Below are 72,089 nucleotides of genomic sequence, written 5' to 3' on the forward strand. Positions count from 1 at the left end.
GTCAAGGTTTGGGCGGTGGACGAGGGCCCCAACTCTAGAGCGCGTAAACTCGCATGCCCACCGCGTGACCGTGGCATTGCCATGTGTTTTGGGCGGCCTAGGCATGTCTAGTGGGTTGGGCACTCCCCAGGTAGGCGCTAGGAAGAAAATTACAACATAAGATTCTCACGAGGAGACCGATCGATGCTCAAACATGAATTAGCAGCCAAGTGTTTGATTAGCGGTACGAGAAATGTACATGGCTAATGGACGTGAGTTTTGGCTGAGGATGATCAATTACTAAGAAGACCGTCTTCACAAATTTTCAGCTCAAAAGGAGGAGCCTAGGTTGTACTTGCTTTGCAAAGTACCACACTGGACATAAATACGAATGTTGAAGCTGGGCTCAAAATAATGAATGGATTGAGCTGGCATTTGGTGTAGGATGGTTATTTGGGCATAGGAAAGCACTGTAGAAAATGGATACTATTTGGACATGCCAAAGTGGTACTTCCTTCACAAAGTGCTGCTCTGAACAGAATAGGAAAATGAATATTGTTGAATTATTTTTGAACTAGGCAAGGAAGGTTTTTGACATATTTGATGAAGATATGATCCAAACAATTTATGAGAATTTTTTGGGAATTTTTGGAATAACAGAAATATAGGCTGCTTCACAACCTAGGGCAAAAATTGACACATGGACATGACACATAGGCAAAACTGATGAGATGGCGCCTAGTCATCGCAACCCACCACAATTTACAAGGCTATGACCATCTATATTGGTCGTTAACAACTAGAAATAAGGCAGCGGACTAGCGCTGTTTGCTTTATGACCATTTCGTGTAAGGAAATTACGACCTTTCTGACCAAAATGGTCGCAATGGTTTAGGGTTTGGAGCCCCCCGAACAGCTTTTGACCAATTGGTCTCAAATGGTCATAGATCTATGACCAATTCTGGGTCACTGACAGAAGGTCACTAGTTGACATATTTCTTGTAGTGCACTCTGTGTGAGGAGCACTCGGAGATCCCGATTCGTCATAGACTTAAACCTCCAAAACCTCTTTGTGCATCTCGGTCTGACCGATTCATCCTTTTCGGTCCTACCGAGTCACCAAGTTGATCTAGGGTTTTCAATCTCAGTGCAACCGATTAGAACTTTTCGGTCACACCGAGTTGCAGTAACTGCTTGCAGTTTTGCATCTCGGTGCCACCGAGTCGTTCCACTCTGTCACACCGACAGGGCCAGGTTATATATACCGCTGGGTCAAATTTGGAAATTTCTCCAAACCCCTTCGCCCGCGCGTAACCTACTCTGCCTCCTCTGGTCTCCGGATCGTCCTCTCGTCGCCAGCGACCTCCCGCCGCTGGTCTCCGCCGCCGTCAACGGAATCTTCTCCGCCGTTGTCGCCGTAGCAAGTTCGTCGCCGCACTAGGGTACGAACTTGATCATTGTGCTAATCTTTAACTCTGATTCTTAGCACATTGCTTTGCCATGTTTCTTGCCATAATTGAAATCATCCTGTCCAGCGAAAACGTCTCATAGATTAGTTTTGATTTGAAAATTTAGGGTTAGGTCTCCGCCGAATTCATCTCGGACCGACCGAGTTGTAGAAATCGGTCTCACCGATTTTGGCTTAGGCCAGAGCACACGCATTTTCGGTCCGACCAAAAATTGCAAATCGGTGTGACCGAGTTCGATTCTCTGTGAAACCCTAGCAGTCTCGGTACCACCGAACTGTGACTCGGTCTGACCGAGTTCACTAGTTCAGGTTCCAAAAGCTGCTTCGGTATCACCAAGTTTACAAATCGGTAGATCCGAAATGCTTTCTGTGAAGAACTAAAACTAAATTTTTAAGTCATCTGTTTTGCAAAAACTCCTGTACTTTGTGATGCTCATCTACTCTACCTCATCTATAACCTATTCACAGGGTCTGCTGACACTGTACTTGCAAGATGTCTGACCAAAGTGATAGCCAGAACAAGTCAGAGGAACATGTTCAGTTAAGTGAGGGCACTAGTCCCTCTAGCAGCTATGATGAAGGCAGCAGGAGCACTCCAAGCAATCTGCCAAAGGCTGCTACCAGAACAAGGAAGAAGAGAACTTCTGACTCTGAAGATGAAGATTATGTGGTTGTTGAAGATGAAGCCACTTCAAAGAAGAAAGTGCTGAAGAAAGAGTATGGCACAGCTACTGCAACTAAGCCAGGTCTGAAAACTAAGATGCCAGCAAGAAGACAGCCCATGTCTAAGCCAAGGAAAGTTGCCACAGGAGAAACAATGGAGTTCACTCTTGAACCCAAGGAAACTGGAGATGGTAAGAAGAGGAAAGAAAGGGTCAAGAAGACCATTGCCAGAGTTATTGGTAAACCTTCAATGATGAGAGATTCTGAAGAAGAGGAAGAGGAAGAGGATGCAGCACCAGCACCCAACGCTCAAAAGCTTATGGGAGATGCAATTAAGGCAGGGGCTGCTCCATCTAAGCCCAAAACTGCTCCTAAGACTGCTGGTCCAGCTCCAAAGCCAAAACCCAAGAGGAGCACCAGGAACATCCCTGCTGAAGAGAAGAACAAGGCCCCAGTGCCTCAAGCTGTTGAAGAAGAAGAGGAAGATGATTCTGTTGTTTTGAGGAAGCTGAAGCCCAAGATCCCTGATCACAATGATGCACACCCAGTTGCAGAGAATATGAAAATCAGGAAGGATTCAGGATTGAGGCTATGGAGAGAGTCTGATCCATATGCCACCAGGAGAAGGACTGTGTTGGAAATATGCCCTAGAGGCAATAATAAAATGGTTATTATTATATTTCCTTGTTCATGATAATTGTCTATTGTTCATGCTATAATTGTGTTATCCGAAAATCGTAATACATGTGTGAATACATAGACCACAACATGTCCCTAGTGAGCCTCTAGTTGACTAGCTCGTTGATCAACAGATAGTCATGGTTTCCTGACTATGGACATTGGATGTCATTGATAACGGGATCACATCATTAGGAGAATGATGTGATGGACAAGACCCAATCCTAAGCATAGCACAAGATCGTGTAGTTCGTTTGCTAGAGCTTTTCCAAATGTCAAGTATCATTTCCTTAGACCATGAGATTGTGCAACTCCCGGATACCATAGGAGTGCTTTGGGTGTGCCAAACGTCACAACGTAACTGGGTGGCTATAAAGGTGCACTACGGGTATCTCCGAAAGTGTCTGTTGGGTTGGCACGAATCGAGACTGGGATTTGTCACTCCGTATGACGGAGAGGTATCTCTGGGCCCACTCGGTAATGCATCATCATAATGAGCTCAATGTGACCAAGTGTTTGGTCACGGTATCATGCATTACGGTACGACTAAGTGACTTGCCGGTAACGAGATTGAACAAGGTATTGGGATACCGACGATCGAATCTCGGGCAAGTAACGTACCGATTAACAAAGGGAATTGTATACGGGATTGATTGAATCCTCGACATCGTGGTTCATCCGATGAGATCATCATGGAACATGTGGGAGGCAACATGGGTATCCAGATCCCGCTGTTGGTTATTGACCGGAGAGTCGTCTCGGTCATGTCTGCATGTCTGCCGAACCCGTAGGGTCTACACACTTAAGGTTCGGTGACGCTAGGGTTGTAGAGATATTAGTATGCGGAAATCCGAAAGTTGTTCGGAGTCCCGGATGAGATCCCGGACGTCACGAGGAGTTCCGGAATGGTCCGGAGGTAAAGATTTATATATGGGAAGTCCTATTTTGGCCACCGGAAAATGTTCGGGATTTTTCGGTATTGTACCGGGAAGGTTCTAGAAGGTTCCGGAGTGGGGCCCACCTGCATGGGGGGACCCACATGAACGTGGGTAGTGGGGGCAAGGCCCCACACCCCTGGTCAAGGCGCACCAAGATCCCCCCTTAGAAGGAATAAGATCATATCCCGAAGGGATAAGATCAAGATCCCTAAAAAAGGGGGATAACAATCGGTGGGGAAGGGAAATGGTGGGATTTCTTTCCCCCACCTTTGCCAACGCCCCAATGGACTTGGAGGGCAAGAAACCAGCCCCCTCCACCCCTATATATAGTGGGGAGGCGCATGGGAGCCGTACCCCTGCCCCTGGCGCCTCCCTCTCCCTCCCGTGACACCTCTCCCTCTCGCTGAGCTTGGCGAAGCCCTGCCGAGATCCCCGCTGCTTCCACCACCACGCCGTCGTGCTGCTGGATCTCCATCAACCTCTCCCTCCCCCTTGCTGGATCAAGAAGGAGGAGACGTCTTCCCCAACCGTACGTGTGTTGAACGCGGAGGTGCCGTCCGTTCGGCGCTCGGTCATCGGTGATTTGGATCACGACGAGTACGACTCCATCAACCCCGTTCACTTGAACGCTTCCGCTCGCGATCTACAAGGGTATGTAGATGCACTCTTTTCCCTCTCGTTGCTAGAAGACTCCATAGATTGTTCTTTGTGATGCGTAGAAAAATTTTAATTTCTGCAACGATCTCCAACAGTGGCATCATGAGCCAGGTTTATGCGTAGTTTCTATGCACGAGTAGAACACAAACTTGTTGTGGGCGTAGATGTTGTCAATTTTCTTGCCACTACTAGTCTTATCTTGTTTCGGCGGCATCGTGGGATGAAGCGGCCCGGACCGACCTTACACGTACGCTTACGTGAGACAGGTTCCACCGACTGACATGCACTAGTTGCATAAGGTGGCTAGCGGGTGTCTGTCTCTCCCACTTTAGTCGGATCGGATTCGATGAAAAGGGTCCTTATGAAGGGTAAATAGAAGTTGGCATATCACGTTGTGGTTTTACGTAGGTAAGAAACGTTCTTTCTAGAAACCTATAGAAGCCACGTAAAAACATGCAACAACAATTAGAGGACGTCTAACTTGTTTTTGCACCATATGCCTTGTGATGTGATATGACCAAAAGGATGTGATGAATGAAATATATGTGATGTATGAGATTGATCATGTTCTTGTAATAGGAATCACGACTTGCATGTCGATGAGTATGACAACCGGCAGGAGCCATAGGAGTTGTCCTTATTTTTTGTATGACCTGCGTGTCATTGAATAACGCCATGTAAATTACTTTACTTTATTGCTAAACACGTTAGCCATAGAAGTAGATGTAATCGTTGGCGTGACAACTTCATGAAGACACGATGATGGAGATCATGGTGTCATGCCGGTGACGAAGATGATCATGGCGCCCCGAAGATGGAGATCAAAGGAGTAATATGATACTGGCCATATCATGACACTATTTGATTGCATGTGATGTTTATCATGTTTTACATCTTATTTGCTTAGAACGACGGTAGCTTAAATAAGATGATCCCTCGCAATAATTTCAATAAAGTGTTCCCCCTAACTGTGCACCATTGCGAAGGTTCGTTGTTTCGAAGCACCACGTGATGATCGGGTGTGATAGATTCTAACGTTCGAATACAACGGGTGTAAGCCAGATTTACACACGCAATACACTTAGGTTGACTTGACGAGCCTAGCATGTACAGACATGGCCTCGGAACACGGAAGACCGAAAGGTCGAGCATGAGTCGTATAGAAGATACGATCAACATGAAGATGTTCACCGATGTTGACTAGCCCGTCTCACGTGATGATCGGACACGGCCTAGTTGACTCGGATCATGTTTCACTTAGATGACTAGAGGGATGTCTATCTGAGTGGGAGTTCATTGAATAATTTGATTAGATGAACTTAATTATCATGAACTTAGTCTAAAATCTTTACAATATGTCTTGTAGATCAAATGGCCCACGCTAATGTTGCCCTCAACTTCAACGCGTTCCTAGAGAAAACCAAGCTGAAAGATGATGGCAGCAACTATACGGACTGGGTCCGGAACCTGAGGATCATCCTCATAGCTGCCAAGAAAGATTATGTCCTAGAAGCACCACTAGGTGACGCACCCATCCCAGAGAACCAAGACGTTATGAACGCTTGGCAGCAGCGTGCTGATGATTACTCCCTCGTTCAGTGCGGCATGCTTTACAGCTTAGAACCGGGGCTCCAAAAGCGTTTTGAGCAACACGGAGCATATGAGATGTTCGAAGAGCTGAAAATGGTTTTCCAAGCTCATGCCCGGGTCGAGAGATATGAAGTCTCCGACAAGTTCTTCAGTTGTAAGATGGAGGAAAATAGTTCTGTCAGTGAGCACATACTCAAAATGTCTGGGTTACACAACCGCTTGACTCAGTTGGGAGTTAATCTCCCGGATGATGCGGTCATTGACAGAATCCTTCAGTCGCTTCCACCGAGCTACAAGAGCTTTGTGATGAACTTCAATATGCAGGGGATGGAAAAGACCATTCCTGAGGTATATTCAATGCTGAAATCAGCGGAGGTGGAGATCAAAAAGGAACATCAAGTGTTGATGGTGAATAAAACCACTAAGTTCAAGAAAGGCAAGGGTAAGAAGAACTTCAAGAAGGACGGCAAGGGAGTTGCCGCGCCCGGTAAGCCAGTTGCCGGGAAGAAGCCAAAGAATGGACCCAAGCCTGAGACTGAGTGCTTTTATTGCAAGGGAAGTGGTCACTGGAAGCGGAACTGCCCCAAGTACTTAGCGGACAAGAAGGCCGGCAACACCAAAGGTATATGTGATATACATGTTATTGATGTGTGCCTTACCTGCACTCGTAGTAGCTCCTGGGTATTTGATACCGGTGCGGTTGCTCATATTTGTAACTCAAAGCAGGAGCTGCGGAATAAACGGAGACTGGCAAAGGCCGAGGTGACGATGCGCGTCGGGAATGGTTCCAAGGTCGATGTGATCGCCGTCGGCACGCTACCTCTACATTTACCTACGGGATTAGTTTTAAACCTCAATAATTTTTATTTAGTGCCAGCTTTGAGTATCAGGATCTCGTTTAATTCGAGATGGCTACTCATTTAAATCCGAGAATAATGGTTGTTCTATTTATATGAGGGATATGTTTTATGGTCATGCCCCGCTGGTTAATGGTTTATTCTTAATGAATCACGAACGTAGTGTTACACATATTCATAGTGTGAATACCAAAAGATGTAAGGTTGATAATGATAGTCCCACATACTTGTGGCACTGCCGTCTTGGTCACATTAGTGTCAAACGCATGAAGAAGCTCCATGCAGATGGACTTTTGGAGTCTCTTGATTACGAATCATTTGACACGTGCGAACCATGCCTCATGGGTAAGATGACCAAGACTCTGTTCTCCGGAACAATGGAGCGAGCAACCAACTTATTGGAAATCATACATACTGATGTGTGCGGTCCAATGAGTGTTGAGGCTCGCGGTGGCTATCGTTATGTTCTCACTCTCACTGATGACTTGAGTAGATATGGGTATGTCTACCTCATGAAACACAAGTCTGAGACCTTTGAAAAGTTCAAGGAATTTCAGAGTGAGGTTGAGAATCAACGTGACAGAAAAATAAAGTTCTTACGATCAGATCGTGGAGGGGAATATTTGAGTCACGAATTTGGCACACACTTAAGGAAATGTGGAATAGTTTCACAACTCACGCCGCCTGGAACACCTCAGCGAAATGGTGTGTCCGAACGTCGTAATCGCACTCTATTGGATATGGTGCGATCTATGATGTCTCTTACCAATCTACCGCTCTCATTTTGGGGCTATGCTTTAGAGACTGCCGCATTCACTTTAAATAGGGCTCCGTCGAAATCCGTTGAGACGACACCGTATGAATTATGGTTTGGGAAGAAACCTAAGCTGTCGTTTCTAAAAGTTTGGGGATGCGATGCTTATGTCAAGAAACTTCAACCTGAAAAGCTCGAACCCAAGTCGGAAAAATGCATCTTCATAGGATACCCTAAGGAAACCATTGGGTATACCTTCTACCTCAGATCCGAAGGCAAGATCTTTGTTGCCAAGAACGGGTCCTTTCTAGAGAAAGAGTTTCTCTCGAAAGAAGTAAGTGGGAGGAAAGTGGAACTTGATGAAGTACTGCCTCTTGAACCGGAAAGTAGCGCAGCTCAGGAAGATGTTCCTGTGGTGCCTGCACTGACTAGAGAGGAAGCTAATGATGATGATCAAGGTACTTCGGATCAAGTTACTACTGAACTTCGTAGGTCCACGAGGACACGTTCCACACCAGAGTGGTATGGCAAGCCTGTCCTGGAAATCATGTTGTTAGACAACGGTGAACCTTCGAACTATGAAGAAGCAATGGTAGGCCCAGATTCCAACAAATGGCTTGAAGCCATGCAATCCGAGATAGGATCCATGTATGAAAACAAAGTGTGGACTTTGACAGACTTGCCCGATGATCGGCGAGCGATAGAAAACAAATGGATCTTTAAGAAGAAGACGGACGCGGATGGTAATGTTACCATCTATAAAGCTCGACTTGTCGCTAAGGGTTATCGACAAGTTCAAGGGGTTGACTACGATGAGACTTTCTCACCCGTAGCGAAGCTGAAGTCCGTCCGAATCATGTTAGCAATTGCCGCATACTATGATTATGAGATATGGCAAATGGACGTCAAAACGACATTCCTTAATGGCTTTCTTAAGGAAGAATTGTATATGATGCAGCCGGAAGGTTTTGTCGATCCTAAGAATGCTAACAAGGTATGCAAGCTCCAGCGCTCCATCTATGGGCTGGTGCAAGCATCTCGGAGTGGGAACATTTGATTTGATGAGATGATCAAAGCGTTTGGGTTTACACAGACTTATGGGGAAGCCTGTGTTTACAAGAAAGTGAGTGGGAGCTCTGTAGCATTTCTCATATTATATGTGGATGACATACTGTTGATGGGAAATGATATAGAATTCTTGGGAAGCATAAAGGCCTACTTGAACAAGTGTTTTTCAATGAAGGACCTTGGAGAAGCTGCTTATATATTAGGCATCAAGATCTATAGAGATAGATCAAGACGCCTCATTGGTCTTTCACAAAGTACGTACCTTGACAAGATATTGAAGAAGTTCAATATGGATCAGTCCAAGAAGGGGTTCTTGCCTATATTGCAAGGTGTGCAATTGAGCACGGCTCAATGCCCGACCACGGCAGAAGATAGAGAAAAGATGAGTGTCGTCCCCTATGCCTCGGCCGTAGGGTCTATTATGTATGCCATGCTGTGTACCAGACCTGATGCAAACCTTGCCGTAAGTTTGGTAGGAAGGTACCAAAGTAATCCCGGCATGGAACACTGGACAGCGGTCAAGAATATCCTGAAGTACCTGAAGAGGACTAAGAATATGTTTCTCGTTTATGGAGGTGACAAAGAGCTCGTCGTAAAGGGTTACGTCGATGCTAGTTTCGACACAGATCTGGATGACTCTAAGTCACAAACCGGATACGTGTATATTTTGAATGGTGGGGCAGTAAGCTGGTGCAGTTGCAAGCAAAGCGTTGTGGCGGGATCTACATGTGAAGCGGAATACATGGCGGCCTCAGAGGCAGCACAAGAAGCAATCTGGGTGAAGGAGTTCATTACCGACCTAGGAGTTATTCCCAATGCGTCGGGCCCGATGACTCTCTTCTGTGACAACACTGGAGCTATTGCCCTTGCCAAGGAGCCCAGGTTTCACCGGAAGACCAGGCATATCAAGCGTCGCTTCAACTCCATTCGTGAAAATGTTCAAAATGGAGAAATAGATATTTGTAAAGTACATACGGACCTGAATGTAGCAGATCCGTTGACTAAACCTCTCCCTAGAGCAAAACATGATCAACACAAGAACTCTATGGGTGTTCGATTCATCACAATGTAACTAGATTATTGACTCTAGTGCAAGTGGGAGACTGTTGGAAATATGCCCTGGAGGCAATAATAAAATGGTTATTATTATATTTCCTTGTTCATGATAATTGCCTATTGTTCATGCTATAATTGTGTTATCCGGAAATCATAATACATGTGTGAATACATAGACCACAACATGTCCCTAGTGAGCCTCTAGTTGACTAGCTCGTTGATCAACAGATAGTCATGGTTTCCTGACTATGGACATTGGATGTCATTGATAACGGGATCACATCATTAGGAGAATGATGTGATGGACAAGACCCAATCCTAAGCATAGCACAAGATCGTGTAGTTCGTTTGCTAGAGCTTTTCCAAATGTCAAGTATCATTTCCTTAGACCATGAGATTGTGCAACTCCCGGATACCATAGGAGTGCTTTGGGTGTGCCAAACGTCACAACGTAACTGGGTGGCTATAAAGGTGCACTACGGGTATCTCCGAAAGTGTCTGTTGGGTTGGCACGAATCGAGACTGGGATTTGTCACTCCGTATGACGGAGAGGTATCTCTGGGCCCACTCGGTAATGCATCATCATAATGAGCTCAATGTGACCAAGTGTTTGGTCACGGGATCATGCATTACGGTACGAGTAAAGTGACTTGCCGGTAACGAGATTGAACAAGGTATTGGGATACCGACGATCGAATCTCGGGCAAGTAACGTACCGATTGACAAAGGGAATTGTATACGGGATTGATTGAATCCTCGACATCGTGGTTCATCCGATGAGATCATCGTGGAACATGTGGGAGGCAACATGGGTATCCAGATCCCGCTGTTGGTTATTGACCGGAGAGTCGTCTCGGTCATGTCTGCATGTCTGCCGAACCCGTAGGGTCTACACACTTAAGGTTCGGTGACGCTAGGGTTGTAGAGATATTAGTATGCGGAAATCCGAAAGTTGTTCGGAGTCCCGGATGAGATCCCGGACGTCACGAGGAGTTCCGGAATGGTCCGGAGGTAAAGATTTATATATGGGAAGTCCTATTTTGGCCACCGGAAAATGTTCGGGATTTTTCGGTATTGTACCGGGAAGGTTCTAGAAGGTTCCGGAGTGGGGCCCACCTGCATGGGGGGACCCACATGAACGTGGGTAGTGGGGGCAAGGCCCCACACCCCTGGTCAAGGCGCACCAAGATCCCCCCTTAGAAGGAATAAGATCATATCCCGAAGGGATAAGATCAAGATCCCTAAAAAAGGGGGATAACAATCGGTGGGGAAGGGAAATGGTGGGATTTCTTTCCCCCACCTTTGCCAACGCCCCAATGGACTTGGAGGGCAAGAAACCAGCCCCCTCCACCCCTATATATAGTGGGGAGGCGCATGGGAGCCGTACCCCTGCCCCTGGCGCCTCCCTCTCCCTCCCGTGACACCTCTCCCTCTCGCTGAGCTTGACGAAGCCCTGCCGAGATCCCCGCTGCTTCCACCACCACGCCGTCGTGCTGCTGGATCTCCATCAACCTCTCCCTCCCCCTTGCTGGATCAAGAAGGAGGAGACGTCTTCCCCAACCGTACGTGTGTTGAACGCGGAGGTGCCGTCCGTTCGGCGCTCGGTCATCGGTGATTTGGATCACGACGAGTACGACTCCATCAACCCCGTTCACTTGAACGCTTCCGCTCGCGATCTACAAGGGTATGTAGATGCACTCTTTTCCCTCTCGTTGCTAGAAGACTCCATAGATTGTTCTTGGTGATGCGTAGAAAATTTTTAATTTTTGCAACGATCTCCAACAAACTGCTGTGGACTACAGATTCCACACTAAGGAACAGCAGGACTTCTATGAGACTATTTTACTTGACAAGAAGCCCATAGTGTGTGACATGAGATGGGTTGATTGGAAATTCATCAAGGAAAATGAGGATCACTTCCCTGGTGTATATGACAGCTTCAAGGCATGTGGAGTTGATGAGTTTGTGGCTCAGAAGTTCACCAAGTGGAATGATGAGCTCATTATGCAATTTTACTCCACTGCACACTTCTATCCAGATGGAAAGATTGTGTGGGTGTCTGAGGGTACTAGGTACCAGTCTACAGTTGAAGAATGGGCAAAACTCATAAATGCTCCTGAGGAACATGAGGATGACTTGGATGTCTATGCCAAGAAGAAGAAAGACCACAACTCTATGGCCAATATGTACAAAGAGATCCCTGATGCTGCTTTGGACACACATAAGTTTGGATCTGTACACAATTTGTTGTCTGGTCTGCCAACAATCAATTGGATTCTGAGGCACACACTTCTACCCAAGTCAGGTGATCACAAGATGATCAGAGGACATGCTATCAACTTGCTGCACATATTTGATGTCCCACAAAAGTTCAAGGTTATGAGCCTGATTGTGGAAACAATCAAGAGGACTGCAGCTGATCAGAAGAGAAGTTGTGGATATGCCCCACACATCCAGGAGCTCATCAACTCAAAGATGGGCAAAGGCAAGTACATCTTGGACAAGGAGCATCTACCCATCTATCCTGAATTTGAGGATAACACAGTTGTCATGACTGAGAATGAACCATCATCTGTGCAAGCACAAGAGAAGAAAGCCAAAGCTAAAGCTGAGAAGGCTGCAAAGATGCCAACTGTGGAAGAGGCATCTCAGGTCTTCTTGAAGAGCAAGCAAGACCAGCTTGGATATCTGATCCAATCCACTCTGAGGATTGAGCAGGGCCTGGCCACCCTGACCAAGAACCAGGAGAGCTTGGAAAGGATTGTTGAGAAAATTCTATGACCTTGATGTCAAGATCACAGAGATCCAAACTGCAGTTGAGCAACTTCAGGAGGAAGCAGAGGAGAAGAAGGGCAAGTCTACCACAGATGCATTTGCTAGAGTGCCCAGAGGACAGAGATCTGCTGCAGTGCCAGTGACAGACACTAGAGCTACAGCATCAGCACCAGCAGCTACAGCTCCAGTTCCAACTCCAGCTGCTACTCCACCAGCTCCAGCCACTTCATCAGAAGCTTTCGTTCTTGGCGTTCTCTCAACACCACCTCCCGAAGATCAAGCTTGAGAGTCGTTCAACACTATGCATTTTCAAACTTTTTGGTAACTTGTTGCCAAAGGGGGAGAAAAATGTATAGGTCATAGGCTTCGAGAGAGAGAGTGTTGGTTTTTATCTCTCTTTGCACTCTTTTTGGTTGGTTTGAAACTTTACTGCGTGCTTGTGTGATACTACTTTGTGTCCTTGTGAGATACTTATTTGGTCAAGTGTTTGATCATATGCTACCCTTAATGCTTGTTGGATAATGCTATCTTTCGTATCCTATTATGATCATTCACTTTGCTTGGTGATGAGTGCATGCTTTTAATCTCTATCATTTTGAGCGCTCCACCAAGATGTATGTGACATGGAAGAGTAACCCATGATCCTAATCGATTGTGCATTTGCATTCAAAAGCAAATCTTAAATAATGCACAAATTTAGGGGGAGCTCTTGCTTATCACATACTTCTCAAAGCGACGATGTTTTTCAATCTTATTTATCATTTGTCGAAGCTTTGATCTATATGTTGTCATCAATTACCAAAAAGGGGGAGATTGAAAGTGCAACTATCCCTAGGTGGTTTTGGTAATTCCTAACAACATATAGCTCACTGAGCTAATGCTATTCCAAGATAAATATTTCAGGAAAGCTCAATGTTTGGCATGGCATGGATTAGAAAGTGGACCCTTCAAAATGCTAAGGACAAAGGATTGGCTCAAGCTCAAAGCACAAGACTCTACATTTTTTATTTTAGTGATCCAAGATCACATTGAGTCTATAGGAAAAGCCAATACTATTAAGAAGGGATGAGGTGTTGCTTAATGAGGATCTTGCTCAAAATGCTTAGTGATATGCTCCAAAATCCTCCACTACTTTCTCATATCCACATATGTCCTAAACCAAAAAGTCCAACTCGGCCCCACCAAAGTTTCTCATCCGGAGCCACCGAGTTCAGTTGACATAGCCACTGCCAGAAACCCTAATCAATTCGGTCTCACCGATAGGGATCTCGGTCTCACCGAGATGGGATTGCAAACTCTCTGTTTCCCTTCGTAACGTTTCGGTCAAACCGAGATGAGCGATCGGTCCCACCGAGATTGCAATGCAAACTCTCTGTTTCCTTTTCGTAACGTTTCGGTCCAACCGAGATGAGCGAATCGGTCCCACCGAGTTTGCCTGACCAACTCTCTGTTTGGCTATTACCAAAATCGGTCTCACCGAGTTTGTGTAATCGGTCTCACCGAGATTACGTTATGCCCTAACCCTAATGACATCGGTCCCACCGAGTTGACATGTCGGTCCCACCGAGAATCCTAACGTTCACATTTTGAACTAAATCGGTCCGACCGAGTTTAATGATTCGGTCCCACCGAATTTGGTGATTTGTGTGTAACGGTTAGATTTTGTGTGGAGTCTATATATACCCCTCCACCCACTCTTCATTTGTGGAGAGAGCCATCAGAACATGCCTACACTTCCAATACATATTTTCTGAGAGAGAACCACCTACACTTGTGTTGAGGTCAAGATATTCCATTCCAACCACATAAATCTTTATCTCTAGCCTTCCCCAAGTTGTTTTCCACTCAAATCTTCTTTCTACCAAATCCAATCCTATGAGAGAGAGTTGAGTGTTGGGGAGACTATCATTTGAAGCACAAGAGCAAGGAGTTCATCATCAACACACCATTTGTTACTTCTTGGAGAGTGGTGTCTCCTAGATTGGCTAGGTGTCACTTGGGAGCCTCTGACAAGATTGTGGAGTTGAACCAAGGAGTTTGTAAGGGCAAGGAGATCGCCTACTTCGTGAAGATCTACCCTAGTGAGGCAAGTCCTTCGTGGGCGACGGCCATGGTGGGATAGACAAGGTTGCTTCTTCGTGGACCCTTCGTGGGTGGAGCCCTACGTGGACTCGCGCAACCGTTACCCTTCGTGGGTTGAAGTCTCCATCAACGTGAATGTACGATAGCACCACCTATCGGAACCATGGATAAAAAATCTCTGTGTCAACATTGCGTTTGCTCCCTCAAACTCATCCCTTTACCTTCATATGCAATTGTCTTACATTCCGCTGCTATACTCTTAGAATTGCATGTGTATGTTGATTGCTTGATTTGTGCTAAGTTGCTAAAATCTGCCAAGAACTAAAATTGGGAAAAGGCTAGATTTTTATTTGATCAAGTAGTCTAATCACCCCCCCCCCTCTAGACATACTTCCGATCCTACACGCAACTTTGTCCGGTCGTGGATGCTGGGCATGGAGCAGCTCGGTGCCCGCTCTCTATTCACTAGTATGTCTCAACCGGGTGAGCAAGCATATGATGACACAGACAGGGAGATGATGGACATGATCTACGAGGGAGCTAGAGGCTGCTTTGAGGACGGGCATGTGATTGACTAGGAGCCGGAGGTGCACACCCAACAACCAGTCATGTACAAGCAGCCGATCATGTACACCTAGCAGGCGGGCACGTACAGCGGCCAACCGGAGTAGGACGACGACGATGACAACCTTGATCTAGAGGAATTTGCGACCGATCCAAAGAGGGGAGGGGATTAGAGGAGAAACCTTCAACATGCGGCACGAGAAGTTGGTGTGCGATGCGTGGGGCACGTACAACAGCCAACCGGAGTAGGACGACGACGATGACAACCTTGATCTAGAGGAATTTGCGACCGATCCAAAGAGGGGAGGGGATTAGAGGAGAAACCTTCAGCATGCGGCATGAGAAGTTGGTGTGCGATGCGTGGTTGGCCACTAGCATCTATCAGATCCATGGCACGAAGCAAAAGGTCGCAACTTTGGGCCAACATTCGTACTTGGTTCCATGAGCACAAGATTCTCGAGCCCCATCGCAACAAACTCATCCGCATTAGTGGGACAAAGTCGCTCAACCATCGATGATACACCATCTAAGAGGCCGTGAGCAACCATTGAAACAACTAATTAGTCGGTAGCCATGTGGTGCACTAATGACCGAGCACGTAAGTAGTTATATGTGTTGTATATTTCGCCGGATATGTAACTTGTTAGCCGGATATGCTCTATATGTTGTCCATTTGGCTGATATGCAACTTCTTGGGAATGTTTTTCTTTCTAGATTTCTCGTGCGTACAACTTGTTATTGAAGGTGGAGAAGAGCAGCTTCGTCCTTATTCATTGTTGGTTGAAGTTGCATGGGCAACTCAAGTGGAATTTATCCATTTTCAACTCCATTAAGACAGCCGGCTTCGGCACCGAGGAAGAAGCGGGTGATCCAACTGACCCAACGAAAGAGTCATCCAAGAAGGGTTAGACGAGAGTTCCGGGGAAAGAAGTTGGAGGAGAAGGAGAAACAAGAAGGGGCGGCGGCCAAGATGACGGAGAGGTTAGAGGACATCTTGGCAATGAAGGAGGAGACATGTGTTAAGCACTCCGACGTGAAGGACCCAGAATAAGCTCAAACTCGAATAGAGGAGGGTTGAGTTGGCAGTCGCTTTGGAGGATACAAAGATGTTGACCTTAAAGATGAACGAGTTGGATGACGATGCAACGATGATCGCATAAGTCATCTGTGTTAGGATATTGAAGCGCCTGGCGGCCGAGCGGGAGACGGCGGAGAAGGAGGCGGTCGAGAAGGAGACGGATGGTGAGGAGAAGTCGGCGGCAGAGTGAACGTGAAGGCTCGGATATCCGGTCTAGCAGGACAAAAGCGTCTTTTTCGTATGGACTACCGGACTGATACTTTTACGAAAACACTAACGCCCACACGTGTGGGCGTTACCCAACTCGCCCACACGCCTGGATCGTCGTTCACTGTCTTTTGCACGAATCTTGACCTGAAAAGGTGAATTTGGTGTGCCACGTAGGACGGGGCTGGTGTGTGGGCGTTGGAGAGTTTGCCCACACGCCCGCACCACGCTGTTTGCCAGCTGCGTTGTGTGGGCGAACTGCTTTTCGCCCACACAGCCACCACCTAGGTCATGCGTGTGTGGGCGAACTGTTTTTCTCCCACACGACACTCCTACCTTGTGGATGGCAACTGCAGTTACGCGAATGTGGCAACTCGGTACACACACATGGCAACTGTGATCATTTGCTACACGGCAACTGCAGTTACGCGAACGTGGCAACTCGGTACACACACATGGCAACTGTGATTCTTTGCTACACGGCAACTGCAGTTGTGCGTACGTGGCAACCAGATAAACACACATGGACACTGAGATTAACAATACATGGCAACTATGGTTGGACCACACGTGGCAACTAGGTAGACACACATGGCAACTACTGTTTTGACCATATGTGGCAAGTAGTTAATCACACACGGCAACTACGGTTTGATTACACGCGGCAACTACCATAAATTAGACATGGCAACTATAGTTAACCAAAACAGATAGAGTTGCCATGCTTTTACAACTACACTTGCCATCCCAGATAACTACATCTGCCAACCAGGATGGCAACTAAATCGTCATCCCGCGGGGTAACTAACGTAGCTGCGTCAGGACGTGTGGGCATTTTTGCTTCGTGCCACACGCACGGGGTGGAGATGAGTAATACTTGTTGGGCGTGTGGCACAAAGTAGCCGCGCCCACACGTGTGGGCAATTCTAATGTGCGCGCACACACAGACCGTGTGGGCTGCCTCTTGCTCACACCACACACGGTGTGTTATGATCCACGGAAAGGAGGGTCTTCCCGCGGACCATACTTTTTTAGAAAGAAACCAAGCTTGGACAATGTCCGGATCTCTGCTTATTTTCTACTGAACCGAGGCGGACTCTGCTCTGTATCGTGCAGATTTCGCCGCCCGAGCAGGACCCGGAGCCGGATTCCGAGTCCTGGACTAGGTAGCTCGACTGGTCCTACAAATTTAGCGAGAACCCGTCCGCTTCGCTCCACCCTGATCACAACCTTGCCTTTGCGTACCTACGCGTGTTTCGCTCGACGGATTCGATCGTCCTCCACGAACACGCAAGCCGGCGTCTACGATAGACGAGCAGTTCCTCCAAGATGGCAGGCGAGGGGCGGCCAGCCAGCCCGTTGGCGCCGGCGGAGCCACAGTCACAGCAGCACTACGACGACCACGTCGATGAGAAGCAGCTCGACGACCAGCAGTTCCACGAGCTGTGTCAGCGATATGGGCCCTCGCATCTTTCTGGCCGCCGCCAGCGGGTGGCCGCCGCGCCGGCTCAGAAGACGGTCCTCGAGATTCGTTACGACAAGGGCTACCCAGAGTTCTCCGACGGCACCAGCTACAATGGCATCGGGGTGGACGACGCGACAGACACCGCGAGTGGCGCAGAGACTAAGATGAGTCGTCGGATGATGAAGAAGCTGGCCCGTGCTGCTGTCTAAATTAGTTTCTACTACTACTGTATTTCTTCTGAAAGGCTGTGGCGTCTTATTTTACAGTTTAGCTAATTCAGATCGATGAACTAGTGCCTCTCGTTGAACGAAATTAGGATGTCGACGGAAGTTACAGTCCATAGGAATTATTAAAAGTTGCAATTGGAGTTTATGATTTGTGGAATTAAAGAACTCGGAAATTATTTCTAAAACGTTTTTGTGCTCAATTTCAAAAGTCATCCTGTTTTCATTAGTGGAAATTATTCCCCTTTTTTATCAAAAGGATAAGCTGTATTACGTGATGTTAATCTACATTCGAAAAATCCTTTTGAGGAGGTGTACCGAAGCTTGCCTCTTTTCAAAACATCATTCGGTCATTCTTTTTGTCAAATGTATTGTGAATTTTGCTACAAAACCATCTTACGCAACGCACTAATATTGTGGTATGGCCATTAAGCATTGATACTCCTGACATTAGTGGTGTTGTGGAACAACAACTAGCACATTTGTTGTCCGTACACAATGGTCAGTTCGAATTCCAGCTTTGTATGTATACTACCTTTACACTTGAAGATTTAACAAACATCACAATAGCATTATTTAGTGATACTGAACTTTCTTATGAATAATCCTATCTGGTCAACATCATAATCATTTGTTGCGTCCTTATGGTTTATCATGTCATGCGACTAATCCATTTGATCTCTTTAGTTGTGGTGTATGGCATGCCTTGTATGTAGCACATGGAGTTTCATGCTTTGGTTACATCGATCTGGATAACTCAATCACAACTCCAATAGAATGTTCTATCTCTATAAAGAAATATAAGAGCGTTTCTGAATGATTTGAATGCTCTTATATATATATTTCTTTACCGAGACAGTAGTACACAATAATAAAGACAATCAAGTTTAATGTCTACATGATATTAATATACTGCTCTTTATCAGGGAAATGAAAAAGTGAAAAGTATACTTTTCATCTCGCAATTCTTGGCGAAGTCTAGATTTGGTCCCTTAACTTCAAAACCGGACAACTTGCGCCCTTAACTATTGAAACCGGCCAAGATTCATCCCTGATCACGGTTTTGACCGGTTTTGGTGTTGTCCCAACCCGGTTTCGACTGTGCCGACTCAAATTCGCGTACCTTTTCCAGGTCCGCTTAATGTTTTCAAATCCGGGTACTTTTTTCAAATACGTGAACTTTTTAAGAATTTGTGTACTTTTTCCAAATCTGCGTACTTTTTCCAAGTTCACGTACTTTTTTTTAAATCCGCGTACTTCTTTAAAGTTCATGTGGTTTTTTTCAAATTCATGTAATTTTTAAAAATTGACATACTTACTCATATTCACGTATATTTTTTTGGATTTGAAAATTTTATGCGAACTTGAAAATGTACGCGGATTTGAATATCTTTTACGCGAATTAGAAAACAAATGTGTGGATTTGAAAATTTATGTCAACTTGAAACAAGTATGTGAATTTCAAACAAAGTTCATGGATAGGAAAAGGAACACGGATTTGAAAAAAATACACGAACTTTAAAAAGTATGCGGATTTGAAACAAGTACGTGAATTTCAAAAACAGTTCATGGATTTGAAAAAAAAACACTTGGATTCGATAAAATTACACGAACTTGAAAAAAATACACTGATTTGAGAAAAGTACACAAATTTAAAAAATCATGGATTTGAAAAAAGTACACAAATTTCAAAATAGTTCACGGATTTGAAAAATGTATGATTATTTTTGAAAAAATTGCATGACCTTGAAAAAACTATGTGGGTTTTAAAAGAGTATGTGAATTTCAAAAAGTTCACGGATATGAAAAAATTACGCGAATTTTAGTCAGCACCGGTCAAAACCGGGGTCAGTCAGCACCAAAACCGGTCAAAATCGAGACCAGGGACAAACCTTGTCCGGTTTCGTTAGTTGGGGGTGCAAGTTGTCTGGTTTCGAAGTTGAGGGATCAAATCTAGATTTCACCAAGAGTTGAGAGACAAAAAGTATACTTTTCTCATGAAAAAAATTGTGTGTGAGGGTTATGGGCTCACTTGTACAACGAGTCAACAACAATGTGCAATTGGATATCGTGCATGCCGACGCGCGAGTGACGCAAGCAACATCACTATGGGGCCTATGAAAACTTGAGGACCATAGAAACTGACGTGGTCACATAGCTGCACGGAACGAACCATGGCTGTCGCGCCATGAACTTCTCTGAAATATGGGCAATTTTTTGTGAAATTGTCAATGGTAACTTTAGATCATATTGCATGGCAATTCGATTGTTTGCTAGGAAAACACTCCCAGGGAATGTTCCCCAGATATCGCGGTCCATTAAAATTTTGGTTTTGCTAACCTGACGTCCTGTACATGCGATCCGTTTTCTCCTGAATATGGGAAGTTTGCGTACTCTCAAAAAAAAAAATCAATGTGGATGCAGTTCTAGCTAAACAGGGGGGCGTGCTGCTGAGGCGGCAGTATGCGGAAACCGTGAGGGACTCTACCTCGGCTCCTCCTCTATCACTTTGAATCATATGAGTGGTGTTCCATTCCAACCCTTGAAGCTTTGGCGTGTAGAGAAGCTCAAGCAGTAGCATCTGATTCGAATATTCAGAGTTTTCTCATCTCTTCGGATAGTGCTACTGTCATCAAGGATATTGTTGAGCTTGAGCGTGCCGGCTGCCGGGGGTCAAAATATGGTGGTAATCAGAAAACTCATAGCACGCAAAGATGATTTTTAGGCTTGTCATTTCATGCATGAATCAAGACGGAGAAATTTCGAGGATGATAGTTTAGCTAAATTTTCTGTTTCTTTAAACTTGTGGAGGCATGCTCATGATCTTGTAACAATTCCGATGAACATCGCTGATCAATAAAGCAATGCAGTTTCCCTAAAGAAATGCAATTATCCCGCCTGATTGAACGCGTCCAAAATTTCCAGGAAGCCTAACAGATTCATTTTTTCTTAAGCAAGAGAGGCAAAAGATTGCGCAAGTAGTGAGGGAGTCTCGGATATACTATTATATATACTCCCTCCGTTCCTAAATATAAGTCTTTGTAGAGATTTCACTATGAACCACATACGGATGTATATAGATGCATTTTAAGTGTAGATTCGTCTATTATGCTCCGTATGTAGACCACCTAGTGAAATCTCTACAAAAACTTATATTTAGGAACGGAGGGAGTAGATGGCATATACATTATGTGACTTCAACTGTTTTCTGTTGTCTGACCTGAAGCAAATGTACATCGATTGTATGAGAATACAGTGCTAGCTTGTGTTTTCTGAATCTAAGATCAACTCCAGTGAGCAAGTACCAACTTGTAACAGATTGATTTGCCCACAAACTATCCTTAGGGTGCCAAAAAAGAGGTCTAAATTTTGGAACCTTCTCACTGATGCTACCAACTAGTCCAACGTGCTTTCCTTAATTCAACGGCTTATGCCTCTGACAACTCCAGATCCAGCATCAGTCAGTCAGTGCGCACAGTAAGAAACGAATCCAGAGCTGCTGCACACTTCTATCATCATCTCAGCGGGTGGGCGCCGGTGCCACACAGGTTGATGAGGTCCATGAGGGTGGAGTAGAGCACCTCCAGGGACAGGTACCCCAGGAACCTGCACTTCTCCTCCGCCCAGGGGTCGTCCGCCGCCAGCGCCTTCCTGTCCTCCTCCGCCGGTTGGTCCACCGTCAGGTACCACGACACGCACCCATAAGCATCGTCTGGGTCGACGTGCGCCACCAGGCCCAGCGTCGTGTCGCCGTGGTCCAGGTCAAAGTAGAGACCTAAAAAGTCCCTCGTCACACTCGTCCCCAGGACCTGCGCCTCCTCGTGGAGCCAGCTTATCACCTGGCTCGCCACCTGCAGATACATACATATATGTGCAGATGATCATCATGAAGTAGATCTTGAAGCAACACTTCTATTGTAAAATGGAAGCATGGCAAAGATCCTAAAATGTATCATCATATGTATTCTCTGCAGTCTGCTCTGAAGCCATACTGGAACTCAACACTTTCTACTAGTCAGAGAAACTTGGATGGAGTGCAGGGACTTGAACAATGAACATTGTAGCCAATCACAGGGCACTTGCATTTAATAAATTTGATCATGATATGGTCAAGTGGTTCATGCGCTATCCAGGCACACCCTTCTGAATCATAAATACTCCCAACAGTAGTAACATTGGTAAACTAATCTAGCCATGATAGAAGGATAATAACTCAAGAAGTTTCATCACAAGTTTACCTGCTGCAGAACCATCGTTGGGAGGTCCTCCAAGTCACAGCTGTAACTGTTTATCAGATACCCATCCGAGAGCTTCCTGGTCAACGATCCAGCAATGCTCGGAGAACCTTCGCCCAACAAACTTATCTGGCCATCCTTCAAGACAATCTTCGTGTTGAACTGTGTCCTGGAAGATTTGTATTTAGGCTCACCATTGTCCGAAGGCTTCGTGAGTCGGTCAGCAGCCAAAATAGGCTGCGGGACTCTTAGGCAGATAGACCAGGAAGAAGTTCGAGAATGCCATGTAGGAAGGGACTGCAGATGGAGATACGGAACCCTGCTAACCTGCACTAGTAAAAAGGAAGTTAGATACCCCAGTCTATACCCATGGTATATTATACTGCTGCATTGATGAACAGAAAAAAAAAAGTAGGTATACCACACTCTCCAGCTCCAGCTGCACTTTATTTGAAAATATTTTATGAGCAACTGTCATGCAGAAATGGCCTAGCAAGCCACACTCATCACCTGCAGGCTCTGCAGTGTGAGCAGGACTCTGGTAGCGAACAATATTACGATATTTGTCTCTGACTTTCTTAAGAATGTTGTCATGGAACATATGTAGCAGGTAAATCTCCAGACTTTTCGGGCTAAGAAACCCTGAGGCGCCACTTTTTAAAGGCTCCTGCTTCCCATTGGTGGTGGCTAACACAAGATTCGCCTCTGAATTAGTGTGCTCTTCATGGCCCACCATTTCTGAGTCACTATCCTGTCCAGAAATCGCAAGTGAAAGGCACAACAAACTCTCCTGGCCAATGGCTAATTGGAGAAAATCCTCACGCATTCCAGTTACGTTGATGCCTTGAGTTTGGACAAATGTCTCACGGATCACCATATCAAATACCTACAGAGGCATACATTTAGCTAAGCAGAAGGTAGTATGGTAGATAAAGAATGACGAATCGAGAGGGAAAAATTTGTCACAGCAATAAATTTTCATGGAACTCTAGCTGGTCAAAAAGACAGGGTATGCAATAATCAAAAGCATTTAGACAACCTGCTCCTCAAATATTGACTTGTGGATATTGCGGAAAATGGAATGCGCTTGTTTGACAGACTTATTGACATCATCATTCTCCGAGGCATCATCTTCCGCTGCAGAAGAAGTGGTGCTTGAGATACCTTTCGCTTTGGAAGCGTAGCCTTCCGCGCCGCTGGCACTGTCCCCAAGAAACTGAACGCTCAAGAAACGGCACGACTTTTGTGGGACATGTACAGACAAAATACCCGACGAGTCCTGATCGATTGGAACCAAAGGCAATGATGACAATCGGGACATTGCTGTCGTGTCCAACTGAGAAGTGTCAACTACATCAAACATGAAGCTGTTGCTTCCTGGAGCATTCCCACGCTGCCTCTTAACTTTCCAGTTCTGCTGCAACCTGCCAATCCAACAACACTGGTTATGGTACAAACATCACTACTTAGGTGATAGCTGAAATTCACAATTCCTGAAAGAAGATGAACCTGATCAATGAGCCGTAGAACCTAGCCTCCTTCTGGAACTGCTGCTCCATCGTTTTGGCCGATTGCTTGAAGTACTGTCCCAGATGCTGAGATTGCAGAACAGAGCATAATAATTAGGGTCTATGGTGTAAGTTCAAACATGAACTACTCCAAACATCTTTTATTGCAGTTTACTTCTACTCCCATTTTGTCTGTCTTGTACTAACTGGATACAAATGTTCTATTAGTTCCTACTGCAGACTAACAGGGGCATACCCGAAGGCGCTGGAGTTTGGTGGCGGCGGAGACGGCCATGTCGACGAGGACTTCGTCCGGCAGCGGCTTGGGCTTGGAGATGGTCGCCGCCACGGCCACGGTATCGTTCGCCTCGACCTGCATTGTTATCCATCCATAATAACCAGGAACATCATCGCATCCAACATACGAGGGCGTCATCGGGCCGAGATGCGGACGAACGGAGATGTGGGCGGACCGCGGAGATCAGGTCGAGGACGACGGTGAGCTCCTGCTGCGCCAGCTGCAGGCTCTCGTGGAGGCCCTGCCATGGCCAGGCCTTGTGGGCGGCGTCCTCGGCCGCCGCCTTCTTGGCCTTCTTGGCGTCCCGCTCGACGACCCAGGAGAAGTCGACGCGGCGGATCGCCGCCAGCCGCTGTGCCTCGCTGCTGCCGTCCCTGCGGCCGCGTGCTCACCGGTGAGCAGGCGATTTGGATCGAGGGAAGGGAAGGGGGAGGAGGGCGGCTTACGGCGGGTAGTGCTCGTTGCCGGCCTCGTCGGTGGCCTCGAGGCGCTTGATGGGGAGCTTGTCGAAGTCCAGCCGCAGGTCGTCGCCCATGGCCGCCATCTCTGCCCCCTGCTCCTTGATTGATGGGGGGCGAGCGAGTGGGTGCTGAATCGGAGGAAGGGGGGTAGGGATTGGGGGACCGACGCAGCCTGACTTTGGGCTGGGCTCCCGTCTCGAGGCCAAGAGTGGTGGGTGGTGGCCGCCGGCGAGGGGCGCGGCGGCCGGCGGGATCGGGCGACGACCGGAGTTTGCCGGCGAGCGAGGGTTTGGGGGAGCGTCTTTGTCTCGCTTGTGGCTGTAGTGGGCCGGCCCAGTTTGCTCCGTTCGTTTTCGCACGTTTGCTTCTTGGTTCGTTCGATGGAGTCGTACGGCTGTCCTGACGTTCATTCGTTCGTTCTTATTTTTTTCTCTTCTGTTTCTATTTTGAAAATATTCTCAAGACATACTCCCTCCGTCCCAAAATAAGTGTCTCAACTTTGTAGTGTAAAAAAATTTGGGACGGAGGGAGTATATTTCAACAAATTAATTTAGTTAAAAAGTTAAAACGTTCATCACGCATTTAGAAAAAATTCATGTAGTGTAAAAAATTTGTTTGTGACATCTTCAAAACTATTTCTGCAATGTAATCTATTAAAATTTACAATATATTTTAATATATAAAAATGTATTGTACCATTCGATCAATGTTTGATTAAATTTAAAGAAAATGTTCACGGATTAAAAAATATATGCTCGTGACATATTTTAAAATGTTATAGTACAATGTAAAAAAATATTTGTGTAACTTTCAAAAAAATAGTACCATTAAAATATATGAATGAAATTTAAAAATAATGTTCTAACACTTAACAAAATGTTTGGTACGTTTTAAAAAAACGTTTAACATGTATGTGTACTCGAAAAATGTTCAACGGTGTATCTGGAAAATGTTTCACCTATATTAAAGAAAATCTTTAACGTATATCCAAAAATTAAACATGTATTTGAAAACTGTTTAACATTTATTTAAAAAATGAGCAAAATGTATTTGAGGAAATTTTCAACATGTATCAAAATATTCCCAATGTATTAAAAAATGTACAACGTGTATTAAAAAATTTACATGTATTTGAAAAAAAAATAACCCAAAGAAACCAAATAAAACCGATACAGAAAACACACTATAACAAAAGGAAATACTACGCAAAAGCCTGTAAAACAAGTTCATATAAGATTCCCAAAACCATTTCAGAAAAGGTACATTGGGCCGGCCCGTCTTGGAATAGGTGAGACATAGCCCTGGTGAGGGTTTGGACCTGGGAGTTGACAGTGATGGTGGTGAGAACTAAACCAGGCCGGGACGAACCGCCGAGGAAGGTTAGTTGTCAAACGGTCGATTTTGTTCATGTAGGAACAACACGTTTTATTTGTAATTCAGCCATGCCATGATTTTTGTGTATGCGTGTGGGGATTTAGCTAAGCTTTTTAAGAGCAATTCATCTATGATTTTGAAGAATAATTCAGCTATATGGGAATAATCTGATTTTTATTATGCAAAACGGTAGCCAAGGCCAAGATTTGGCTATGCTTTTTAATTCAACTGTACTGGGCCGGAATTATCCGGAATTGGTTAAAGCTTGGCCTTGGGTGCAAAAAAGAACGAAAACACCAACGCCCACACGTGTGGCATCTTGCACATCGCCCACGCCTCCTTTACCACTCATTTTGCCACGTCTGAACAAATGACATCAGCAAGAGTCTTTTTGGTTTTCGGCTTAAAAATGTTTAATCTCCTAATTAAAAAGTTGAATTAAAAATCCGTTTTCATCATTAAATACGTCTCGACAAAAAAAAATTGCCCTAAAGTGGCCATGATGTTTACACTGTAGTTGTCATAGTGCTTAAACTAAAGTTGCCATGTGGCAATTTCAATTTGTAGAGCATGGCAATTTTAGTATTTTGATGATGGCAACTGCAGTACGTTGACCATGAATTTTTTTTTATGAACCATGGCAATTTTAAGTGCATGTATCATGGCAATTTTAGTTTATGATTCATGGCAAGTCTAGTTTCTTAATTCCCTGTTTTATAAATGTCAAATTTTACTTTTAAATGTAGAAGAAAATAGCTGAGACATATCATGGCAACTTCAATGTAAACACCATGGCAATTCATGTGCAATAGACATGGCAACTTTTGACCCAAAAAATTCGTCGAAATATATTGATATGAGATCTAGTTTCGAAGATCTCGTCATGAGGGATTTAATGGTGAAAACGGATCTTCAATCGGATTTTTTATTTAAAAGATAAAACATTTTAAAATCTGGAAATCCAAAAAGATTCCCATATGCATGCATGCGGTGACGTGGCGCAGTCTGTGTATTATAGGGCGTGTGGGCGTTAGCATTGTCCGAAAAGAATCCTATGAAGAAACAGTCTGAGGTTGGATAAGTAGAACCTATGCAGCAGGAGGGGTTTTCAAAAGTCTCCCACGCATTGTAATTATAAAGATGATTCATGTAATTGTACCTTCAAATCTCCCACGGAGGGAGTACTCTAGTATGGAAACAACTAGTAGTACATTAACTTGTCACTTGTGGAGCCAGCCATTCAGTTGCTACCGATCAACACAAGCACATTCATGTTAAATTCCTCCTAGGATCAATGCATGCATTGCAATTCATTCAGGTCTAGCATGATGAATAATCCTGCTCATGTTGCCAATAGAAATTGCGGCACTACTCGCAATCAAAATCCCACCACAAAAACGAAGATACTAAGGCCCTGTTCGGAGTCCCGCCACTCCACCACTCCGCTCCCGGAGCTGGAGTTAAAAGGCATGGAACTAGGAAACGTATGCTCCGACTCCTCATATTTTTAGGAGCTGGAGTGACTCCGAACAGGGCCTAAGAGGCAGCACAAAACAGTGTTGTCTAGAGATGCCTAACCATGACGGTTGCCGCCTTCTCTCTGGTGAGATCTCCATCTCCCTCTTCCTCTGGTGAGCTCGCCCTTAACCTCACGGCCCCTTCTTCTACCCCCGATATTGATGGCTCCCTCCATATCTCCACCTCTCGTCCTCCTCGGATGGAGGCCTCATTGCCGCGTGTATACCTCAACCTAGACCTCACTAGTTGGGTGTGTTGATGGAGTCGATTTCGGCAGATCTCGAGTAAGGGATCCCGAACTAGTAGCCTAGATGTGATGGTAACATGGACACGAGGTTTACCCAGATTCGGGCTCTCCGAAGAGATAAAACCCTACATCCTGCTTTGTGTTGTATTGATTTGGATGGAGTACGAAGTACAAGTTGATCTACCATTAGATTGTTGTGTGTTGTCTACGAGCCCTACCCATTGATTTATATAGGTACCGTGTGTCTAGGGTTATAGTTAGGTTGGCCGTATAGAAGGTAAAACATGTTGTAGACGACCTCTAAATCTTGAAGAATGCACCAAGTCTTTGGGAATATTTCTTCTACGTGCCATGGGCCCTCTTTTGATGGCCTACTAGTGAACTGCCATGGGTGTCCTCGGCCTGGCCAACCTGAGCGTGAGACGATGTGGTGAGTGAGCCCTAATCCAGGACACCATCAAGCGTCTGGTGATCCACAACACTGATTTCGTTCGGGGAAGGCTCGTGTTCATGTGTCCTGACGGCATCGCGTACAAGGGGTTGTCGTTCGTCCTCCCGAGCACGAGTAAGGACGACATCATGTCAATCACCTCATCGCAGGCAAATGGATAAGTTCCGGAAGATGACCCTCGATGCGTAAACATATTACACTTTTACATTGTTTAAAAGAAGTTACAGGGCAAGAAGTTCAAGTTGTGTCCAAACATTTTTTTCCGGCACATGAAGTTTCAAATGAACACACAATACATTCTATACCGTGTACAAACCATAATCGTATGTGATATCAGTAATGAATTATGGCTTGTGCGTGTGATTGTATCCACAGCCCATTAAGGATCAAACCACGGATTGTATCCACAGCCTATATATTGTACTATTCATGTTTCCTAAAACCATGCTTCAAAGAGAAACCAAGCTTGTAGTCTGACCGGATCGGTGCGTCTCTTTACCTGAACCGAGGCGGACTCTGCTCTGCCGCCCGGAGCCGGATTCCGAGTCCTCTGCTACGTAGCTCGACTTCGTCGCACTACAAATTCAGCAGCAACCCGTCCGCTTCGTTCCACCGCCGATCACAGCCTTTTCCTTTCCCTACGTACACGAGTGCGCTCTGCTCGGCCGATTCGATCGTTCTCCACGAACAGGGAAGCCGGCGGCTACGAGAGACTCGTACCAGTGCCTCCAAGATGGCCGGCGGCCCGCTAGCGCGAGCAGAGTCACGGTCTCAGCAGTACGACGACGAGCAGCAGCTCGACGACCGGCAGTTCGACGAGCTGTGTCAGCGATATGCGCCCTCGCATCTTTCTGCCCACCTGGCCGCCGCGCCGGCCGTCGCTCAGAAGACGATCCTCGAGATCCGTTTCGACGAGGGTTACCCGGAGTTCTCGGACGCCACCAGCCACAACGGCGTCGGGGTGGACGAAGCGACGAAGACCGCAGGCGGTGCAGAGACGACGATGAGTCGTCGGATGAGGAAGAAGCTGGCCCCGCCCGTGCTGTCTAGATTAGTTTGAACTACTACTGTATTTCTTTTGAACAGTCGTGGTGTCTCAATTTCAGTTAGCTAGCTAGTTTTGGTCTTGCAGAACTGAGATCCGAGCGAGATAGATGAACTGGTGTCTCTCGTTGAACGAAATTAGGCCGAGGTGTAAGCAGACATCGGAAGTTATTTCAATTTACAGAGTTTCTCACTCGCAAATTTTTTTTACAGAGCTTATGGTTTATGGAATTAAAGAACTTGGAAATTATAATCTGTTTTGAACTCAATTTCAAATGTTGGTGTTTTTTATAGATTTGTCCATATTTACCATTTTGCTAAAAGAGGTCCGCATCGTGATTCACAAATCCTTTCAAGTTTATGTACCGAAGCACACTTTCTTCTTTTCCGAGCACTGACCTGGCCGTCCGCGGACGGCTTGATTTGAGGGGTGACAGCAAGTCCACGCATATAAGACCAATTTAAGGAGTCCAACTAAGCCATGTTTTTTGTTTCCGGACACTGACCAGGCCGTCCATCTGATCAATCAGTTGGGAGCCCGGCCGTAGATGCTCTCAGGGCATCTACAATGCTAGGAGCTTACATAGGCGCTTATAGACAAAATAATAAATAAGTAAAAATCTGAAACACACCTAAGCGCCTCATCCCTCAACGCTAGACACTAATTAACTAAACAACGTGGACGCTAAGTACTGGAAGGAAAATGACCAAGCGCCGGGTGCATGATTTGGCGTCGATGCCAGGGTTGACACCAGGATTACACCCGGCAACCGCTAATCTGCCGGGATTACGAACCTGGCGCCTGGCCTAAGCGTCCAGCAATGGAGATGCCCTCATGCAACAAAGTATTTCCCTCTTGTAGTTTTAACCCGTGTGGCTGATGGCCATGTCAGTTGGTGAGCCAATGTGTGTGGCTGGCAAGCAATACGATCGGGGGGTCGGGACCCGGGAGCGCGGGGGTGCCGGCAAGCGGCGTAGGTCGCAGTTGCGTGCCCACATGTGGCCGATGGCCCTCTGCGGCTGCCGGCTGATCGAACGCACTCGCGGGCGTCCCCAGCCGCTGCCTGCGCCGGCGACGTCAGACGACGCCTGCCTCCGTAGCTGGTCCCCCGTCGATTGTCCGGCTAGCCCCGGCGCAAACGGGTTCGGGCAATAGGCCGGCGTCGGCCGGAGTCTCCGAGAGCTAGCAGGCAGAGACGTGATTGATTCAGTACAACCCATCGTGCTTGCTGCGTAGAGATTCCCGCCGATGGGTCGACACGGATGGGCTGGGTCGAAGTGGCGAACGATTAGCCTGTAGCGGTTTGCTCGTCGAAACGCGTTTTGATTCTTGGGCGATCGTGCGAGCAAACGCATGTCGGTCCCTGCTGAGGGGGGGGGGGGGGGGGGGGGGGGGGGGGCCGTGGTGGGCGTCTCGAGGCACAAGCGACGGAACGTGGAGGATGATTAGTCCAGGCCTCTAGGGTTTAGTTAATTAATTTCTATGCAGATCACGTTCGGGCGTGCCGTCGTACGGTCGGCAGCAATCAAATCGTCCTTCGTCCTTTTCTCTCCGTCTCCGTCTGATCATTAGGCGCTTTCGCGCCAGGGGCGGATCCAATGCGGAGCCAAATAGTCTTTTTACAGGTTTGCTTTAGCACATCTAGATGTGTCCTATATATTGTACTTCTATATTTAAGTATTATGTCATTGATTTTACGTAGAGTATTTTGCTTTTGTTTTATGTTTGATTGAGTCACTTAGATGTCCAATACTTAGCGCTTCCTAGACAAACTCAGTTGGCTAATAAAAAAGATACTACCTCCGTCCTGATTTATTGGTCGGCGTAGTACATAGTTCAAACGACATCACAAATCTAAAGGTTTTCATGATTAATCCGAAATGCTCCATGATTTATCGCGACAACGACCGGGCAGACTATGACTTGCCGGGGTGGCGTCTCGGGTGGCAAAGATGCCAGAGGATGGTGCACCGGGCGTGTGAAGAGGATGTATGTGAACACGGACACAACAGAGGAGAGGAGAAGAGAGCACCCAGGGGTAGGGCTGCAAAAAAATCTCGAGGCTCGTGAGCCGCTCGAGATCGACTCATTTTTTTGCTCGACTTGAGATCGAATCGGAAAGAAACAAGCTGAGTACGAACACTTTCTATAGCTCGGTCGAGAAACAAGCCGATCTTGAGCCAATCCTAGCTCGCTCGATTTTAGCTCAATGGCTCGGCATAATATCATTATGTTGAATGATCATGACATATATTAAATGGAAATAGGATAATTTATTACCTTATAGGTCGTATAGGATTTTTCTCCATTTTATTTACCAGCAAACATGGAAGCTTAATTAGCTGTAGAAAAACTTTAGGGCTTATTATGGTATGTGGTCAGCCGTGTGTTAAATATCTTTCATTTCTGGCAAAAGTTCTCAAGCATATCGTTTTTCTTTTCTTTCATCCACCAAGATAAGCTGATGTACCTTCGGTTGGAATTAGCCTTTTTTTTCACTTTCACGTCATCTAGTTGGTACTATAGTTTATAAACAAATGAAGGATCTCTGGATAATGTTTTGATTGGAATACTATTTTGTAGTGCTTTTTTATGTCATGTTGTGCCTTATCTAGTTGAAATAATAGTTGTAGATTTTATATTTTTTATTGTCTCATTTAGCTCGAAACTAGCTCAAGACCACTCGAAAGCGTTACAAGCTGAGCATGAGTCATGTTCTACAGCTCGACCTTGAGCTTCACTCAATATGAGCTCGCTCGAATTTTAGTATGAGTTGAGCTGCGCCATGTCCAACACGCTCGAACTCGACTCGTTTGCAGCCCTACCCAGGGGCGAGGGGCTAACTTGGGAGGGTGTGAGATACAACTGGATTGTCGAGTCTGGCGTGATGAACGTATCTGAACCATAATTTAAAAACTGAACCGGCTGTCGAACCGGTGAGGCTATCGGATTAGGTTTACCGATGGGATTGTCAGTTGAATTGGTTCAATAGCGACAAAAAATCAGAATATTTAAGTTATTTTTCTAAAAGATTGAAACTCAGATCAAATGAATACAAGTAATATTCATTGTAATCAAATTATTAAATTATAATTTGTAGCTAGCCCAGTTGGTTGGTCTTTAGGCGTGCGGTGGCTCAAGGTCAAAGGTTCGACTGCACGCAACTCTGTCCTATGAGCACCTCCGGAAGACCGATCCAACAAATCTCAGGCACCTCAAAGTCGACGGACACACACACCACTGAAAAAACAGAGCGGGAAAACCTAAAATAAATTCAGAAAATATATGTGCACTCATGCCAAATCTATGACTTGAGTTCGAATAAGTTGGTTGCACCACAAGAAATGTAACCATTTAGGGCATGCTGAGTTCACGTGCATGCAGACAGCTATACAACGCGATCATGAAGCATGTAGAATTTGCTCGGAAACAAACAATTGTCATAAGGCTCGTAACACAACTGCATGATCGACATGATTGGTTTGTTGAAGCTTAAAGGACCGCAACATTTAGGGAACGTTCGTCACGAAAGGATGCCATTTGCGAACATTTCCTCTGACAGTTTCAGTTGTAGGAGATGGCATTTTCTTCAAAAAAGCAATACAGTTTTTGGCTTACCATTTGCATGATTTTGATGTGCAGGCGTTCCCTTGTTAAACAGGCATCGCCAAAAGTTGGCAACATTGCGCGAGATTAGCGGAAAGATCTGATAACCGCCCGATCAGTAGGCAGTATATTCAGCAAATGCTAAATATCAGCGTGGCGATTTTTGGGATCCCACAAATCATGCTCACAACAATTTGCCAACTTTATCCCTTGATTCATGGTGGTATCCAAATCATGCCTCAGCCGCGTACGCGCAGGATTTTGCGCCGTTCGCTACGCGTCCCGCCGTTTCCACCCACGCAGCCACGCCCACGTCCCGTGAAGCAGGCCATCGTGCCAACTCACGCCACCACCGCCCTGCCTCAAATCACGAGCAGCGAGCACCACCGTCTCTCTATCTCTCTCCTCCGGCGATGCATGGATCCCATCCCGGCCCCAAATCTAGCAGAGCGCGTACGTCCGCAGACGCACGCATCCTCCCCGTCGCGTCCAGCCAGCCAATCGCCATCACTGCCCCGCAGACCCCGCCTGCGCCTCATTTATATTCTCTCCATCCCTCCTCGCCCGCCCAGCCAGATCGACCGATCCCTTTCCTCCCTGCCACCCTTTGACCCCTGTGCGGCTGCGCCCCCCGCCACCCACCTCGCTCCACTGCACACTCATCACTCCCTTGCTCAGAGGCTGAGGAGGCGAGGGAGCACTGTACCGAAGGTGTCGGCGGCGGCGGTGGTGGGAGTTTGCGCGTGTTGACGAAGGAGACTGGAAGCGGAGATGCCGTCGCCCGCCGCCCTCTGCGTCTTCCTCCTCCTCGCGGCGGCCAGGGCCGAGGACCCCTACCGCTTCTACACCTGGAACGTCACCTTCGGCGACGTCTACCCGCTCGGCGTCAAGCAGCAGGTACGTACGCCGGCATTGCGCTTCTTCTTTTTCTTTCTTCTTCCTGCTCTGTTCTTGGGCTGATGCGCGGCGGGTGGATGCAGGGGATCCTGATCAACGGGCAGTTCCCGGGGCCGCAGATCGACGCCGTCACCAACGACAACATCGTCATCAACGTCTTCAACAACCTGCCCGCCCCCTTCCTCCTCTCCTGGTAATTATTCCATCAATTTTCATTTTCTTCCTGCCCGTACGTTTCCACTGTACGTGTTGGTGCCTCTCCCCAGTTTGGCCACTGTTCATTTCAAGCTCGGCACAGATGCTAGTTCTCTCTCGACGCTGCGTTCCTGCTGGAATGCTGCCGGTCGGCCCATTTCCGAGCTTATCTAACTTCTACAGATATATTCATGTCTTCGCATATATATATGGTCTAGATTAAGCTGTGAAATCGAAATGTATATACATATGGTCTACATATATGTTTTTTCCCCTTTCTGTTTTTCGGCATTTTTTTTACTGAAACTACTGGGTAAATGCCTTTCTTTATTCACACTACTGCCTATGCACATCGTTGCTGGGGCAGAGGAATTGGTTGTCCAAATGTGAACATATGTGCAAGAATATGCCAACTTCCAAGACATCACCTGCAGTGCAAGTGGGCAGTTAAATTTGGTTCAGTAGATCGAGCGGACACATGTGTAAATCTCCATTTAGTAAGCGCCTCGGCACTGGCAGAGCTCGTGACGGATGTCCCTGGGAATGAGCTGTCTCAGCCTCATGGCAGGCAAACAAATGTCAGGATTTGTTTATCTCTAGACCGGATCTGATGCCCTTCTCAGATCCAGTGCCATCTCTATCCTCTCCCAAATAATATCATTTTTTGAACTTCTTTTGGCCGTGCTTTCGCTTTCACCACAGATCAGATCAGTGGTGAACGAAAGAAACAAGTGCACAACTAGTATCAGTGGGCCTAGTGTGTTTTCAGCATTTGGCATGTGCAGCAGGCTGATGCGGTTCCTGGCTTCTTTTGCCTTCCAAGTGTGGCATCCATGTACCTCTTTTTTGTGCCTTATTATCGTGAAGGAAACCACATTATAGCCATAAATTAGATATGGTTCTGCCATAGTAAATTAATATGAAACAGGTACGTAGTTCGTTCTCGAAAAAACGTACGTAGTTCATATATGACGTAGTTAAAGAAACAACTAGTTTTCAGTGTTATCTGTCAGCTAACCATACTGAATTTTAACTGCATTGGTCTCATTGTTACTTGATCTTGAAGCCATTTTGCACGGTGTATGGCAGATGTCAAATTCAAATGCCAAGTTTTGGACTGCACAAAACAATATCGCTTCTTGTCTGACGGTTCATACATACATTGTAGGCAGGGGATTCAGCAGAGGAGGAGCTCATGGCAAGACGGCGTGTACGGCACAAACTGCCCGATTCCTCCGGGGGGCAATTTCACCTACAACATGCAGTTCAAGGACCAGATCGGGAGCTACTACTACTTCCCTTCTCTCGCGTTCCATAAGGCGGCGGGCGGGTACGGCGGCATCAGGGTCCTTAGCCGCCCGAGGATCCCGGTCCCGTTCGATCCCCCTGCCGGTGATTTCACCATATTGGCTGGTGACTGGTTCAAGCTCAACCACACTGTAAGCTTATGTTCTGCTTATGTTTTTGATGTATCAAAGCGCAACATTTCAGGAAAATAATTGAAAACATGAACTGAAACTTGAAACTCTGCAGGATTTGAAAGGCATTTTGGACAGTGGTAACGACCTTCCCTTCCCTGATGGGCTCCTTATCAATGGCCATGGCTCGAATGGCAACAGGTTCACAGTAGACCAAGGTAAAATTTTCAGTGTAGCAAAGCAGATGTCAAAAATAGCTGACAAGTACTTCATTTTTCGGTAGACAGAGACAGAGTTGTACTGAACTAGCCTGATGTAATCTTTCGCAGGGAAAACATATCGTTTTCGGGTGTCAAACGTCGGCATCTCAACCTCGGTTAACATAAGGATCCAGGGCCATTCCTTGCTCCTGGTGGAGGTGGAGGGATCGCACACCATGCAGAACACCTACTCCTCGCTCGATGTTCACCTCGGCCAGTCCTACTCATTCCTCGTGACGACCGACCAGCCACCCCAGGACTACACCATCGTCGTCTCGACGCGCTTCACCAATCCGGTGCTCACCAACACCGCCATGCTCCATTACAGCAACTCGAATGGCGTCCCTGCGGCGTTGCCGCCTCCCCCGGGGCCGACGATCGAGATCGACTGGTCTCTGAATCAGGCAAGATCAATCCGGTAAGAACGTGAATGACTGTAAAAACTGAAGTCACATATGCTGCTACTCTGAATGACTGAAAAAACTGAAGTCACGTATGCTGCTACTCTGAATGACTGAAACACTCTGAATGATGAACGCAGGTGGAACCTGACGGCGAGCGGACCGAGGCCGAACCCTCAGGGCTCGTACCACTACGGCCAAGTGAACACTACGAGGACGATGAGGCTCGCCAACTCGCGGGTCACCATCAACGGCAAGCTGAGGTACGCGGTGAACAGCGTGTCCTTTGTGCCGGCTGACACCCCGCTCAAGGTGGCCGACTTCTACAACATCCAGGGGGTGTTCACGCCGGGGAGCATGCCCGACGCCCTGTCCGGCGGCCCCGCGTACCTCCAGACGGCCGTCATGGCGTCCAACATGCGGGACTACGTCGAGGTCGTCTTCGAGAACGCTGAGGGCTCCGTGCAGTCCTGGCACATCGACGGCTACGCCTTCTGGGTCGTCGGGTACGTGCGTTTCGCCGCGGCATGCCGCTTCTTGCAGATCATGGGCTTGTCTCCTAGGACACCGATTTGTATGGCTCACCATTGATTTCTGGAACAACAGGATGGACGGAGGGCAGTGGACGCCGGCGAGCCGTCAGAACTACAACCTGAGAGACGCGATCGCTCGGTACACATTGCAGGTATGCTCACCTTCAATGACAAGTAAGCTCTGCAAAGGAACAACTGTGTCTGAACTTTGTGCTTCTTAGGTGTATCCTAGTGCGTGGACGGCGATCTACATGCCGCTGGACAACGTGGGGATGTGGAACGTGAGGTCGGAGAGCTGGGGCAGGCAGTACCTGGGCCAGCAGTTCTACCTGCGGGTCTACTCGCCGGCCAACTCGTGGCGGGACGAGAACCCCATCCCCAAGAACGCGCTCCTCTGCGGCCGCGCCTCCGGCCGCCGGACCAGGCCGCTCTGAAGTCGGTTTTCGTGTCACGAAGGGGTGACTGAATCTGAGAATCAGGTTGCTGAGCTCCAAATTCTTTTGACTGAAAACAGGCTTTGAGATGGTTTGTATTTGTAGCGGCGTGCCGGTGCTATTCGTGATTCTTTTCCTGGAAATTGTAGGCAAAATGTTATGTATGGCAAGCATCTTGCTTGCTCTTGTAGTTTGAACTGCAAAAATGCCTTATATTTAGTTGCAGAGGTAGTACTACATTATTACTTGATGGTATGGATATATGTAATGAACTTGAATTAAACAAGAAAATTAAAAAAAAACTTGAATTAAACAAGCAAATTGCCAGCGTTTTGTGTGAGTAAGAATTAAACTGGCAAATTACCAACCTTGTGTGAGAGTAAGAGATCAAATGGTATCAACGTGACTGAATTTCAACAACCTTTCTGTTATGGCTTCCTGGCTAAATTTCAACAACCTTTCTGGGATGTGATTAAGGGGAACATGCTATAGTTGTTTAACTAACTACACATAAAAATCTTAGCATATTTTAAACTTCAAGAAAATTATTCTGCTGATATGCAAGTTGGATCCAACAATATTTATCAGTTGACTTTGTCTTATGAATATCATCTTCAAGATTTCTATGAAGGTGACAACTAACCAGTCGAATGGGGTGGTTGTCCATGTGGTCTACTCCACTCGAACATCGTTCATACAAGGACGAAATACACTCGATGGGATTGTTGTCCTACATGAGACTGTATGTGAACTTAAAAAATGTCGAGCAGAGTCATCTTAAAAATTGATTTTGAGAAAGCCTACGATGAGAGTAACTGGCCCTCGGGTTCTCGGCAAAATGGTGTAGATGTGTTGATGATTAGTCCCTTTAGTAATTTGGTAAAGAAGCAGAAAGGACTCTCGCCTTTCCCCATAGGTGACCTTGAGTTGTCGAACCCACGAGAAAAAGGCATCCTTGAAGTCAAAGGTTTCTACCAAGTTTTTGCAATTGACCGGATCAAAATCAAGTTGAAATTGAAAACACTTATAATAAAAATAGGCATGGGTATGAGGACTTTTCTTGCAACCATATATTTGTCAAACGGATCATCATGATATTAATTTGTGCCTGGGAGTCATCCATCGAGATGTGCTTCCAACATATAGAAGTGAGGGAAGTGTCCAAATTACGTCTTGATCGTGACGCATCCTGCATCAAGAATCAGTTGTCCAGCCGAAAGGCCGTATCCGTCACACGGGGTTGCCCCTGTAATTAAGATAGAAATTAGACAAAAGCATTTGGTGTTTAATATCTACACCTCTTGTCCAAAGGATAGGATTTGTGTTATCATACTAAACATTTCTATCACTAGTGTTCATAATAACACTTCACGGTATCCCTATCCTTAGCCTCTCTGTGGCCCGCTCTACATGATCCTGGGTACTTGCAAGGACGAAGAATGCAGGTGAGACAAGAGACAGCTTACGAAACAATTTTATGTCACACATACGAGACGTTAATTCAAAATACTTCCATTGATCCCTCCAACAAATACATCATGTTGCAGGGCTATGCCTCAACCCATGACCTTACTGAACTACTCACACATTGTCGGAGTTGAATCCTGCGGATCTTGGGTAGGGGTCCCGAGCTGGTGATATTGGCTTAATGGTAACAAGACAAAGAGGGACACGATGTTTTACCCAGGTTCAGGCCCTCTCAAAGAGGTAAAACCCTTCCTGCTTATGTTGCACTGATTGTGGATTGGGTACAAAGTACAGGATAATCTACCAGTTGAGCATGAAAGGTAGTGACGGGTGATAACCCACAAGTATAGGGGATCATTTGTAGCCTTCTTCGATAAATAAGAGTGTCGAACCCAACGAGGAGCTAAAGGTAGAACAAATATTCCCTCAAGTTCTATCGACCACCGATACAACTCTACGCACACTTGACGTTTGCTTTACCTAAAACAAGTATGAAACTATTTTGGAAGAATAAAACTATGAGTACTTTGCGAGAATAAAACTACGAATAAATTGCAAGGTAATAAAAGTGGATAGCTTTTGTCAATAAGAAAGTCATTTGTCCCTAGGCAATCGATAACAAGTACCGGTAATCATTCTTGTAATTTTATATGAGGAAGAGGCATGAACTAACATACTTTCTCTACTTGGATCATATGCACTTATGATTGGACCCCTAGCAAGCATCCACAACTACTAAAGATCATTAAGGTCGTGAAACTCAACCATAGCATTAAGTATCAAGTCCTCGTTACTCTATATGCCATAACCCACTTATCCGCGTTTAGGCTGCTGTCATCCCCCGCAACACTAACAATAAGCAAACCATGAACATATTGCAACACCCTACAGCGAGGGCCCCTCACGTTTGCGCGAGACGAAGGGTGCCGTAGGACACCACTATAAATAAAATATACAATCATACCAACCAAGATCATGATTAACCCACATGACAAAACGGATCTCTACTCAAACATCATAGGATAACCATAAATCATTGGAAATAATATATGGAGTTGAGCACCATGTTTAAGTAGAGATTACAGTGGGGGGGGGGGGAGAGGTGTTACACCGTTGCATAGAGGGGGAGAAAGTTGGTGATGACGGTAGCAAGATTGTTGATGTAGATCGCTGTCATGATCCTAGCCCCGGCGGCGTTCCGGCGCCACCGGGAGAGAGGGGGAGAGAGCCCCCTCCTTCTTCTTCTTCCTTGGCCTCCCCCCTAGATGGGAGGAGAGTTCCCCCTCTGGTCCATGGCCTCTCCCCTAGATGGGCGGAGAGTTCCCCCTCTGGTCCATGGCCTCCATGGCGGCGGAGGGGCGGGAGCCCCTCCAAGATTGGATCTCCCTCTCTGTTCTCTTCTGTTTCGCGTTCCCAGATCTGGCCCTTCACGGTTTCTTAAATTCCCGGAGATCCGTAACTCCGATTGCACTGAAATGTTTACATGATTTTTTTCCATAACTTATCTTTCTTGCGCCAGAAGAAGGGCCCTAACGGCCTTACGAGGAGGGCATAAGACACCTGGGCGCGCCTGGCACCCCCAGGCGTGCCCTGGTGGGTTGTGGGCACTAATCATCTAGGATGTTTTATATGCATTTATATGTTATTTTATATGATTTTTGGGACTAACCTATTAACCTAGAGCCCAGTGCCAGTTTCTATTTTTTTCCTTGTTTTTGAGTTTTACAGAAAAGGAATACCAAACGGAGTCCAATTGACCCGCCAATTTTTGTGGATTTTTTATGGACCAAAAGAAGCCCCCGGAGTGAAAGAGTTAGGCCAGAAGAGTCCTGAGCTGTCCACGAGGGTGGGGGCGCGCCCTACCCCCTGGGCGTGGGCCCCTATCTCGTGGACGACTCGGAGACCCCCTGATGTGAGACCTACGCCAAAAATTCCTATAAATACAGAAACCTCCAGAAATAAACCTAGATCGGGAGTTCCGCCGCCGCAAGCCTCTGTAGCCACCAAAAACCAATCGGGACCCTGTTCCGGCACCCTGCCGAAGGGGGGATCCCTCACCGGTGGCCATCTTCATCATCCCGGCGCTCTCCATGACGAGGAGGGAGTAGTTCACCCTCGGGGCTGAGGGTATGTACCAGTAGCTATGTGTTTGATCTCTCTCTCTCTCTCGTGTTCTTGATTCGGCACGATCTTGATGTATCGCGAGCTTTGCTATTATAGTTGGATCTTATGATGTCTCTCCCCCTCTACTCTCTTGTAATGGATTGAGTTTTCCCTTTGAAGTTATCTTATCGGATTGAGTCTTTAAGGATTTGAGAACATTTGATGTATGTCTTGCATGTGCTTATCTGTGGTGACAATGGGATATTCACGTGATCTACTTGATGTATGTTTTGGTGATCAACTTGCAGGTTCAGTGACCTTGTGAACTTATGCATAGGGGTTGGCACACGTTTACGTCTTGACTCTCCGATAGAAACTTTGGGGCACTCTTTGAAGTACTTTGCGTTGGTTGAATAGATGAATCTGAGATTGTGTGATGCATATCGTATAATCATACCCACGGATACTTGAGGTGACATTGGAGTATCTAGGTGACATTAGGGTTTTGGTTGATTTGTGTCTTAAGGTGTTATTCTAGTACGAACTCTATGATAGATCGAACGGAAGGAATAGCTTCGTGTTATTTTACTACGGACTCTTGAATAGATCGATCAGAAAGGATAAATTTGAGATGGTTTCATACCCTACAATAATCTCTTCGTTTGTTCTCCACTATTAGTGACTTTGGAGTGACTCTTTGTTGCATGTTTAGGGATAGTTATATGATCCAATTATGCTATTATCGTTGAGAGAACTTGCACTAGTGAAAGTATGAACCCTAGGCCTTGTTTCCTAGCATTGCAATACCGTTTACGCTCACTTTTACCACTTGTTACCTTGCTGTTTTTATATTTTCAGATTACAAAAACCTATATCTACCATCCATATTGCACTTGTATCACCATCTCTTCGCCGAACTAGTGCACCTATACAATTTACCATTGTATTGGGTGTGTTGGGGACACAAGAGACTCTTGGTTATTTGGTTGCATGGTTGTTTGAGAGAGACCATCTTCAACCTACGCCTCCCACGGATTGATAAACCTTAGGTCATCCACTTGAGGGAAATTTGCTACTGTCCTACAAACCTCTGCACTTGGAGGCCCAACAACGTCTACAAGAAGAAGGTTCCGTAGTAGACATCAAGCAATTTCTCGCGCCGTTGCCGGGGAGGTGAGTGCTTGAAGGTATATCTTTTGATCTTGCAATTGAATCTTTTAGTTTCTTGTTTTATCACTAGTTTAGTCTATAAAAGAAAACTACAAGAAATGGAATTAAGGTTGCCTCATATGCTTCATCTTTTTAATGTCTTTCGTGAAAATGATGGGAAGGAAAATTGTGCTCAAGTACTAGAAGAAGAATTTGTTGGGTAACGTAGCAATAATTCAAAATTTTCCTACGTGTCACCAAGATCAATCTAGGAGATGGTAGCAACAAGAGAGAGGGAGTGCATCTTCATACCCTTGAAGATCGCTAAGCGGAAGCGTTACAAGAACGCGGTTGATGGAGTCGTACTCGCGGCGATTCAAATCGCGGAAGATCCGATCTAGCGCCGAACGGACGGCGCCTCCGCGTTCAACACACGTACAGCCCGGGGATGTCTCCTCCTTCTTGATCCAGCAAGGGGAGAGGAGAACTTGAGGAAGAACTCCAGCAGCACGACGGCATGGTGGCGATGGAGCTCGTGGTTCTCCGGCAGAGCTTCGCTAAGCACTACGGAGGAGGAGGAGGAGGTGTATGAGGAGGGAGGGCTGCACCAGGGAAGAGGTGTGGCTGCCCTCCCACCCCTCCACTATATATAGGGGCAAGCGGAGGGGGGAGGTGCCCTAGGGTTTCCCCTAGGGGGCGGCGGCCAAGCAGATTGGATCTCCCTAGGGAAAATCCTAGGGAGACTTGCCCCCCAAGCCAAGCAGGTGGAGGCTTGCCTCCCAAGCCAGGTGGAGGCGCCCCACCTCCCCAAGTAACGTGGGAAAGGGTGTGGGGGGCGCACCACCCCTTAGTGGGCTGGTTTGCCCCTTCCCCTTTGGCCCATGAGGCCCTCCAACACTTGCCGGGGCTCCCGAAACACCTTTCGGTCATGCTGGCCATAGCCTGGTACCCCCGGAACACTTCCGGACTCCAATACCCTTCGTCCAATATATCGATCTTCACCGCCAGACCATTCCGGAACTCCTCGTCATGTCTGGGATCTCATCCGGGACTCCGAACAACCTTCGGTAACCACATACTATTTCCCATAACAACTCTAGCGTCACCGAACCTTAAGTGTGTAGACCCTACGGGTTCGGGAACCATGCAGACATGACCGAGACACCTCTCCGGCCAATAACCAATAGCGGGATCTGGATACCCATATTGGCTCCCGCATGTTCCACGATGATCTCATCGGATGAACCACGATGTCGGGGATTCAATCAATCCCGTATGCAATTCCCTTTGTCAATCGATATGTTACTTGCCCGAGATTCGATCATCGGTATCCCAATACCTCGTTCAATCTCGTTACTGGCAAGTCACTTTACTCATTCCGTAATGCATGATCCCGTGACTAACTACTTAGTCACATTGAGCTCATTATGATGATGCATTACCGAGTGGGCCCAGAGATACCTCTCCGTCATACGGAGTGACAAATCCCAGTCTCGATTCGTGCCAACCCAACAGACACTTTCGGAGATACCTGTAGTGCACCTTTATAGCCACCCAGTTACGTTGTGACGTTTGGTACACCCAAAGCATTCCTACGGTATCCGGGAGTTGCACAATCTCATGGTCTAAGGAAACGATACTTGACATTAGAAAAGCTCTTAGCAAACGAACTACACGATCTTGTGCTATGCTTAGGATTGGGTCTTGTCCATCACATCATTCTCCTAATGATGTGATCCCGTTATCAATGACATCCAATGTCCATGGTCAGGAAACCATAACCATCTATTGATCAACGAGCTAGTCAACTAGAGGCTTACTAGGGACATGTTGTGGTCTATGTATTCACACATGTATTACGGTTTCCAGTTAATACAATTATAGCATGAACAATAGACAATTATCATGAACAAGGAAATACAATAATAACCATTTTATTATTGCCTCTAGGGCATATTTCCAACAGTCTCCCACTTGCACTAGAGTCAATAATCTAGTTCACATCACTATGTGATTGTAATGAATCCAACACCCATGGGGTTTGTTCATATCTCGCTTGTGAGAGAGGTTATTAGTCAATGGGTCTGAACCTTTCAGATCCGTGTGTGCTTTACAAATCTCTATGTCATCTTGTAGATGCAGCTACCACGTGCTACTTGGAGCTATTCCAAATAACTGCTCTACTATACGAATCCGGTTTACTACTCAGAGTCATCCGGATTAGTGTCAAAGTTTGCATCGACGTAACCCTTTACGATGAACTCTTTTACCACCTCCATAATCGAGAAAATTCCTTAGTCCACTAGTTACTAAGGATAAGTTCGACCGCTGTCATGTGATCCATTCCTGGATCACTACTGTACCCCTTGACTAACACTACTGGAATCAGCTAATTTGCCATCTGCCAGGCAAAGAAGCTCTTTGCCGTCCGCCAGCTCTTTGCCATCAGCTACCCAAAAGCAGACGGCAAAGAAGCTCTTTGCCGTCCGCCAGCTCTTTGCCGTCGGCCAGCTGACGGCAAAGAATCTTTGCCGTCCGCTGGCGGACGGCAAAGAGTGAGGTGGCCCCCACCCCCCGCCCGTTTTTGAAAAACTTAACGGGCCACCTCTTTGCCGTCCGCTAGCGGACGGCAAAGAGGCAAAAAAGCGGACGGCAAAGGGGGGCGGACGGCAAAGAGCCTACTACCTAACGGCCCGTACCCCCGCCCGTTACTCGCTTCTTCCCTCTCCCTCCCACGCCGCCGTTTCTCTCCTCCCACGCCGCCGCCCGCCGCGCGCCGCCGCCGCCCCGTCGCCCCCGCCGCCCCGGGGCCCCGTTGCCCTCACCGCCCCGGCCCCCCGCCGCCCCCGGCCCCCCGCCGCCCCGCGCCCCCCGCCCCCGCGCCCCCCGCCGCCCCGTCGCCCCCGCCGCCCCGGCTCGCCGCCGCCCCGGGGCCCCGTCGCCCTCACCGCCCCGGCCCCCCGCCACCCCCGGCCCCCCGCCGCCCCGCGCCCCCCGCGCCCCCCGCCCCCCGCCGCCCCGTCGCCCCCGCCGCCCCGGCTCGCCGCCGCCCCCAGGCCGCCTCCTCCACCGCCCCGCCCCCTCCTCCACCGGCCTCCTCCACCCCCTAGGTGAGGCCCCCATTTTTCAGTTTTTTTTCTGTTTTTTTCTTTTTTTTTCCTTTTTAGTTTTAGTTTTAGTTGTAGTTTTAGGTTTAGTTTTAGGTTTAGGTTTAGTTTTAGGTTTAGGTTGTAGAAGAAAAAAGAAGAAGAGGAAGAAGAAGAAGAAGAGAAAAAGAGGAGAGGAGGAGAAGAAGAAGAGGAAAAAGGAAAGGAAGAAGAAGAAGAGGAGGAGGAGAAGAAAAAAGAAGAAGAGGAAGAAGAAGAAGAAAAAAGAGGAGAGGAGGAGAAGAAGAAGAGGAAAAAGGAAAGGAAGAAGAAGAAGAGGAGGAGGAGAAGAAAAAAGAAGAAGAGGAAGAAGAAGAAGAAGAAAAAAGAGGAGAGGAGGAGAAGAAGAAGAGGAAAAAGGAAAGGAAGAAGAAGAAGAGGAGGAGGAGAAGAAAAAAGAAGAAGAGGAAGGAAAGGAAGAATAGGAAGAAGAAGAAAAGGAAAAAGAGGAAAAAACCCCGACCCGACACGGCACCCCGACCCCGACGCGGCACCCCGACACGACACCCCGACCCCTAGACCCCGACCCCGACACCCCGACCCCGAGCCTGACCCGACACCCCGACCCCGACACCGACACGGCACCCCGACCCCGACCCCGACATCCCGACCCCGACCCCGACACCCCGACCCCGAGCCTGACCCGACACCCCGACACCCCGACCCCGACCCGGCACCCCGACCCCGAGACGGCACCCCGACCCGACACCCCGACCCGGCACCCCGACCCGACACCCCGACCCCGAGACCCCGACCCCGAGCCTGACCCGACACCCCGACCCCGACACCGACACGGCACCCCGACCCCGACCCGGCACCCCGACAAGACACCCCGACCCCGAGCCTGACCCGACACCCCGACCCCGACACCGACACGGCACCCCGACCCCGACCCGGCACCCCGACCCCGAGACCCCGAGCACGATACCCCGACCCGGACCCCGACCCCGACACCCCGACCCCGAGCCTGACCCGACACCCCGACCCCGACACCGACACGGCACACCGACCCCGACCCGGCACCCCGACCCGACACCCCGACCCGACACCCCGACCCCGAGACCCCAACCCCGACCCCGACACGGCACCCCGACCCGACACCCCGACCCGACACCCCGACCCCGAGACCCCAACCCCGACCCCGACACGGCACCCCGAGACCGACACGACACCCCGACCCCCGACACGTCCCGAAAAGGTGTTCTTTGGCCTTCCAGAAGCCGACGGGGTCATATATTTGTGAATTATTAGTTAGGTCATATATCTTTCGATTTTGTTATGAAAAACATCATATATAATTGTGTTGATCGGGTAGTTTTAAATGTGCAGTTGTTTCATCGCTGCGAGGTTTGGTGTTCGACGACCTGGCCGTGCGTTTGACGAGCTCTGCCCCTTCGTTCGTGGGTGAGCACAAATGGCATGTCCTCCTCCCCCATTAATTATTTGATCTATTCCGATGAAACTTGATAGCTAGATATATATGTGTCTTGAATTATCAGTATGCGTAACCAATATGTGTCTCCCGTTCGAAAGCGTCATAGTTATAAATATGCATGCATTTGCATATTTATAACCTTGATTCTTTCGAATTGTCCAACGCTATCCATGGACAGCCCGAGTATGTTTAGATTGGGTTCGTTTTCCCATATGCTTTGCTCCGGATCCGACGCATAAATTTCGTCAGTGCCTCCCCTGTTGTTCTCCGGGTACACATCCTCTCTGTTTATTGCAGAGACGTGTATCAGGAGAACAGCGGGGAGGTGCTGCCGAAATTTTGCGTAGGATCCGGGGCATAGCATGGGAAAATGAACCCAATCTAAACATACTCGGGTGGGATTAGGACCTATCATTACCTATTAGAGTGTAGGTTGCATGGACGTAATAAAATTGACAAAGTAGATCAACTGATGAATACATACATGGTGAATTATATATATATATATATATATATATATATATATATATATATATATATATTTGTTGTGTGTCTAGTAGCTCTGAAAGTCAAGATGAGTGATCGTGCGTGGATGTACACCGGTCACACTGGTCAGAACAAATGGAGCACTGAATGGTTCACAAAAACCAAGGGGTTTGTGCGAGCCGCATTTGCAAATGGCCAGAGGAAAACCTGGTGCCCCTGTTTACGGTGCGGCAATTGGGAAAAGAGGACAGAGGCTGAAATGGGCAAACACCTGCAGAAGAGTGGTTTTACGCCCGATTATACGGTGTGGACATTTCATGGTGAGTCTGCCCAACGTGACCGAGCCGAGGTGGATCGTCGTCGCACCGACGAGCATGGTACCGGTATGGAAAACATGGTGCAAGACTTTGATGATGCTCGGGATTCGGACGAGGAGATGGAGGAATCTGCAAAGGCCTTCAATGAAATGTTGGAGTCTGCAAAACGTCCGCTCCATGAGCACACTGAGCTTTGTCAGTTGGATGCCATCTCACAAGTAATGGCTCTGAAGGCTCAGTTCAACTTGGGCAGAGAAGGCTATGATGCAATGATGACAGTATTTGGACGCTTTCTACCCAAAGGCCATGTAATGCCTGCAAACCTGTACCAGTCGGACAAAATCCTCCGTGCACTGAAGATGCCCTATGATAAGATACATGCCTGTGAGAAAGGATGTGTCTTGTTTAGGCTTGACTATGCGGACTTGAACTGTTGTCCCATTTGCAAGTCTTCCAGGTATGTTGTGGTAGACAACGGTATGGGTGAGAAGACACAGACCAAAATCCCCGTTAGTGTTCTTCGGTATATGCCAATCGTACCAAGACTTCAACGTCTTTTCATGGTCGAAGAGACGGCCAGACAGATGACATGGCACAAAACGGGCAAAAGAACCGAACTAGATGCAGATGGGAATCTGATGATTGTACACACATCGGATGGTGTTGCGTGGAAAAAGTTTGATGAATTACATGGTGACAAAGCGGCAGATCCGAGGCATCCTCGAGTCGGCATCAGCACGGATGGGTTCAGTGTGTTTGGTATGACGGCAACCCAATACAGTTGTTGGCCCGTATTTGTCTTTCCACTCAATCTCCCCCCCGGACAGATTATGAAAAGAAAGAACATTTTCCTGACGTTGATAATTCCAGGGCCCAACTATCCGGGGAAAAATATGAATGTGTACATGCAACCGCTTAAGGACGAATTGCAAGAAGCCTGGGATAATGGGTTCAAGACATACGATGCCTATAGCAAACGGAACTTCATAATGCGTGTCTGGTACATGTACTCGACGCATGACTTGCCGGCGTATGCGCTATTCGTTGGCTGGTGTGTGCATGGAAGGTTCCCGTGCCCCACATGCAAGGGAGCTCTTGAGTTTCGTTGGCTTCAGGCCGGTCGCAAGTTTTCTTGCTTCGACATGCATAGAGAGTTCCTGAATCCTCGCCATAAGTTCAGGAAAGACAAGAAGAACTTCATCAGAGGTAGAGTTGTCAAAAACTCTGCACCACATGCATTGACAGGCCAACAGACCCTGGATCAGTTAAACGCTCTCGAGCCAGATCCCGAGCGTCCAGGGTACTTCAAGGGGTATAATTCTCAGCACGCCTGGACTCACAAAACATGCTTATGGGATCTGCCTTACTTCAAAGACCTCCTTTGCCCACACAACATCGACGTGATGCACACTGAGAAGAATATCGCCGAGGCACTTTTTGGTACATTGTTCGGCATAGATGGGAAGTCAAAGGATAATACTAAGGCTAGAGTCGATCTGGAGGCGCTATGTGATAGGCCGTTACAAAACATGAAAGAACCGAAAGGAAAGCAGAACTGGACGAAGCCAAAGGCATGGTTCAATCTTGGAAGGCCGGCTATGAGGGAAATTATCTTGTGGGCGAAAATGCAGTTGATGTTCCCCGATGGGTATGCAGCGAATCTACAGAGGGGAGCCAGTCTTGATAAATTGAAGATATTTGGTCTCAAGAGTCATGATTGGCACATATGGATTGAGCGGGTAATGCCGGTGATGTTGCGTGGCTTCATCCCTGAGGATGAATGGCTAGTACTGGCAGAACTCAGCTATTTCTTCCGTGTTCTTTGTGCGAAAGAACTATCGCCTAGCGTGCTAGAAGAAATGGAAGAGTTGGCGCCGGAGTTGATCTGCAAGTTAGAGAAGATCTTTCCACCGGGCTTCTTTAATCCAATGCAACATTTGATTTTGCATCTCCCGACCGAGGCAAGATTGGGGGGGCCCGTGCAAAATCGTTGGTGCTACCCAACTGAGAGGATGCAGAAGACGCTTCGACAAAAATGTAAAAATAAACGTAGAATTGAAGCATCGATGGCTGAGGCATTCATCACTGAGGAGGCGGCAAACTTCGTGACAGCACACTACGAAGCCAAAAATCGTCATTTGCATAATCCGAAGCCTCGGTACAATGCTGACGACCCTAAAAAGGGTGGATCCAACCTCAGCCTATTCAAAGGGAATCTCGCACCAGCCAGTGTTTCAAATCCAGTATCTTTGGATAACGAACAATGGCGGACCATTTCGTTGTATATCTTCAACAACCTGATAGAAGTGCGGCCGTACATCGAGTAAGTTCTCGGTACATAGTTTCGCAACTTCTATTTCCTTTGAACTGCTCTTATTCCTGGATATTTCATACAGTCGATACGTCGCCTTATTCTCGTATGGAGCGGTGATCCAAAAGGATTCTGTCGAAGAGTATGAGCTTCTCGCAAAGCAAGGTGGCGGCTATCCCGGTTTCATCTCTTGGTTCAAACAAACGGTAATTTCTATTAGACTTGTAGGCTAATTTGTAGGCGGCTATCCCGGTTTCATTCGCTAATTTGTGTGTAATGCAACAATCCTTTCATATTAAACTTGTAGGCTAATTCAGAGTCTATGGACGCCGAATTGAGACAAGTCGCTAATGGTTTTGACTATAAGGTCCGTTCATTTGACAAATACGACATCAACGGGTATCGCTTTCGTACCTATGGCAAAGAGCTATCTATGGCCGACCGAAAGTCTACAAATTGTTGTGTATCTGCTATCGGCGAAGGAGGTACCGAGTATTATGGGAGAGTTGAAGCAATTTATGAACTTCTATTCTATGGTGAAAACCCACCGAATGTCGTAGTCTTCAAATGTTATTGGTTTCAGCCGAAGGAGACTAGAAGAACTCATGAACATATAGGGCTAGTTGAAATCAACCAAAGCACCCATTTAGATGTTCCTGATGTCTATATTACGGCTCAACAGGCGACCCAAGTATTCTATCTACCGTGGGCCTGCCAAACTAATCCAAATCTGAAAGGTTGGGAAGTCGTTTATGAAGTGCCGCCACGTGCTAGACTATCTCCCCCAAAGGAAGAGGATTATGAACCTCACATTAACCCAGACACATATGAAGGAGAATTCTTCCAAGAGACACGTCTTTCCAAAAAGCGTTTCAAGAACCGCTATACTTCACCCCAAAACATTGAAGTAGACAGTGACAGTGAATCCGACATCACCCCAGAGGAGGAACAAGAAGAGCCGGAACAAGAAGAGGTTACTGCTGCGGATGACCTGTCATTGCTTGACCGATTACGTCAAGGTGGCCTTGCATATGTTGATGCCACTGAACCCTATGAGCCCGTCATTGATTATAGTGATGATGATGATTATGCATTTATTGATGATACTGATCGAGATTATTAGTAGTGTCAGGTATTAAATTTTTTAATGTTGTACTTGATGATGATACACTTAAGTGATACACATATTATTATTCATGTCGGTCTTTTTTTTATGTTGTACTAATTTCGTTTACTGTTTGTCATGGCAGGTGTTGAAAGATGGTGGGCGCTGGTCGGGAGCGCGCCAAGGCCCCTTCTTCCTCGGCGCGTGGTCTGAGGTCTTCGATTCCAGACGTACCTCTTCGCCGAGCGTTGCTGGACAGTATGTCCACACCGCCGGGCCCTTCTTCGTCCACCGCGGTGCCCAGCAGGGGACGAGGTAGGAAGAGAGGAGGTGGGGCACGTGGTCGCGGGAGAGGAGGTAGGGTGACTGCTAGGGAGCCTTCCTCGCCGCCACCCCCAGCTGTTTCACCCGAGCACGTGACTGCTAGGGTGGACTCGTCCGAGGAGGAGGCTACACGGACTCCGGTCCACGAGCCTCCGGTCCACGGGTCTTGGGCCCACGAGCCTCGGGTCGACTGGCCTTCGGCCCACGAGAGTTCGGCCCACGAGACCCCGGAGGAGCACACGTCCGGATGGGGTACCTGGCCGGATCAGCCCGAGGAGCCGAGTGGCCATGCTGATGATGGCGGGGAGCCGACTGATCTTGAGGAGGAGGGTGGCACCGTCTACCAGCGTGGTGCTACACGGCTCCCGTCCGTGCCGGCGACTCGCGAGCAGAGGTGGTTGATCTTCCCTGATGGGGAGAGGTACGTAAGTGCATTTAATATTTTTGTACCTTCTGCATTCACGTTTCTTCAAATAACTAATGCGTTGGCCTTGTCATGCTGCAGGGGTTGGGACCACCATCATAGTGTCCGCCGGCCCAACTCCGTCCTTGGAGTTCTTTGCCGGCAAAACTTCCCGGGGTTTGTCACGTTGCCTGGTGAGGGTCGGCTTCCAGAGCTTGGGTTGAGCTGGGAGCACTACGTGGCTGCCCCGGCCCCGCCGGATGTCATTATCGACGGTGTCGTGTGCGACACGAGGGCAGACATGGTGATCAGGACGTTCTGGGTAATTTCTCCTTTACACATTTCAAAATCTTCAACTAGCTAGTTATTAATTGTACTAATCAATATTGTCTCATTTGATTGCAGACATTCTACAGGTGTGAGGAGGGATACGAGGAGGAGTGCGCAAATGTTATCGAGAACGTCTGCAAGCGCCTACTCCAGAACTTACGGCACGAGGCTCGGGTGCAGGCTGTTCGAGACTACTACGCCTTGCGTGGTATCAAGAAGACCAAGCCGGCGTGCCGCGATAAGTTCTTGAGTAAGGAGCAGTACATGAAGGTAATTCTTAAGGCCTTCTACTTAAGTTCCTTCATTTAGTAATTCTTAGCCGTAGCGGTCAAGTTTCTATTTGCTAACTTAGGCGCCTCCGAGATGGTGTGCGGATCGGATGGATTGTTGGTCGATGAGTGGTGCTCACAAGAATGGCTAGCCCTCCACAACCAGGCCAAGGACAAACGTGCCCAAATGGAAGGTGTGCCACACCATCAAGGCAGCTCCAACTTATATCAGTTCGGGCGCAACTGGGTATGTGGTTTGCTTCATGATTCATGCAATTCATTCATCATGCTAGCTTGAGCCCTTTAGTTACTAATTTTCATTGTTTCTCTCTTTCAGGCACGCCACAATAAGGCGGATAAGGTGCCAGAGGTGTACGACCTGTATGCCATGGCCCACACTGGCTCTTACAAGAAAGTCAAGGCTTTCTCTCAGTCTGACCTCGATGATGCAAACAACTTCACCAACATCTCCTCCCACAACAAGCTCGTGAGATATAGAGATGAGGGGAAGGCGAGGAAAGGGGAGGACTTTAACCCGAGCCAGGGTCCCATTGATCCAGAGCTGGTGATGATATCTGGTGGCGGGAGGTCCCATGGCTCCATAGCCATTGGAGATGGACTTATCCGTTGTCCTAGCACTCTCCCAGAGATCAAGGCGCGCCAGTCGAGCTCCGCTCCTGAGATAAGGCCTCGTGAACGGCCAGTGCAACTCGCCATCAAGGTTAGTGATACGTACTCAGCTATCTTTCTCCATTACATTGTGTGCGCTTCCATCAATGATTACAAATGGTCATGTGAGTGGTGTTGCAGGCTGCTATACAGAGTGAGAGAGATAGAACGGAGAAACTTCTGGCGGAGGCGGCGGAGAGGCAGCGGGAGTTGGAGGAGAGGACGACAAAGATGATGGAGGAGGAGAGGGCACGGAATGACATGCAGGCAAGGGCCATGTACGAGCTCCTTGTGGTAAGTTTCTTCTGCAGATTAGCCAAAACATTCATGTAGTGTTTGTCTCATTACTAACTAGTATGACTGAGTCGTCAAAACCAAATGTGCAGTCTGTGTGCGAGAAGACCGGTCAGACCGCTCCGCCGATGCCAGTGATTGCTCCTGGGACCACGGTGAGTTTAATTTGAATGGACATTACTTGCTAGTCTTAACATTTGAGTGTCATAATGCTAACGAGACATTGGAAATGATCTTTGGTGCAGCTTAACTCCAGAAACGCATCGCATGATCCTTCTCCAGCTACCGGCACTAGCCAGCCCGCTCCTACACCTCCCTGATCACGGTAAGTTTCTCTAGTGTTTTGCTTAACAAATGCATAAAGACCTAGACTTAGCTTTATTTCCTCCAATATGCTTACCATAATGACCTAGAGTTAGCTTCTTTTCCTCCAAAATGACTTAATAAGCTTACTGACCTCATAAACCATCCATTTTACCTAAGTTAGCTCTAAAACGATATGTACTTAGCTTACTTATGTCAAAAATTGCATAATTAGCTCATAAACGACCCATTTCACCTAGGTTAACTCATAAACGACCCATTTCACCTAGGTTAGCTCATAAACGACCCATTTCACCTAGGTTAGCTCATAAACGACCCATTTCACCTAGGTTAGCTCATAAATGACCCATTTCACCTAAGTTAGCTCAAAAAGATCCATTTCAACTAAATTAGCTCATAAATGATCCATTTCACCTAAGTTAGCTCAAAAACGATCCATTTCAACTAAATTAGCTCAAAAATGATCCATTTCAACAAAGTTAGCTCAAAAACGATCCATTTCAACTAAGTTAGCTCAAAAACGATCCATTTGACCTAAGTGAGCTAAAAAAGATCCATTTCACCTTAGTTACCTCAAAAACGATCCATTTCAACTAAGTTAGCTCAAAAACGATCCATTTCAACTAGGTTAGCTCCAAAATGACCCATTTCACCTTACTTAGCTCAAAAATGATGCCCTTCACCTTAGTTAGCTCATAAACGACCCATTTCAACTAAGTTAGCTCATAAATGATCCATTTCAACTAAGTTAGCTCATAAACAACCCATTTCAACTTAGTTAGCTCATATATGATCCATTTCACCTAAGTTAGCTCATAAATGACATATACTTCTTGTTCTAGTCTTCTTCTTGTTCTAGTCACCTATTTCTAACTTTCTTATTTACCATTTTGCAGATTTCATTCACTTGATGGAAGCTAGCTTGCTATGATGGAGTGCCTTTGATGAAACTTTGCATTGTATCTAGCTTGCTATCTTCATGACACTTTGCATTGTAATATATATATGGATGGAACAATGTGTATGGATGGAACTTCCTTATGTATGAACAATGTGTATGGATGAAACTGATGTGATATGTGATATGTGCTGGATATGTGATATGTGATATGTGCTGGATATGTGATATGTGATATGTGCTAGATATGTGTTGGATATGTGCTGGATATGAAACTTATATATGTGATATGTGCTGCAAATTGTGGGATTTAATAAAAAACAGAAAAAACAGACAATATGCAGGCTCTTTGCCGTCTGCCACCGACGGCAAAGAGCCTTTGCCATCTGCCGCGGACGGCAAAGAAGCCACGTGGCAGCCAACTGTGCTTCCTGGGAGCTGACCCATTTGGTCAGTTTGCCTACAGTGGCAGACGGCAAAGAACCTGCACTTTGCCATCAGTGGCAGACGGCAAAGAACCTGCCATCTAGTGACGTGTACATGACATCATAAGGCGGACGGCAAAGACCAAAGGCTCTTTGCCGTCTGCGGCGGACGGCAAAGGTCTGCCGTTAGCCACTTAACGGACTGACAGCGCAATTATTGCCGTCCGCCCTCTTTGCCGTCCGCCGCGGACGGCAAAGAGCCTTTGCCGTCCGCCGCCAGGAAGCAGACGGCAAAGCAGCTGTTTACCGTAGCCTTCTTTGCCGGAGCCTTTTGCCGTCCGCGGCTGATGGCAAAGGTCTTTGCCGTCCGCCTTTCGAGCCTTTGTCGTCCGCCATGGCAGACGGCAAAGTAGCTGTTTCCTGTAGTGTAACTCATGGCAAGGCACACTTCAGGTGCGGTACACAGCATAGCATACTGTAGACCCTACGTCTAAAGCATAGGGGACGACCTTCGTCCTTTCTCTCTCTTCTGCCGTGGTCAGGTCTTGAGTCTTACTCAATATGCACACCTTCTAACACAGCCAAGAACTCCTTCTTTGCTGATCTATTTTGAACTCCTTCAAAATCTTGTCACGGTATGTATTCATTTGAAAGTATTATTAAGCGTTTTTTATCTATCCTTATAGATCTTGATGCTCAACGTTCAAGTAGCTTAATCCAGGTTTTCCATTGAAAAACACTTTTCAAATAACCCTGTATGCTTTCCAGAAATTCTACATCATTTCTGATCAACAATATGTTAACAACATATACTCATCAAAAATTCTATAGTGCTCCCACTCACTTCTTTGGAAATACAAGTTTCTCATAACTTTGTATAAACCCAAAATCTTTGATCATCTCATCAAAGCGTACATTCCATCTCCGAGATGCTTACTCCAGTCCTTAGAAGGATTGGTGGAGCTTTGCATACTTGTTAGCATATTTCAGGATTAACAAAACCTTCTGGTTGGATCACATACAACCTTTCCTCAAGAAAATCGTCGAGGAAACAATGTTTTGACATCCTATCTGCAAGATTTCATAAATAATGCAGTAACTGCTAATATAATTCCAACAGACTCTTAGCATCGCTACGAGTGAGAAAGTCTCATCGCTGTCAACTCCTTGAACTTGTCGGAAAATATCTTAACGACAAGTCGAGCTTTCTTAATGGTGACACTTACCATCATTGTCCGTCTTCCTTTTAAAATCCATCTGCACCCAACAGCCTTACGACCATCAAGTAGTTCTTCCAAAGTCTATACTTTGTTTTTATATATGGATCCTCTCTCGGATTTTATGGCCTCGAGCCATTCGTCGAAATCCGGGCCCACCATCACTTCTCCATAGCTCGTAGGTTCATTGTTATCTAGCAACATGACTTCCAAGACAGGATTATGTACCACTCTGAAGTAGTACGCATCCTTGTCGACCTACGAGGTTTGGTAGTGACTTGATCCGAAGTTTCATGATCACTATCATAACCTTCCACTTCAATTGGTGTAGGTGCCACAGGAACAACTTCCTGTGCCCTGCTACACACTAGTTGAAGTCATGGTTCAATAACCTCATCAAGTCTCCACCATCCTCCCACTCAATTCTTTCGAGAGAAACTTTTCCTCGAGAAAGGACCCGTTTCTAGAAACAATCACTTTTGCTTCCGGATCTGAAATAGGAGGTATACCCAACTGTTTTGGGTATTCTATGAAGATGCATTTATCCGCTTTGGGTTCGAGCTTATCAACCTGAAACTTTTTCACATAAGCATCGCAGCCCCAAACTTTTAAGAAACGACAGCTTAGGTTTCTCTAAACCATAGTTCATACGGTGTCATCTCAACGGAATTGCTTGGTGCCCTATTTAAAGTGAATGCGGTTGTCTCTAATGCCTAACCCATAAACAATAGTGTAATTTGATAAGAGACATCATGGTATGCACCATATCCAATAGGGTGCAGTTATGATGTTCGAACACACCATCACACTATGGTGTTCCAGGCGGTATTAGTTGTGAAACAATTTCCACAATGTCTTAATTGTGTGCCAAACTCGTAACTCAGATATTCATCTCTATGATCATATCACAGACATTTTGTCCTCTTGTCACGACGATCTTCAACTTCACTCTGAAATTACTTGAACCTTTCAATAATTCAGACTTGTGTTTCATCAGGTAAATATTCTCAGCATCTACTCAAATCATCTGTGAAGTAAGAACATAACAATATCCACTGCGTGCCTCAGCACTCATTGGACTGCACACATCAAAATGTATTACTTCCAACAAGTTGCTTTCTTGTACCATCTTACTGAAAACGAGGCCTTTCAGTCATCTTGCCCATGTGGTATGATTTGCATGTCTCAAGTGATTCAAAATCAAGTGAGTCCAAACGATCCATCTGTATGGACTTTCTTCATGCATATATACTAATAGACATGGTTCGCATGTCTCAATCTTTTCAAAAACGAGTGAGTCCAAAGATCCATCAACATGGAACTTCTTCATGCGTTTTATACCAATATGACTCAAGTGGCAGTGCCACAAGTATGTGGTACTATCATTACTATCTTATATCTTTTGGCATGAACATGTGTATCACTACGATCGATATTCAATAAACCATTCATTTTAGGTGCAAGACCATTGAAGGTATTATTCAAATAAAAAGAGTAACCATTATTCTCCTTAAATGAATAACCGTATTGCGATAAACATAATCCAATCATGTCTATGCTCAACGCAAACACCAAATAACAATTATTCAGGTTCAACCCCAATCTCGATGGTAGAGGGAGCATGCGATGCTTGATCACATCAACCTTGGAGACACTTCCAACACATATCGTCATCTCACCTTTAGCTAGTCTCTGTTTATTCCGCAGCTTTTATTTTGAGTTACTAACACTTAACAACCGAACCGGTATCTAATACCCTGGTGCTACTAGGAGTACTAGTAAAGTACACATTAATATAATGTATATCCAATATACTTCTGTCGACCTTGCCAGCCTTCTCATCTACGAAGTATCTAGGGTAGTTCTGCTTCAGTGACCGTTCCCCTCATCTCAGAAGCACTTAGTCTCGGGTTTGGGTTCAACCTTGGGTTTCTTCACTAGAGCTGCAACTGATTTGCCGTTTCATGAAGTATCCCTTCTTGCCTTGCCCTTCTTGAAACTAGTGGTTTTACTAACCATCAACAATTGATGCTCCTACTTGATTTCTACTTTCGCGGTGTCAAACATCGCGAATAGCTCAAGGATCATCATATCTATCCCTGATATGTTATAGTTCATCACGAAGCTCCAGTAGCTTGGTGGCAGTGACTTTCGAGAACCATCACTATCTCATCTGGAAGACAACTCCCACTCGATTCAAGCGATTGTAGTACTCAGACAATCTGAGCACATGCTCAACGATTGAGCTTTTTCTCCCTTAGTTTGTAGGCTTAAGAAACTTGTCGGAGGTCTCACACCTCTTGACGTGGGCACAAGCCTGAAATCCCAATTTCAGCCCTTGAAACATCTCATATGTTCCGCGACGTTTCAAAATGTCTTCGGTGCCTTAATTCTATACCATTTAACATTACGCACTGAACTATCATGTAGTCATCAAAACGTGTATGTCAGATGTTCGCAACATCCACAGACGACACTCGAGGTTCACACACCGAGCGGTGCATTAAGGACATAAGCCTTCTGCGCAGCAATGAGGACAATCCTCAGTATACAGACCCAGTCCGCATAATTGCTACTATCAACTTTCAACTAAATTTTCTCTAGGAACATATCTTAAACAGTAGAACTAAAGCATAAGCTACGACATAATTTGCAAAGACCTTTTGACTATGTTCATGATAATTAAGTTCATCTAATTATTTAATGAACTCCCACTCAGATAGACATCCCTCTAGTCATCTAAGTGATACATGATCCGAGTCAACTAGGCCGTGTCCGATCATCACGTGAGACGGACTAGTCATCATCGGTGAACATCTTCATGTTGATCGTATCTACTATACGACTCATGTTCGACCTTTCGGTCTCTTGTGTTCCGAGGCCATGTCTGTACATGCTAGGCTCGTCAAGTCAACCTAAGTGTTTCGCATGTGTAAATCTGGCTTACACCCGTTGTATGCGAATGTTAGAATCTATCACACCCGATCATCACGTGGTGCTTCGAAACAACGAACCTTCGCAACGGTGCACAGTTAGGGGGAACACATCTCTTGAAATTTTAGTGAGGGGTCATCTTATTTATGCTACCGTCGTTCTAAGCAAATAAGATGTAAACATGACAAACATCACATGCAAATCATAAAGTGACATGATATGGCCAATATCATCTTGCGCCTTCCATCTTTGAGGCGCGGCATGATCACCTTCGTCACCGGCATGACACCATGATCTCCATCATCATGATCTCCATCATCGTGTCTTCATGAAGTTGTCTCGCCAACTATTACTTCTACTACTATGGCTAACGGTTAGCAATAAAGTAAAGTAATTACAGGGCATTTTTCATTGACACGCAGGTCATACAATAAATTAAGACAACTCCTATGGCTCCTGCCGGTTGTCATACTCATCGACATGCAAGTCGTGATTCCTATTACAAGAACATGATCAATCTCATACATCACATATATATAATTCATCACATCCTTTTGGCCATATCACATCACATAGCATACCCTGCAAAAACAAGTTAGACGTCCTCTAATTGTTGTTGCATGTTTTACGTGGCTGCTATGGGTTTCTAGCAAGAACGTTTCTTACCTACGCAAAAGCCACAACGGTGATATGCCAATTGCTATTTACCCTTCATAAGGACCCTCTTCATCGAATCCGATCCGACTAAAGTGGGAGAGACAGACACCCGCTAGCCACCTTATGCATCAAGTGCATGTCAGTCGGTGGAACCTGTCTCACGTAAGTGTACGTGTAAGGTCGGTCCGGGCCGCTTCATCCCACAATGCCGCCGAATCAAGATAAGACTAGTAACGGCAAGCAAATTGAACAAATCATCGCCCACAACTACTTTGTGTTCTACTCGTGCATAGAATCTACACATAGACCTAGCTCATGATGCCACTGTTGGGTAACGTAGAAATAATTCAAAATTTTCCTACGTGTCACCAAGATCAATCTAGGAGATGCTAGCAACGAGAGAGAGGGAGTGCATCTTCATACCCTTGAAGATCGCTAAGCGGAAGCGTTACAAGAACGCGGTTGATGGAGTCGTACTCGCGGCGATTCAAATCGCGGAAGATCCGATCTAGCGCCGAACGGACGACGCCTCCGCGTTCAACACACGTACAGCCCGGGGATGTCTCCTCCTTCTTGATCCAGCAAGGGGAGAGGAGAAGTTGAGGGAGAACTTCAGCAGCACGACGGCATGGTGGCGATGGAGCTCGTGGTTCTCCGGCAGAGCTTCGCTAAGCACTACGGAGGAGGAGGAGGAGGTGTATGAGGAGGGAGGGCTGCGCCAGGGAAGAGGTGTGGCTGCCCTCCCACCCCTCCACTATATATAGGGGCAAGGGGAGAGGGGGAGGCGCCCTAGGGTTTCCCCTAGGGGGCGGCGGCCAAGCAGATTGGATCTCCCTAGGGAAAATCCTAGGGAGACTTGCCCCCCAAGCCAAGCAGGTGGAGGCTTGCCTCCCAAGCCAGGTGGAGGCGCCCCACCTCCCCAAGTAACGTGGGAAAGGGTGTGGGGGGCGCACCACCCCTTAGTGGGCTGGTTTGCCCCTTCCCCTTTGGCCCATGAGGCCCTCCAACACTTGCCGGGGCTCCCGAAACACCTTTCGGTCATGCTGGCCATAGCCTGGTACCCCCGAAACACTTCCGGACTCCAATACCCTTCGTCCAATATATCGATCTTCACCGCCGGACCATTCCGGAACTCCTTGTCATGTCCGGGATCTCATCCGGGACTCCGAACAACCTTCGGTAACCACATACTATTTCCCATAACAACTCTAGGGTCACCGAACCTTAAGTGTGTAGACCCTACGGGTTCGGGAACCATGCAGACATGACCGAGACACCTCTCCGGCCAATAACCAATAGCGGGATCTGGATACCCATATTGGCTCCCACATGTTCCACGATGATCTCATCGGATGAACCACGATGTCGGGGATTCAATCAATCCCATATACAATTCCCTTTGTCAATCGATATGTTACTTGCCCAAGATTCGATCATCGGTATCCCAATACCTCGTTCAATCTCGTTCCTGGCAAGTCACTTTACTCATTTCGTAATGCATGATCCCGTGACTAACTACTTAGTCACATTGAGCTCATTATGATGATGCATTACCGAGTGGGCCCAGAGATACCTCTCCGTCATACGGAGTGACAAATCCCAGTCTCGATTCGTGCCAACCCAACAGACACTTTCGGAGATACCTGTAGTGCACCTTTATAGCCACCCAGTTACGTTGTGACGTTTGGTACACCCAAAGAATTCCTACGGTATCCGGGAGTTGCACAATCTCATGGTCTAAGGAAACGATACTTGACATTAGAAAAGCTCTTAGCAAACGAACTACACGATCTTGTGCTATGCTTAGGATTGGGTCTTGTCCATCACATCATTCTCCTAATGATGTGATCCTGTTATCAATGACATCCAATGTCCATGGTCAGGAAACCATAACCATCTATTGATCAACGAGCTAGTCAACTAGAGGCTTACTAGGGACATGTTGTGGTCTATGTATTCACACATGTATTACGGTTTCCAGTTAATACAATTATAGCATGAACAATAGACAATTATCATGAACAAGGAAATACAATAATAACCATTTTATTATTGCCTCTAGGGCATATTTCCAACAGAATTACATAGAATGCTTGGCATAAAATATGTGAATGATGAGTATGATTGCAATGTTTTAGTATGAATTCTTTGAATATCCATGATGCTAATGATATGCAAAGCCACAAGCTTGGGGATGCTATGTTTGATGAAGATGATATTTTTAGTCCGCCAAGTTTTGATGTGCAAATTTATTATGATGAAAGCATGCCTCCTATCTATGATGATTATTGTGATGACACGTATGCTATAAAGAATAATGATAACCATGAAACTTGTCATCTTGATTTCAATTTTCAATCCCATGATAGTTATTTTCTTGAATTTGCTCCCACTATTCCGAATGAGAAGAATTTTGCTTATGTGGAGAGTAATAAAAATTCTATGCTTGTGGCTCATGAAAAGAATGCTTTATGTGATAGTTATATTGTTGAATTCATTCATCATGCTACTGAAAATTATTATGAGGGACGAATATATGCTTGTAGGAATTGCAATAATATCAAGTTTCCTCTCTATGTGCTTAAAGTTCTAAAGTTATGCTTGTTTTGCCTTCCTATGCTAGTTGATTGGTATTCCCATAAGTTGTTTGCTCACAAAATCCCTATGCATAGGAAATGGGTTAGACTTAAATGTGTTATTAATATGCTTCATGATGCTCTCTTTATGTTTCAATTCTTATCTTTTATGTGAGCATCATTGAAATCATCATGCCTAGCTAAAAGGCATTAAAGAAAAGCGCTTGTTGGGAGACAACCAAATATTTACCCCTACTGTTTTTGTGTGTCCACATGATTAAGCTACTGTAGTAATCATGTTTTATAGCTTTTGTTTCAATAAAGTGCCAAGTAGAACCTTTTGGAAGACTTGGGTGAAAGTTAATATGATCTTGCTGTAAAAAACAGAAACTTTGCGCTTACGAGATTGGCTGTCATTTTTTACAGAAGAGTGCTTTTAAGTTGATTCTTTTTTCATGAGATTAATAGACAAATCCCTCAGGTCTACCAATTTATTTCAGAATTTTTGGAGTTTCATAAGTATTCGAACAAATCAGATTGCTACAGACTGTTCTGTTTTTGACAGATTCTGTTTTCATTGTGTTGTTTGCTTATTTTTGATGAATCTATGAGTAGTATCGGAGGGTATGAACCATAGAGAAGTTGGAATACAGTATATATTGCACCAATATGAATTTAGAATGAGTTCACAACAGTACCTAAGTGGTGATTTATTTTCTTATACTAACGGAGCTTACGAGTTTTCTGTTAAGTTTTGTGTTGTGAAGTTTTCAAGTTTTGGGTAAAGATTCGATGGACTATGGAATAAGGAGTGGCAAGAGCCTAAGCTTGGGGATGCCCAAGGCACCCCAAGATAAAATTCAAGGACAACCAAAAGCCTAAGCTTGGGGATGCCCCGGAAGGCATCCCCTCTTTCGTCTTCGTCTATCGGTAGCTTTACTTGAGGCTATATTTTTATTCACCACATGATATGTGTTTTGCTTGGAGCGTCATTTTATTTTATTTTGTTTTGCTTGCTGTTTGAATAAAATACCAAGATCTGAAATTCTTAAATGTTAGAGAGTCTTCACATAGTTGCATAATTATTCGACTACTCATTGATCTTCACTTATATCTTTCGGAGTAGTTTGTCGTTTGCTCTAGTGCTTCACTTATATCTTTTTAGAGCACGGCGGTGGTTTTATTTTGAAGAAATAGATGAAATCTCATGCTTCACTTATATTATTTGAGAGTCTTAAACAGCATGGTAATTTGCTTTGGTTATGAATTTAGTCCTAATATGATGGGCATCCAAGAGGGATATAATAAAAACTTTCATATAAAACCCATTGAATACTATGAGAAGTTTGATACTTGATGATCATTTTGAGATATGAAGATGGTGATATTAGAGTTGTGCTAGTTGAGTAATTGTGAATTTGAGAAATACTTGTGTTGAAGTTTGCAAGTCCTGTAGCATGCACGTATGGTAAACGTTGTGTGACAAATTTGAAGCATGAGGTGTTTCTTTGATTGTCCTCCTTATGAGTGGCGGTCGGGGACGAGCTATGGTCTTTTCCTACCAATCTATCCCCCTAGGAGCATGCGCGTAGTGCTTGGTTTTTGATGACTTGTAGATTTTTGCAATAAGTATGTGAGTTCTTTATGACTAATGTTGAGTCCATGGACTATACGCACTTTCACCTTCCATCATTGCTAGCCTCTTCGGTACCGAGCATTGCACTTTCTCACCTTGAGAGTTGGTGCAAACTTCGCCGGTACATCCAAACCCCGTGATATGATACGCTCTATCACACATAAACCCCTTATATCTTCCTCAAAACAGCCACCATACCTACCTATTATGGCATTTCTATAGCCATTCCGAGATATATTGCCATGCAACTTTCCACCGTTCCGTTTATTATGACACGCTTCATCACTGTCATATTGCCTTGCATGATCATGTAGTTGACATCGTATTTGTGGCAAGGCCACCATGCATAATTTTTCATACATGTCACTCTTGATTCATTGCCTATCCCTGTACACCGCCGAAGGCACTCATATAGAGTCATATTTTGTTCTAGTATCGAGTTGTAATCTTTGAGTTGTAAATAAATAGAAGTGTGATGATCATCATTATTAGAGCATTGTCCCGAAAAAAAGAAAAAAAAAGAGAAAGGCCAAATAAAAAAAAGGAGAAAGCCAAAAAAGGAAAGGCCAAATAAAAAAAGAAAAAAGGGACAATGCTACTATCCTTTTTCCACACTTGTGCTTCAAAGCAGCACCATGATCTTCATGATAGAGAGTCTCTTATATTGTCACTTTCATATACTAGTGGGAATTTTTCATTATAGAACTTGGCTTGTATATTCCAACAATGGGCTTCCTCAAATGCCCTAGGTCTTCGTGAGCAAGCAAGTTGGATGCACACCCACTTAGTTTCTTTTGTTGAGCTTTCATACATTTATAGCTCTAGTGCATCCGTTGCATGGCAATCCCTACTCCTTGCATTGACATCAATTGATGGGCACCTCCCTAGCCCATTGATTAGCCGCGTCAATGTGAGACTTTCTCCTTTTTTGTCTTCTCCACACAACCCCCATCATCATATTCTATTCCACCCATAGTGCTATGTCCATGGCTCGCGCTCATGTATTGCGTGAAAGTTGAAAAAGTTTGAGAATACTAAAGTATGAAACAATTGCTTGGCTTGTCATCGGGGTTGTGCACGATGAGAGCATTTTGTGTGACGAAGATGGAGCATGGCCAAACCATATGATTTTGTATGGATGAGCTTTCTTTGGCTATGTTATTTTGAGAAGAAATAATTGCTTGGTTAGTATGCTTGAAGTATTATTGTTTTTATGTCAATATTAAACTTTTGTCTTGAATCTTTCAGATCTGAACATTCATGCCACAATAGAGAAAATTACATTAAAAATATGTTAGGTAGCATTCCACATCAAAAATTCTGTTTTGATCATTTACCTACTCGAGGACGAGCAGGAATTAAGCTTGGGGATGCTTGATACGTCTCCAACGTATCTATAATTTTTGATTGTTCCATGCTATTATATTATCCATCTAGGATGTTTTCTATGCATTTATATGATTTTTGGGACTAACCTATTAACCTAGAGACCAGTGACAGTTTCTGTTTTTTCCTTGTTTTTGAGTTTTACAGAAAAGGAATACCAAACGGAGTGCAATTGACCTGCCAATTTTTGTGGATTTTTTATGGACCAAAAGAAGCCCCCGGAGTGAAATAGTTGGGCCAGAAGAGTCCCGAGCCGTCCACGAGGGTGGGGGGCGCGCCCTACCCCCTGGGCGTGGGCCCCTATCTCGTGGACGACTCGGAGACCCCCTGATGTGAGACCTACGCCAAAAATTCCTATAAATACAGAAACCTCCAGAAATAAACCTAGATCGGGTTCCGCCGCCGCAAGCCTCTGTAGCCACCAAAAACCAATCGGGACCCTGTTCCGGCACCCTGCCGAAGGGGGGATCCCTCACCGGTGGCCATCTTCATCATCCCGGCGCTCTCCATGACGAGGAGGGAGTAGTTCACCCTCGGGGCTGAGGGTATGTACCAGTAGCTATGTGTTTGATCTCTCTCTCTCTCTCTCGTGTTCTTGATTCGGCACGATCTTGATGTATCGCGAGCTTTGCTATTATAGTTGGATCTTATGATGTTTCTCCCCCTCTACTCTCTTGTAATGGATTGAGTTTTCCCTTTGAAGTTATCTTATCGGATTGAGTCTTTAAGGATTTGAGAACACTTGATGTATGTCTTGCATGTGCTTATCCATGGTGACAATGGGATATTCACGTGATCTACTTGATTTATGTTTTGGTGATCAACTTGCGGGTTCAGTGACCTTGTGAACTTATGCATAGGGGTTGGCACACGTTTTCGTCTTGACTCTCCGATAGAAACTTTGGGGCACTCTTTGAAGTACTTGGCGTTGGTTGAATAGACGAATCTGAGACTGTGTGATGCATATCGTATAATCATACCCACGGATACTTGAGGTGACATTGGAGTATCTAGGTGACATTAGGGTTTTGGTTGATTTGTGTCTTAAGTTGTTATTCTAGTATGAACTCCATGATAGATCGAACGGAAGGAATAGCTTCGTGTTATTTTACTATGGACTCTTGAATAGATCGATCAGAAAGGATAACTTTGAGGTGGTTTCGTACCCTACAATAATCTCTTTGTTTGTTCTCCGCTATTAGTGACTTTGGAGTGATTCTTTGTTGCATGTTTAGGGATAGTTATATGATCCAATTATGCTATTATCGTTGAGAGAACTTGCATTAGTGAAAGTATGAACCCTAGGCCTTGTTTCCTAGCATTGCAATACCGTTTACGCTCACTTTTACCACTTGTTACCTTGCTGTTTTTATATTTTCAGATTACAAAAACCTATATCTACCATCCATATTGCACTTGTATCACCATCTCTTCGCCGAATTAGTGCACTTGTACAATTTACCATTGTATTGGGTTTGTTGGGGACACAAGGGACTCTTGGTTATTTGGTTGCATGGTTGTTTGAGAGAGACCATCTTCAACCTACGCCTCCCACGGATGGATAAACCTTAGGTCATCCACTTGAGGGAAATTTGCTACTGTCCTACAAACCTCTGCACTTGGAGGCCCAACAATGTCTACAAGAAGAAGGTTGCGTAGTAGACATCAATACGACAGAGACGTATCAACGGGGAGGATGAGAAAATAGAAGAAGTACAAAAATTGATTAATCTCACAATGATTGTGTTGATCTAGAGCAAGCTAAATCACATGCAGCTTAAGAGGAATCATTGATGTTGCCAATGAGAACAAGCCAACAAAGAAAAAGGCTATTTTAAGAACCAAGCAACTCTGATGACAATGATTTTGCGCCATTGTATTGCTCATTATATGATGATGAAGAAAATGCTATTAGACGAGATTACAGAAAATTCAAAGAGAGCAAGAAGATGGCAAATGAAAGACCGGCATGTGAGTATGATTTTAAAATGGTGAATGAAGTTAAGCCATGAGACAAGTATGAAGATGATTCAAGTGCATGAGATGATGAATCTTATTATGAAGATAGTGATGGTCACCTTATCAGGCCTGAGTCCAAATATGTAAGGTTTAACAACAAAGTCGAAGCGATCAATTTTAGCTTGAATATGACATTTTGCGGGAAGGCGTTCAAAGATACAATCATACACTATGGCCTGGCTAAAAGAAAAGAATTTAAGTTCATGCAAGATGAGGGGGATAGAGCAATGGAAAAAATGTACATGGTCTCATTGTCCTTTGGGTGTGTTTATTTAAGAAAACATCACGGTTTGAAAGCTAACATATAACCACATTTATTAAGGTACACACTTTTCCAAAAAAGGGGAGAGAATGCACTTGTGAGAAGCACAAATATTGCCAATAAGTTTGTGAATCCAACCAGGTCCAATCCAGAATGGTCAATCCAACAATTAAAGGCAACAATGCAAGAAGAAATGTTTGCAAATGTTCAACATCTCCTTCAAGTATGGTGGCATAGCTGGGCTAAATTAATCAAGAAATCACATCCCCCGAATCTCCAAATGACATTATAACCAATTTGACATCTCAGATAAACGAGGGCAACAAATCCCTAAAGCATAAAACTTGGAGCACAAATTGAACTCACCCAAGATCTTACAGAAGTGAACTACCTCCTCAGTGGGTTGCTAAAACTCCAATAAATCCACCTCGCCACCTTCAGCTTCTCCATGCAACCACACGTTGGTGGGTTTGTAGCGCAGCAAGTGCTCCATGCTTGGTATTAAGGGCAGCTTCCTTCCTTTGTTGGGTCTATAGTTGTTCCCTGATGTTGGATGACAAGTAGGTCTAGGGGGGGGTGATTAGGCTACTTGCCAAATAAAAACCTAGCCTTTTCCCAATTTTAGTTCTTGGTAGATTATAGCAATTTTAACAAGTCTACAAGAACCCTACACATGCAATTCTAAATAGAGTAGCATCGGGAAGTAACGACTTTGCAAGTGATAGTAAGTAGAGGAATGGTTTGGAGATATGCAAACGCTATGGGGACATGAAGATTTTCCCATGGTTCCGATAGGTGGTGTTATCGTACATCCACGTTAATGGAGGCTTCAACCACGAAGGATAACGACTGCGAAAGTCCATGGAGGGCTCCACCCACAAAGGGTCCATGAAGAAGCAACCCTGCCTATTCCACCATGGCTTATGACCACGAAGGACTAGCCTCACTCTGGTAGATCTTCATGAAGTAGGTAATCTCTTTGCCCTTACAAATTTTTGGTTCACTCCACATGATTTGGACGTTCCCAAGTGTCACTTAACCAATCTAGCAGACACCACTCTCCAAAAGGTAATAGATGTTGTTGTTGCTGATGAATTCCTTACTCTTGTGCTTCAAAAGACATTCTCCTCAACACTTAAATACTCTCTCACAGAGTTTGACTATGTGGTATGAGAGGGATTTGGGTGGAAAGCAATTGATGTGGCTAAAGATCAAAGTTCTATGCTTGAAGTGGAATCCCTTTGATCTCAACACTAGGATATGGAGCTCTTTCTCAGAAAAATGGATATGGGAAGTGTATGCTTTGCGTTGGTTGCTCTCTGAGAGTTGGTGGAATGGGTGGGGGTATATATAGGCAACACCAAAAAACCAACTATTATACACCTTTATGCACACTTCAGTGGGCCAGGTGAAACCACTCAGTGAGGCCGACCTATGCAAAAGGTTTGAAGTTTAGGCTTTTTGGTGAAACTGTATGGAAACTTTCGATGAGACCGAGTCAAGATGACCTAAGCACTTTCCACACTTCGGTGTCACCGATTAAAACTGATTGGAAATTCCAAGTTAATTTCAATTGGTGACAGAAGGTTGGCAAGTGCTCTTCGATGGGACTGAGGGGCCAACTCGGTGAGACTGAGATGCTAGGGTTTGGCAATGTCAGGTGTATCTCGGTGGATCCAGATGAGTGTGCTTTGATGGGACCGAGATGGACTTTAGGGTTTTGGACATAGTGGAATATGAGAGTGTGGTTGAGGATTTTGTAGCAATATCTCTAAGCATTTGAGCAGTTAGACCATCATCAAAACCTCATCCACTTTTGATAGTCTTGGAGCTTTGCTAATGTATGTCCTTAGCATTTTGAGGGGCCCACATTCACTTACAATTGTTGCACCTAGATTGAAATTTTCGAGAAATATTCTTTGAGTAGGCATTAGTTCAATGATTTATATGTTGAGATGAATTACAAAAACCACCTGGGGATTAGATGCACTTTCACCTGACAATGTCGAGCTTCCACTTTGCACCACTATTGGATACTCCAACCCATTGCTCGAGTTCTGCTCTAATATTGCTATAAGGTTAGGGTTTCAGCTAGTGGAGAGAGGAAAGGTAAAAGCGGAGTGAGGGTGAGACAAATGGGAGCTAGGGGTATTTTACTTAACTCCTGAGCTGATGTGGTGTGCTTACTAGAGTAGGCGACCTGGTCAAATGACAACATGTCATCTAGTTGGGTCGAAACGAGCGTTAGACCAAGTCGAGGGGGAGGGCAATTTGTGTGGTTTCAGTAGTTCAAGGGTTCATTCTGGTATTTGAGGATTGTAGATTAAGCAACACAAGAGTCCGGGGTTAAAGTTTTGTAGGGCAAAGTATGCAATTGTTTTATCAAGGAAAATGGTGAGCATATCTAGCCATGAAAGAAATAGCCAGCAAATAAGCATTGCCAACGTTTTGAGGGCGAGGGGAAATACCCTCATAGACAATTTGATACTCTATTTTTTTAGTAATTGGTAAATCCCCTCATTTACTTAACCTAAAATCTCTAGTCATGTACTCTAGAAACCTCTTTAAGTTTCGAGCCATGTGCTACTATACCTAGTAAACTAAAATAGGCATTAACACATACATATACTTGCATTTCGTCAAGTGTCACATATTAATTTGTGAAGACATTTGATTTTTTTGTAAGAAGTGTGTCTAACCAAAGATGCTTAAGAGGTGTTGTCCAAAAAAACCAACTTAGATCATTTCCTGCAACATATGATTTAAATTTAGCGAAGCCCATCTTCTACGGCCAACATTAGATTATATGACAAAAATATGTCAATCATTATGTAGTGTTAAGTGCTTAATTTGTTGAGTATAATAAACAAATTATTCCATTGAAATTTATATACAAAGAAAAATGCACTATAAATAAAAAAATAAATTAGTATAAATTTACACGGTTGTCATGTGCTTAATTGTGCCTACACACCCCCACAAGCACATATGTGCCATTATGATAACAAAGAAGAGTCCTTCAGCGAAAAAAGCATTTGCCCCGCTTTATATATAAAGCAATGGCCAATTACAACCCAACCGATACAAACGCAACATCACACACACCCAAGGCCGGATAAAAAGGTGCTGAAGTATAGCTACATCACTCCAAATGACTCTAAGCAAACAACATGAAAATGAAGCACCGTTAGAGGTCGAAGGAGCCTTCCACCATTAGAGGACGAAGTCGAACGTCGACGAGACAAGGCCTCCCAAGCGGTGCCTTCAAGAAGGACACGACACCAGAGCATGATATGTCCCCATCGTATCTACTTTTCCAAACACTTCTACTCCTGTTGTGGACTCTAATTTACATGATTTGAATGAAACTAACCCGGACTGACGTTGTTTTCAGCAGAACTACCATGGTGTTGTTTTGTGTAGAAATAAAAGTTCTCAGAATTGGCTAAAAATTTACGGAGAATTTTTTGGAATTAATAAAAATACTGGCGAAAAAGATCTACTAGAGGAGGCCACCATAGATCCTTGGGGCGTCACATGAGCTTGTGGGCCCCTCGAGCCTCCGTTTGCCCTATCTCCGGTCCTATAAGTTCTGCCTCGCGCAGAAAAAAATCAGGGAGAAAGTTTCATCGCGTTTTATGATACGAAGCTGCCGCCACCTCCTGTTCTTCACCGGGAGGGATGATCTAGAGTTAATTCCGGGCTCCGGAGAGGGGGATTCATCGCCATTGTCATCATCAACCCTTCCCATAAGTAATTTTATGATGCTCACCACCGGGCATGAGTATTTTCTTCATAGGCTTACTGTACGATGATGGAGTTGGATGAGATTTATCATGTAATCGACTCAATTTGTTAGGGCTTTATCCCTAGTATCCACTATGTTATGAGATTGATGTTTCTATGACTTTGCTATGCTTAATGCTTGTCACTAGAGACCGAGTGACATGTTTCAGATATGAAACTATTATGTTTTTATGAATATAAGTGAGTTTTGGATCCTATCTTGCAAGTTGCATGCGCCTGCTATGTGTTATGATCTGCAGACCCCAAGATGATAATAACTAGGATTCACTCCGGTGATGACCGTAGTCTGAGGAGTTCATGTATTCATTGAGTGTTAATGCTTTGTTCCGGTTCTCTATTGAAATGAGACCTTAATATCCTTAGATTTTCTTATGGACCCACTGCCATAGGAGGGTAGGTGATACGTCCATTTTGCATCATGCTTTTATATCGGTATTTATTGCATTATGGGCTGTTATTACACGTTATGTCACAATACTTATGCCTATTCTCTCTTATTTTACAAGGTTTACATGAAGAGGGAGAATGCCGGCAGCTGGAATTCTGGGCTGGAAAAGGAGCAAATATTATAGACCTATTCTGCACAACTCCAAAAGTCCTGAAACTCCACGGAATTCATTTTTGGGATTAATAAAAAATACTGAGCGAAGAAAGTACCAGAGGGGGCCCACACCCTGGCCACGAGGGTGGGGGGCGCGCCCTACCCCCCTGGGCGCGCCCCCTGCCTCGTGGGCCCCCTGGCAGGCCTCCGGTGCCCATCTTCTGCTATATGAAGTCTTTTACCCTGGAAAAAATCATAAGCAAGCTTTCGGGAAGAAACTCCACCGCCACGATGCGGAACCTTGGCGGAACCAATCTAGGGCTTCGGCGGAGCTGTTCTGCCAGGGAAACTTCCCACTGGGAGGGGGAAATCATCGCCATTGTCGCCGCCAACGATCCTCTCATCGGGAGGGGGTCAATCTCCATCAACATCTTCACCAGCACCATCTCCTCTAAAACCCTAGTTCATCTCTTGTATCCAATCTTTGTCCCAAAGCCTCAGATTGGTACCTGCGCCATCGTCGTCGCCAATGATCCTCTCATCGGGAGGGGGTCAATCTCCATCAACATCTTCACTAGCACTATCTCCTCTAAAACCCTAGTTCATCTCTTGTAT

At 45.8% G+C, this 72,089-nt stretch overlaps 2 protein-coding genes across 3 annotated transcripts; one reads left to right on the forward strand and one right to left on the reverse strand.

Annotated features, from left to right (window-relative positions):
• Positions 1-21,275: 21,275 nt before the first annotated feature.
• Positions 21,276-24,937, reverse strand: LOC109777278 (mediator of RNA polymerase II transcription subunit 17). Of its 2 annotated transcripts, XM_020335926.4 has the most exons (9): positions 24,591-24,937; positions 24,320-24,518; positions 24,103-24,219; positions 23,848-23,933; positions 23,608-23,762; positions 23,378-23,475; positions 22,760-23,224; positions 22,342-22,665; positions 21,276-21,954 (listed from the first exon to the last, which is right to left on the reverse strand). In XM_020335926.4, the coding sequence occupies exons 1-9, from the start codon at positions 24,686-24,688 to the stop codon at positions 21,619-21,621; spliced, it is 1,878 nt and encodes a 625-aa protein (XP_020191515.1). In that variant the 5' UTR covers positions 24,689-24,937; the 3' UTR covers positions 21,276-21,618. The 2 variants fall into 2 exon arrangements, with proteins under 2 accessions (XP_020191515.1, XP_020191514.1); XM_020335925.4 differs by having other exon boundaries at positions 23,378-23,762.
• Positions 24,938-33,398: 8,461 nt separating this feature from the next.
• On the forward strand, positions 33,399-37,229 carry LOC109777277 (L-ascorbate oxidase homolog). Its single transcript, XM_020335924.4, has 8 exons — positions 33,399-33,743; positions 33,827-33,936; positions 35,107-35,377; positions 35,472-35,574; positions 35,686-36,034; positions 36,158-36,523; positions 36,624-36,702; positions 36,772-37,229. The coding sequence occupies exons 1-8, from the start codon at positions 33,618-33,620 to the stop codon at positions 36,982-36,984; spliced, it is 1,617 nt and encodes a 538-aa protein (XP_020191513.3). The 5' UTR covers positions 33,399-33,617; the 3' UTR covers positions 36,985-37,229.
• The last annotated feature ends 34,860 nt before the right edge of the window (positions 37,230-72,089 follow it).

The sequence above is a fragment of the Aegilops tauschii genome, chromosome 7 (genome assembly GCF_002575655.3).
Source record: "Aegilops tauschii subsp. strangulata cultivar AL8/78 chromosome 7, Aet v6.0, whole genome shotgun sequence".
NCBI classification, from domain to species: Eukaryota; Viridiplantae; Streptophyta; class Magnoliopsida; order Poales; family Poaceae; genus Aegilops; species Aegilops tauschii.

What these genes read in the sequence shown, in the direction of transcription:
- LOC109777278 (XM_020335925.4), bottom strand. Translation starts at nt 24,688, where the DNA reads ATGGCGGCCATGGGCGACGACCTGCGGCTGGACTTCGACAAGCTCCCC. An exon ending in GGCAACGAGCACTACCCGCC is followed by an intron (nt 24,519 to 24,590) that starts GTAAGCCGCCCT and finishes ACGCGGCCGCAG; the next exon opens with GGACGGCAGCAGCGAGGCAC. An exon ending in CCAAACTCCAGCGCCTTCGG is followed by an intron (nt 23,934 to 24,102) that starts GTATGCCCCTGT and finishes CTGCAATCTCAG; the next exon opens with CATCTGGGACAGTACTTCAA.
- LOC109777277 (XM_020335924.4), top strand. Translation starts at nt 33,618, where the DNA reads ATGCCGTCGCCCGCCGCCCTCTGCGTCTTCCTCCTCCTCGCGGCGGCC. An exon ending in GCCCCCTTCCTCCTCTCCTG is followed by an intron (nt 33,937 to 35,106) that starts GTAATTATTCCA and finishes CATACATTGTAG; the next exon opens with GCAGGGGATTCAGCAGAGGA. An exon ending in AATCAGGCAAGATCAATCCG is followed by an intron (nt 36,035 to 36,157) that starts GTAAGAACGTGA and finishes TGATGAACGCAG; the next exon opens with GTGGAACCTGACGGCGAGCG.